Genomic DNA, 72089 nt, shown 5'->3' on the forward strand with positions numbered 1-72089 from the left:
GTTCCCAAATATCCTTTCTCAGGTTCCACAGAAACAGTGATTTCAAACTGCTCAATCCAAAGAAAGATTTAACTCTATGAGATGAACACACATTTCACAAAGCACTTGCTCCGAAAGCTTCTCTCCACTTCTCATTGGAAGATGTTTCCTTCTTCACCACAAGAATCCGGGCGCCAGTTAATATCCCTTCCCAGATTCCCCAAAGACAGAACTTCCAAACTGGGCAACGTAGTGGAAGCTTTAACTCTCTGAAATGAATACACACCCCAGAGAACAGTTCCTTGGAACGTTTCTTTCTGCTTTGTATTTCCGGATATTTCACTCTTTGCCACAGTCTTCAATGCCCTGCAAAATATTACTTTTTCAGTTTCACAGGAACAGTGCTCAAACACTCCTATGAGAAAAAACGTATAACGCCCTGTGGAATGCACCTACCACAAAGCAGTTTCTCAGAAGGCTTCTCTCCAATTTCTATCTGAAGATATCTCCTGTTTAACCTCAAGCGCAAATGTGCTCCCGAATTTCCCTTCGCAAATCCGTCCATGACGCAGTTCAAAATTGCGTAATAGAAAGAAAGTTTTATCTATCTGAGATGCATAGGCATATCTATCACAAAGCAGCTTCACAGAAAGCTTCTTTCCACTTTTTGTCTGAGGATAGTTGCTTTTTCACCATAGCCGTCCATATAGTCCCAAATGTTCCCTGGTAGCTTATTCTCCAAAAGAGATTCCCCGGTACTCTATGAGAGGAAAGGTGTAACTCTGTGGGTGGAATGCACACATAACAAGACAGCTCCACGGAAACCTTCTTTCCACTATCTGTCTGAAGATATTGCCCTTTTCACCGTAAGCCTCAAAGCGCTCCCAAGTATCCCTGAGCTGGCTCACCTAAAACAGTGTTAGAATACTGGTCAATGAAAACAGAAGCTTAAATGTGCGAGTGCAATGCACGTGACCTAGAGCAGTTTAACAGACGGTTTCCTTCTGGTTTTTATTGGAGGTTATTTCTTTCTCAGCATATTCTTAAGAGTGTTCCCAAATGTCCATTCTCAGTTTCCACAGAAACAGTGATTTCAAACCGCTCAATACAAAGAATGATTTAACACGATGAGATGGATACATCACAAACCAGATTTTCTGGAAGCTTCTCTCCAGTTTTCATTCTAAGACATTTCGTTTCTCACCACAAGCATCTAGGTGCCACTTAATATCCCTTCACAGATTAATCAGAGAGAGAGTTTCCAAACTGGGCAACGTAGAGTCAACTTTAACTCTCTGAAATGAATGCACATGCCAGAGAGAAGTTTCTTGCAACGTTGCTTTCTGGGTTTTATTCCCAGATATTTCACTTTTCACCATATTCTTCAAAGCGCTGCAAACTATCCCTTTTTCAGTTTTACAGGAACAGTGTTCAAATACAGTCTTACGAGAAAAGAGGTATAACTCCCTGTGTGGAATGCACACATTACCAAGTGGTTTCTCCGGAAGCTTCTCTGCAGTTTTTATCTGGTGATATTTCCTATTTCCCCAGAAGCCTTAATGTGCAACCAAACGTCCCTTCAGAAATCCGTCAATGAGGCAGTTTCAAAACTACGTAATATAAAGAAACATTTATTTAAGAGAGATGAATAGAGATATCTATGACAAAGTAGTGTGAGAGAACGCTTCTTTCCAGTTTTTGTCTGAGGATAATTACTTCTTCACCATAGCCGTCTGTATACTCCCGAATGTCCCCTGGTAGCATTTTCTCTAAACGGAATTCCCAATCCTCTATGAGAAGAAAGGTTTCACTCTGTGAGTGGAATGTACATGTCAAAAGCACCTCCTCGGAAATCTCTCCAGTATCTCCCTGAAGATATTTCCGTTTTCACCATAAGCCTCAATGCGCTCACGAGTGTCCCTTAGCTGACTCACCTAAAACAGTGTTAGAACAGTGCCCAATGAAAACAGAAGCTTAGCAGTGCAAGTGGATATCACGTGGCCTAGAGTAGTTTCACAGAAAGTTTCCTTCTTGTTTTTATTGGAGGTTATGTCTTTTTTTGCGCATATTCTTAAGAGCATTCCCAAATGTCCATTTTGATGTTCCACAGAAACAGTAATTTCAAACTGCTCAATCCAAAGAATGCTTCAACTCTATGAGATGAATACACACAGCACAAAGCAGTTGCTCCGAAATCTTCTCACCAGTTTACATGCGAGGACATTTCCTTTCTCACTGGAAGCCTCCGGGTGCCACTTAATATCGTTCACAGATTCCTCAAAGACAGAGTTTCCAAACTAAGCAACGTAGTGGAAGCATTCACTCTCTGAAAAGTATGCACTCGTCAGAGAGCAGTTTCTTGGAACGTTTCTTTCTGGGTTTTATTTCCAGATATTTCACTTTACTCCATGGTCGTCAATGCGCTGCAAAATATCACTTTTTCAGTTTTACAGGAACAGTATTCGAGCACTGCCTTAGGAGAAAAGGGGTATAATTCCCTCAGTGGAATGCACACATCACAAAGCAGTCTCTTGAAAGCTTCACTCCAGTATTTATCAGAAGATATTTCCTATTTCCCACAGGCCTGAATGTGTCTCCGAATGTCCGTTCGCGAACCCGTCTATGACGAGTATCAATACGACCATGACCAGTATCAACACTATGACGAGTGGAATGCCCACGTCACAAAGGAGCTCCTCGGAAATCTTCTCTCCAGTATCTACCGGAAGATATTTCCATTTTCACCGTAATCTTCAAGGTGCTCCCGAGTATCCCGTAACTGACTCACCTAAAACAGTGTTAGAATACTGCTCAATGAAAACGGAAGCTTAACTGTGTGAATGCTATTCACGTGACCTAGAACAGTTTCACAGAAATATTCCTTCTGTTTTTTATCAGAGGGTATTACTTTTTCAGCATATTCTTAAGAGCATTCCCAAATATCCTTTGTCAGGTTCCACAGAAACAGTGATTTCAAACTGATCCATCCAAAGAATGATTTAACTCTATGAGATGAACGCACACATCACAAAGCACTTGCTCCACAAGCTTCTCTCCACTTCTCATTGGAAGACGTTTCCTTTCTCACCACAGATATCCGGGGCCACTTAATATCCCTTCCCAGATTCCTCAAAGACAGATTTTCCAAACTGGGCAACGTAGTGGAACCTTTAACTCTCTGAAACGAATGCACATCCCAGAGAGCAGTTTCTTGGAACGTTTCTTTCTGGTTTTTATTTCTGGATATTTTACTCTTGCCATAGTCTGCAATGTGCTGCCAAATATCACTTTTTCAGTATTACAGGAACTGTGCTCTAACACTTTTCTGATAAAAAAGCTATAACGCCCTGTGGAATGCACACATCACAATGCAGTTTCTCAGAAAGCTTCTCTCCAGGATTTATATGGAGATATTTCCTATTTCCCCACAGACCTGAATGTGCTCTCGAATGTCCCTTTGTTAATTTGTCCATGATGCAGTTCCAAAACTGCGTAATGGAAAGTTTTAGCTATGTGAGTTGAATAGACATATCTATCACAAAGCAGTTTCATAGAAAGATTCTTTTTAGTTTTTCTCTGAGAAAACTTCCTTTTTCACCATAGCTGTCCATATACTTCCAAATGACCCTGATAGCGTTTTATCCAAACGGGGTTCCCCAATCCTTTAGGAGAAGAAAGGTACATGTCTGTGAGTGGAATGCACACGTCACTAAGAAGCTCCTCAGAAATCTTCTCTCCAGTATCTATCTGCAGATAATTCCGTTCTCACAGTAAGCCTGAAAGTGCTCCCAAGTATCCATTAGCTGACTAACGTAAAACAGTGTTAGAGTGCTGCTCAATTAAAACAGAATCTTAACTGTGTGAGTGGACTTCACGTGATGTAGTATATTTTAACAGAAATTTTCCTTCTGGTTTTTATCGGAAGGTATTGCTTTTTCAGCATATTCTTAAGAGCGTTCCCAAATATCCTTACTGAGGATCCAGAGAAACAGTGATTTCAAATTGCTCAATCCAAAGAATGATTTAACTCAATGAGATGAATACACACACCACAAAGAACTAGCTCCGAAAGCTTCTCTCCAGTTTTCATCAGAAGACGTTTCCTTTCATACCACAAGCCTTCATGCACCACTTAATATCACTTCAGAGATTCCTCAAAGACAGTTTCCAAACAGAGCAGCTTGGTGTCAGCTTTAACTCTCTGAAATGAACGCACACATCAGAGAGCAGTTTCTTGGAACGCTTCTTTCTGGGTTTTATATCAGCATATTTCACTTTTCACCATACTCTTCCAGGCACTGCAAATTATCACTTTCTCAGTTTTACAGAAACAGTGTTAAAACACTGCCTTATGTGAAAAAGGTATAACTCCCTGAAGGGAACGCACACATCACAACGCTGTTTCTCAGAAAGCTTCTCTCCAGTTTTTATCTGAAGATATCTCCGATTTAACGTCAAGCGCAAATGTGCTCCCGAATGTCCCTTCGCAAATCCGTCCATGAGGCAGTTTCAAAACTGCATAATAGAAAGAAAGTGTTATCTATGTGACATGCTTAGACATATCTATCAAAAAGCAGTTTCACAGATAGCTGCTTTCCAGTTTTTGTCTGAGGATACTTGCTTTTTCACCATAGCTGTCCATATACTCCCAAATGTCACGTGGTCACTTATTCTCCAAATGGGATTCCCCCATCCTCTATGAGAAGAAAGGTATAACTCTGTGAGTGGATTGCACACGTAACAAAGCAGCTCCACGGAAATCTTCTCTCCAGTATCTATCTGAAGATATTGCCCTTTTCACCGTAAGCATCAAAGCGCTCCCGATTATCCCTTAGCTGACTCACCTAAAACAATGTTAGAACAATAGTCAATGAAAACGGGAGCTTAAATGTGTGAGTGGAATGCATGTGACCTACAGCAGTTTCACAGAAGGTTTCCTTCTGGTTTTTATTGGAGGGTATTTCCTTTTCAGCATATTCATAAGAGTGTTCCCAAATGTCCTTTCTCAGTTTCCACAGAAACAGTGATTTCAAACTGCTCACTACAAAGAATGACTTAACTCTATGGGATGGATACACACATCACAAATCAGGTTCTCCACAAGCTCCTCTCCAGTTTTCTTTATATGACGTTTCCTTTCTCACTACAAGCCTCCGGGTGCCACTTAATATCCCTTCACAGATTAATCAGAGACAGAGTTTCCAAACTGGGCAACGTAGTGACAACTTTAACTCTCTGAAATGAATGCACATGCCAGAGAGAAGTTTACTGGAAAGTTGCTTTCTTGGTTTTATTCCCGGATATTTCACTTTTTGCTACATTCTTCAAACCTCTGCAAAACATCCGTTTTTCAGTTTTATAGGAACAGTGTTCAAACCCTGTGTTACCTGAAAAGAGATATAACTCCCTGGGTGGAATGCACACATCACAAAGTGGTTTCTCCGAAAGCTGCCCTCCAGTTTTTATCTGGTGATATTTCCTATTTCCCTGTAAGCCATAATGGGCTCCAGAATTACCCTTCGGGAAACCGTGAACGATGCAGCTTCAAAACTGCTTAATAGAAAGAAAGATTATCTGAGTGAGATGAATAAATATATCTATTACAAAGCTGTGTGAGAGAACACTTCTTTCCAGTTTTTGTCTGAGGATAATTCCTTTTTCACCATAGCCATCTGTATACTCCCGTATTTCCCTGGGAGCGATATCTCCATACGGCATTCCCCAATCCTCTATGAGAAGAAAGGTTTCACTCTGTGAGTGGAATGTACACGTCAAAAAGACCTCCTCAGAAATCTTCTTACTAGTATCTACATAAAGATATTTCCATTTTCACCATAAACCTCAAAGCGCTCCTTAGTGTCCCTTAGCTGACTAACCTAAAACTGTTAGAATACTGCCAAATGAAAACAGAAGCTTAACAGTGTGAATGGACTTCACGTGGCCTAGAGCAGTTTCATGGAAAGTTTTCTTCTAGTTTTTATTGGAGGTTATGTCTTTTTCATCATATTCTTAAGAGTGTTCCCAAATGTCCTTTCTCAGGTTCCACAGAAACAGTTATTTCAAACTGCTCAATACAAAGGATGTTGCAAATCTATGAGATGTATACACACAGCACAAAGCAGTTGCTCCAAAAGCTGCTCACCAGTTTTCATGCGAAGACGTTTCTTTTCTCACTGTAAGACTCTGGGCACCACTTAATATCCCTTCACTGATTCCTCAAAGACAGAATTTCCAAACTAGGCAATGTAGTGGAAGATTTCACTCTCTGAAATGAAGGCACTTGTCAGAGAGCAGATTCTTGGAACGCTTCTTTCTAGGTTTTATTTCCAGATATTTCACTTTTTGCCATAGTCTTCAATGTGCTGCAAAATATCACTTGTTCAGTTTTACAGGAACAGTGTTCAAACACTGTCTAAAGACAAAAGAGATATACCTTCCTGGGTGGAATGCACACATCACAAAGCGGTTTATCCGATTGCTTCTCTCCAGTTTTTATCTGGGGATATTTCCTTGTCCCCATAGCCTTTATGTGCTCCCCAATGTCCCATCGGTAATCTGTCCATAATGCAGTTTCACAACTGCGCAATAGAAAGAAAGATTTATCTAAGTGAGATGAATAGATATATCTATTACAAAGCAGTGTGAGAGAACGCTTCTTTCAAGTTTTTGTCTGAGGATAATTCCTTTTTCAACACAGCCGTCTGTATACTCCCGAATGTCCCCTAGTAGCGTTTTCTCCAAACTGGATTCCCCAATCCTCTATGAGAAGAAAGGTTTCACTCTATGAGTGGAATGTACACGTCAAAAGCACCTCCTCAGAAATCTTCTCTCCAGTATGTATCTGAAGATATTTCCGTTTTTGCCATAGGCCTCAAAGCACTCCTGAGTGCTCCTTAGCTGACTCCCCTAAAACAGTGTTAGAATGCTGCCCATTGAAAACAGAAGCTTAAAAGTGCGAGTGGACTTCACGTGACCTAGAAGAGTTTCACAGAAAGATTCTTTCTGGTTTTTATTGGTGGTTATGTCTTTTTCACCATATTCTTAAGGGCGTTCCCAAATGTCCTTTCTCAGGTCCACAGAACCAGTGATTTCAAACTGCTCAATCCAAAGAATCATTCAACTTTATGAGGTGAATACACACAGCACAAAGCACTTACTCCGAAAGTTTCTCACCAGTTTTCATGCGAAGACGTTTTCTTTCTCACCGGAAGCCTCCAGGCGCAACTTATGTCCCTTCACAGATTCCTCGAAGACAGAGTTTCCAAACTGGGCAACGTAGTGGAAGCTTTCACACTCTGTAATGAAAGCACTTGTCAGAGATCAGTTTCTTGGAACACTTCTTTCTGGGTTTTATTTCCAGATATTTCACTTTTCACCATAGTCTTCAACGTGCTGCAAAATATCACTTTTTCAGTTTTACAGAAACAGTGTTCGAACACTGCCTTATGAGAAAAGTGGAATAATTCCCGTAGTGGAATACACACATCACAAAGCAGTCTCTCAGAAAGCTTCACTCCAGTATTTATCAAAAAAATTTCCTATTTTCCCACAGACCTGAATATGTCTCCGAACATCTATCTGAATGTATTGCCCTTTTCACCGTAAGCCTCAAAGCGCTCCCGAGTATAGCTTAGCTGACTCACCTAAAACAGTGTTAGAATACTAGTCAATGGAGACAGAAGCTTAAATGTGTGAGTCGAATGCACTTGATCTAGAGGGGTTTCACAGAAGGTTTCCTTCTGGTTTTTATTGGAGGGTGTTTCATTTTCAGCATATTCTTAAGAGTGTTCCGAAATGTCCTTTCTCAGTTTCCACAGACACAGTGATTTCAACCTGCTCAATACAAAGAATGATTTAACTCTATGAGATGGATACACATCACAAACCAGGTTCTCCAAAATTTTCTCCCCGGATTTCATTATAAGACGTTTCCTTTCTCACCACAGACATCAAGGAGACCCTTAATATCCCTTCACAGAGATAATCAGAGATAGTTTCCAAAATGGGCAATGTAGTGTCAACTTTAACTCTCTGAAATGAATGCACACGCCAGAGAGAAGTTTCTTGGAACGTTGCTTTCTGGGTTTTATTCCTGGATATTTCACTTTTCGCCTTATTCTTCAAAGTGCTGCAAAATAGTCCATTTTCAGTTTTACAGGAACAGTGTTCAAACACTGTCTTATGAGAAAAGAGGTATAACTCCCTGGGTGGAATGCACACATCACAAAGCGGATTCTCTGAAAAGTTATTTCCAGTTTTTATCTGGTGATATTTCCTATTTCCCCATAAGCCTTAAAGTGTTCCCAATGTCCCTTTGACAATCCGTCTTTGACGCAGTTTCAAAACTGTGTAATAGAAAGAAAGATTTATCTAAGTGAGATGAATGGACACATCTATTAAAAAGCAGTATGAGACAGCGTGACTTTCCAGTTTTTGTCTGAGGATAATTCCTTTTTCACCATAGCCATCTGTATACTATAGAATGTCCCCTGGTAGCCATTTCTCTAAACGGGATTCCTCAATCCTCTATGAGTAGAAAGGTTTCACTCTGGGAGTGGAATGTACACGTCAAAAGCACCTCCTCGGAAATATTCTCCAGTATCTATCTGAAAATATTTCCGTTTTCACCATAAGCCTCAAAGCGCTCCCGAGTGTCCCTTAGTTGACTCACCTAAAACAGTGTTAGAATACTGCCAAATGAAAAGAGAAGCTTAACAGTGTGAGTGGACTTCACGTGACCTAGAGCAGTTTCACAGAACGTCTCCTTCTGGTTTTTATTGGAGGGTATTACTTTTTCACCATATTCTTAAGTGCGTTCCCAATTATGCTTTGTCAGGTTTCACAGAAACAGTAATTTCAAACTGCTCAATCCAAAGAATGAATTAATTCTATGAGATGAATGCGCACATCACAAAGAACTTGCTCCGAAAGCTTCTCTTCACTTCTTATTGGAAGACGTTTCCTTTCTCACCAAAGAATCCGGGCACCACTTGATATCCATTCCCAGATTCCTCAAAGGCAGAGTTTCCAAACAGGGCAACGTAGTGGAAGATTTAACTCTCTGAAATGAATGCACACCCCAGAAAGCAGTTTCCTGGAACGTTTTGTTCTTTTTTATATTTTTGGATATTTCACTTTTTGCCATAGTCTTCAACGCGCTGCCAAATATCACTTTTTCAGTTTTACAGGAACGGTGCTCAAACACTGCTATGAGAAAAATTGTATAACACCCTGTGGAATGCACACATCACAACGCAGTTTCTGAGAAAACTTCTCTCAGGTTTTATCTGAAGATATCTCCTATTTGATGTCAAGCGGGAATGTGCTCCCGTATGTCTTTTCACAAATCCGTCCATAACGCAGCTTCAAAACTGCGTAATAGAAATAAAGTTTTATCTATGTGAGATGCATAGATATATCTCTCACAGAGCAGTTTCACAGAAAGCTTCTTTCCAGATTTTTTCTGAGGGTACTTGCTTTTTCACCATAGCCATCCATATACTCCCAAATGTCCCATGGTAGCTTATTCTCCAAATGGGATTCCCACGCCCTCTATGTGAAGAAAGGTATAACTGTGTGAGTGGAATGCACACGTAACAAAGCAGCTCCAAGAAAAACTTCTCTCCAGTATCTATCTGAAGATATTGCCCATTTCACCGTAAGCCTCAAAGTGCTCCTGAGTATCCCTTTGCTGACCCACCTAAAACAGTGTTATAATACTGTTCAATGAAAACAGAAGCTTAAATTTGCGAGTGGAATGCACGTGACCTAGAGCAGTTTTTACAGAAGGTTTCCATCTGCTTTTTATTGGAGGGTATTTCTTTTTCAGCATATTCTTAAGAATGTTCCCAAATGTCCTTTCTCAGTTTCTACAGAAACAGAGATTTCAAAGTGCTCAATACAATGAATGATTTAACTCTATGAGATGGATAGACACATTACAAACCAGTTTTCATATGAAGACTTTTCCTTTCTCACCAGAAGCCACTGGGCACCACTTAATGTCCCTTCCCAGATTCCTCAAAGACAGGGTTTCCAAACTGGGCAACGTAGTGGAAGCATTAACTCTCTGAAATGAATGCACTCGTCAGAGAGCAGTTTCCTGGAACGCTTCCATCTGAGTTTTATTTCCAGATATTTCACTTTTCGCCATAGTCTTCAATGTGCTGCAAAAATATCACTTTTTCAGTTTTACAGGAACAGTGTTCGAACACTGACCCATGAGAAATATATAATTACCTGAGTAGAATGCACACATCACAAAGCAGTCTCTCGGAAAGCTTAACTCAAGTATTTATCAGAAGATATATCTTGTTTCCCCAAGGACGGAATGTATCTCTGAACGTCCATTCACGAATCTGTCTATGACGAGTATCAATTCGTCTATGACGCAGTATCAACACTATGATGAGTGGAATGCACATATCACAAAGGAGCTCCTCGGAAATCTTCTCTCTAGTATCTATCTGAAGATATTTCTGTTTTCACCGTAAGCCTAAAGGCGCTCCCGAGTATCCCTAAGCTGACTCACCTAAAACAGTGGTAGAATACTGCTCAATGAAAACAGAAGCTTAACTGTGCAAATGCAATTCACGAACCTAGAGCAGTTTCACAGAAAGTTTCCTTTTGGTTTTAATCGGAGAGTGTTACTTTTTCAACATATTCTTAAGAGCATTCCCAAATTTCCTTTCTCAGGTTCCACAGAAACCGTGATTTCAAGCTGCTGAATCCAAAGAATGATTTAACTCTATGAGATGAATACACATAACACAAAGCTCTTGCTCCGAAAGCTTCTCTCCAGTTCTCATCGGTAGACGTTTCCTTTCTCAGCACAAGAATTTGGGCAACACTTAATATCCCTTCCTAGATTCCTCAAAAACAGAGTTTCCAAACTGGGCAACGTAGTGGAAGCTTTAACTCCCTGAAATGAATGTACACACCAGAGAACAGTTTCTTGGAACGTTTCTTTCTGGTTTTGATTTCCGGATATTTCACTTTTTGCCTCAGTCTTCAACGTGCTGCAAAATATTACTTTTTCAGTTTTACAGGAAGAGTGCTCAAACACTGCTATGAGAAAAAAGGTATAACGCCCTGTGGAATGCACACATCACAAAGTGGTTTCTCCGAAAGCTTCTCTCCAGTTTTTATCTGGTGATATTTCCTATTTCCCCTTAAGCCTTAATGTGCTCCCGAATGTCCCTTTGGGAGTCCGTCCATGACGCAGTTTCAAAACAGCATAATAATAGGAAAGATTTATCTCAGTGAGATGAATAGACATATCTATTACAAAGCAGTGTGAGAGCACACTTATTTCCAGTTTTTGTCTGAGGATAATTCTTTTTCACCATAGCCATCTGTATACTCCCGAATGTCTCCTGGTAGCGTTTTCTCCAAACGGGATTCCCCAATCCTCTATATGAAGAAAGGTTTCACTCTGTGAGTGAAATGTACACGTTAAAAGCACCTCCTCAGAAATCTTCTCTCCAGGATCTATCTGAAGACATTTCCGTTTTCACCATAAGCCTCGAAGAGTTCCCGAGTGTCCCTTAGCAGTCGATCCTAAAAGAGTGTTAGAATACTACCCAATGGAAACAGAAGCTTAACAGTGTGAATGAACTTCACGTGGCCTAGAGCAGTTTCACAGAAAGTTTCCTTATGGTTTTTATCGGAGGGCATTACTTTGTCAGCATATTCTTAAGAGCGTTTACAAACGTCCTTTCTCAGGTTCCACAGAAACAGTGATTTCAAACAGCTCAATCCAAAGAATGATTCATATCGATGAGATGAATACATGCAGCACAAAGCAGTTGCACCGAAAGCTTCTCACCAGTATCTATGTGAAGTTGTTTCCGTTCTCACCGGAAGCCTCCGGGTGCCACTTAATATCCCTTCTCAGATTCCTCAAAGACAGAGTTTCCAAACTGGGCAATGTAGTGGAAGATTTCACTCTCTGAAGTAAATGCACTCGTCAGAGACCAGTTTCTTGGAACGTTTCTTTCTGGTTTGTATTTCCGAATATTTCATTTTTTGCCATAGTTTTCAACGTGCTGCAAAATATCACTTTTTCAGTTTTACAGGAACAGTACTCAAACACTGCCTAATGAGAAATGAGGTATACTTCCCTGAGTGGAATGCACACATCACAAAGCAGTCTCTCGAAATGCTTCACTCCAGTATTTATCGGAAGATATTTCCTGTTTCCCCACAGGCCTGAATGTGTCTCCGAATGTCCCTTCTCGAATCCATCTATGACGAGTATCAATCCGCCTATGACTCAGTATCAACTCTATGACGAGTGGAATGCACATGCCACAAAGGAGCTCCTCAGAAATCTTCTCTCCAGTATCTATCGGAAGATATTTCCGTTTTCACCGTAAGCCTGAAAGCGCTGCCGAGGGTACCTTAGCTGACTCACCTAAAACAGTGTTAGAATACTGCCCAATGAAAACAGATGTTTAACTGTGAGAATGCAATTCAAGTGACCTAGAGTATTTTCACAGAAAGTTTCCTTCTGGTTTTTTTCACAGGGTATTAATTTTTCAGCATATTCTTAAGAGCGTTCCCAAATGTCCTTTCTTAGGTTCCACAGAAACAGTGATTTCAGACTGCTCAACCCAAAGAATGATTTAACTCTATGAGATGAATACACACATCAAAAAGCATTTGCTCCGAAATCTTCTTACCAGCTTTCATGCGAAGATGTTTCCTTTCTCACCGAAAGCCACGGGCGCCACTTAATATCCCTTCCCAGATTCGTCAAAGATAGGGTTTCCAAACTGGGCAACGTAGTGGAAGCTTTAAAACTCTGAAATGAATGCCCTCGTCAGAGAGCAGTTTCTTGGAATGCTTCTATGTGAGTTTTATTTCCAGATATTTCAATGTAGCAGAAGCTTTATCTCTCTGAAAAATATTACTTTTACAGGTTTACAAGAACACTGTTCGTCATGTGCCAATGTGCACCCGAATGACCCTTCACAAATCCGTCCATGAGGCAGTTTCAAAACTGCGTAATAGAAAGTTTTATCTATGTGAGATGCATAGACATATCTATCACAAAACAGTTTCACAGAAAGCTTCTTTCCATTTTTTGTCTCAGAATACTTGCTTTTTCACCATAGCCGTCCATATATACCCAATTGTCCCATGGTAGCTTATTCTCCAAATGGGATTCCCACGTCCTCTATGAGAAGAAAGGTATAATTCTGTGAGTGGAATGCACATGAAACAGAGAAGCTCCACGGAAATCTTCTCTCCAGTATCTATCTGAAGATATTGCCCTCTTCACCGTCAGCCTCAAAGCGCTCCAGAGTTTCCCTTAGCTGACTCACCTAAAACAGTGTTAGAATACTGGTGAATGAACACAGAAGCTTAAATGTCTGAGTGGAATGCACGTGACCTAGAGCAGTTTCACAGAAGGTTTCCTTCCAGTTATTATAGGGGGGTATTTCTTTTTCAGCATATTCTTAAGACTGTTCCTAAATGTCCTTTCTCAGTTTCCACATAAACAGTGATTTCAAACAACTCAATACAAAGAATGATTTAACTCTATGAGACGGATACACACATCACAAACCAGGTTCTCCGAAAGCTTCTCTGCAGTTTTCATTCTAAGACGTTTCCTTTCTCACCACAAGCATCTGGGCGCCACATAATATCCCTTCACAGATTAATCAGAAACAGAGTTTCCAAACTGGGCAACGTAGTGTCAACTTTAACTCTCTGAAATGAATACACATGCCAGAGAGAAGTTTCTTGGAACGTTGCTTTCTGGGTTTTATTCCTGGATATTTCACTTTTTGCTATATTCTCAAACGCGCTGCAAAATATCCCTTTTTCAGTTTTAAAGGAACAGTGTCCAAGCACTGTCTTATGAGAGAAGAGGTATAACTCCCTGGGTGGAATGCACACATCACATGGCGGTTTCTCTGAAAGCTTCTTTCCGGTTTTTATCTGGCGATATTTCCTATTTCCCCAAAAGCCTTAAGGTGCTCCCAAATGTCCCTTCCATAATCCGTCCGTGATGCAGTTTCAAAACTGTGTAACAGAAAGAAAGATATATCTAAGTGAGATGAATAGACATATCTATTACAAAGCAGTGTGAAAAAATGCTTCTTCCCATTTTTTGTGTGAGGATAAATCCTTTTTCACCACAGCCATCTCTATACTCCCGCATTCCCTTGGTAGTGTTTTCTCCAAACGGGATTCCCCAATCCTCTATGAGAAGAAAGGTTTCACTCTGTGAGTGGAATGTACACGTCAAAACACCTCCTCAGAAATCTTCTCTCCAGTATCTATCTGAAGATATTTAAGTTTTCACCATAAGCCTCGAAGCGCTCCCGAGTTTCCCTTAGCTGGCTCACCTAAAACAGTATTAGAATACTGCCCAATGAAAACAGAAGATTAACAGTGCGAGTGGACTTCACGTGGCCTGGAGCAGTTTCACAGAAAGGTTCTTTCTGGAATATATTGGATGTCTTTTTCAGCATATTCTTAAGAGCACACCCAATGTCCTTTCTAAGGTTCCACAGAAACAGTGATTTCCAACTGCTCAATCCAAAGAATGATTCAACTCTATGAGGTGAATACACACAGCACAAAGCAGTTGCTCCGAAATTTGCTCACCAATTTTCATGCGAAGACGTTTCCTTTCTCACCGGAAGACTCTGGGCGCCACTTAATATCTTTTCACAGATTCTTCAAAGACAGAGTTTCCAAACCTGGCAACGTAGTGGAAGCTTTAACTCTGAAATGAAGGCACTCGTCAGAGAGCAGTTTCTTGGAATGCTTCTTTCTGGGTTTTATTTCCAGATATTTCACTTTTCGCCACAGTCTTCAATGCGCTGCAAAATACAGGAACAGTGTTGGAACACTGCCTTATGAGATAAGAGGTATAATACCCTGAGTGGAATGCACACATCACAAAGCAGTCTCTCGGAAAGCTTCACTCCAATATTTATCAGAAGATATTTCCTATTTCCCCACACTCCTGAATGTGTCTCCGAATGTCCTTTCACGAATCCGTCTATGACGAGTGTCAATCCGTGTATGATGCACTATGAACACCATGACGAGTGGAATGCACACATCACAAAGTAGCTGCTCGGAAATATTCTCTCCAGTATCTCTCTGCAGATATTTACATTTTCACCGTAAGACTCAAGGTGCTCCCGAGTATCCCTTAGCTGACTCTCCTAAAACAGTGTTAGAATACTGCTCAATGAAAACAGAAGGTTAAATGTGCGAATGCAATTCACGTGACCTAGAGAAGTTTCACAGAATGTTTCCTTCTGGTTTTTCTTTGAGATTATGTATTTTTCACCATATTCTTAAAGGTATTCCCAAATGTCATTTCTCAGGTTCCAAAGAAACAGTGATTTCAAACTGCTCAATCCATAGAATGATTCAATTCCATGAGGTGAATACACAGAGCACAAAGCAGTTGCTCCAAAGGTTTCTCACCGGTTTTCATGCGAACATGTTTCCTTTCTCAACAAAAGCCTCCGGGCGCCACTTAATATCCCTTCACAGATTTCTCAAAGACAGAGTTTCCAAACTGGGCAACGTATTGGAAGCTTTAACTCTCTAAAATGAATGCACACCCCTGAGAGCTCTTTTTTGGAACGTTTCTTTCTTGTTTTTATTGCGGATATTTCTCTTCTTGCCATAGTATTCAACGTGCTGCAAAATATCACCTTTTCAGGTTTACAGGAACAGTGGTCAAACACTGCTATGAGCAAAAAGGTATAATGCCCTGTGGAATGCACACATCACAACGCAGTTTCTCAGAAAGCTTCTCTCCAGTTTTGATCTGAAGATATCTCCTATTTAACGTCAAGCATGAATGTGCTCCCGAATGTCCCTTCGCAAATCCGTCCATGACGCACTTTCAAAACTGCATAATAGAAAGAAAGTTTTATCTGTGTGAGATGCATAGACATATCTATCACAAAGTAGTTTCACAGAAAGCTTCTTTCCAGTTTATGTCTGAGGACACTTGCTTTTTCACCATAGCAGTCCATATACTCCCAAATGTCCAGTGATAGCTTATTCTCCAAATGGGATTCCCTCATCCTCTATGAGAAGAAAGGTGTAACTGTGTAAGTAGAATGCACATGTAAAAAAGCAGCTCCATGGAAATCTTCTCTCCAGTATCTATCTGAAGATATTGCCCTTTTCACCGTAAGAATCAAAGCGCTCCCGATTATCTCTTAGCTGACTCACCTAAAACAGTCTTAGAATACTGGTCAATGAAAACAGAAGCTTAAATGTGCGAGTGGAATGCACGTGACATATAGAAGCTTAACAGAAGGTTTCCTTCTTGTTTTTATTGGAGGGTATTTCTTTTTCAGCATATTCTTAAAAGTGTTCCAAAATGTCCTTTCTCAGTCTCCACAGAAACAGTGATTTCAAACTGCTCACTGCAAAGAATAACTTAACTCTATGAAATCGATACACACATCTCAAACCAGGTTCTCTGAAAGCTTCTCTCCAGTTTTCATTATAAGACGTTTCCTTTCTTACCAGAAGCATCCAGGCGCCACTTAATATCCTTTCACAGATTAATCAGAGACAGAGTTTCCAAACAGGGCAACGTAGTGTCAACTTTCACTCTCTGAAATGAATGCACACGCCAGAGGGAAGTTTACTGGAAAGTTGATTTCTTTGTTTTATTCCCGGATATTTCACTTTTGCCACATTCTTCAAAGCACTGCAAAATATCCCTTTCTCAGTTTTACAGGAACAGTGTTCAAACACTCTTTTTCTAGAAAAGAGGTATAACTAACTCCCTGGGTGGAATGCTCACATCACAAAGTGGTTTCTCCGAAAGCTTCTCTCCAGTTTTTATCTTGTGATATTTCCTATTTTCCCAGAACCCTTATTGTGCTACCGAATATCCTTTCTGAAATCCGTCCGTGATGCAGTTTCAAAACTGCAAAATAGAAAGAAAGATTTATCGAAGTGGGATGAATAGACATATCTATTATAAAGCAGTGTGAGAGATCTCTTCTTTCCCGTTTTTGCCTGAGGATAATTCCTTTTTCACCATAGCCGTCTGTACACTAGCGAATGTCCTCTGGTAGCGTTTTCTCCAAATAGGATTCCCCAATTGTCTATGAGAAGAAAGGTTTCACCCTGTCAGTGGAATGCCACATCAAAAGAACCTCCTCAGAAATCTTCTCTCCAGTATCTATCTGAAGATAATTCCATTTTCACCAAAAGCCTCAACATGCTCCCGAGTGTCCCTTGGCTGATTCACCTAAAACAGTGTTAGAATACTGCCCAATGAAAACAGAAGCTTAACATTGCGAGTGGACTTCACGTGGCTTAAAGCAGTTTCACAGAAAGTTTCCTTCTCATTTTTATTGGAGTTTAAGTCTATTTCAGCATATTCTTAAGAGCGTTTACAAATGTCCTTTCTCAGGCTCCACAGAAACAGTGATTTCAAACTGCTCAATCCAAAGAATGATTCAACTCTATGTGGTGAATACACACATCACAAAGCACTGGCTCTGAAAGATTTCTCCACTTCTCATTGGAAGACGTTCCCTTTCTCTGTGGAAGCCTCCGGGCGCCACTTAATTTCCCTTCACAGATTCCTCAAAGACAGAGTTTCCAAATGGGGCAATGTAGTGGAAGCTTTTAACTATCTGAAATGAATGCACACCCCAGAGAACAGTTTCTTGGAACGTTTCTTTCTGGTTTGTATTTCCGGATATTTCACTTTTTGCCATAGTCTTCAAGGTACTGCAAAATATGACTTTTTCAGTTTTACAGGAACAGTGCTCAAACATTGCTATGAGAAAACAGTTATAACGCCCTGTGAAATACACACATCACAATGTAGTTTCTCAGAAAGCTTCTTTCCAATTTTTATCCGAAGATACCTCCTGTTAAACCTCAAGGGCGTATGTGCTCCCGAATGTCCCCGCGAATCCGTATATGAGGCAGTTTCAATACTGTGTAATAGAAAGAAAGTTTTATCTATGTGAGATGCATAGACATATCTATCACAAAGCTTCACAGAAAGCTTCTTTCCAGTTTTTGTCTCAGAATACTTGCTTTTTCACCATAGCTGTCCATATATACCCAATTGTCCCATGGTAGCTTATTCTCCAAATGGGATTCCCACGTCCTCTATGAGAAGAAAGGTATAATTCTGTGAGTGGAATGCACATGAAACAGAGAAGCTCCATGGAAATCTGTCCAGTATCTGTCTGAAGATATTTCATTTTTCACCATAAGCTTCAAAGCGCTCCCGAGTATCCCTTAGCTGACTCACCTCAGACAGTGTTAGAATACTGGTCAATGAAAACAGAAGCTTAGGTGTGCGAGTGGAATTCACGTGACCTAGAGCAGTTTCACAGACGGTTTCCTTCTGGTGTTTATTGGAGGGTATTTCTTTTTCAGCATATTCTTAAAAGTGTTCCCAGATGTCCTTTCTCAGTTTCCACAGAAACAGTGATTTCTAACCGCTCAATACAAAGAATGATGTAACCCCCTGAGATGGATACACACATCACAAACCAGGTTCTCTGAAAGCTCCTCCCCAGTTTTCATTATAAGGTTTTTCCTTTCTCACTGCAAATATCCGGGTGCCACCTAATATCCCTTTTCAGATTAATCAGAGACACAGTGTCAAACTGGGCCATGTAGTGTCCACTTTAACTCTCTTAAATGAATGCACTCGCCAGAGAGAATTTTCTTGGAACGTTGCTTTCTGTGTTTTATTCCTGGATATTCACTTTTTGCCATGTTCTTCAAAACGCTGTAAAATATCCCTTTTTCAGTTTTACAGGAACAGTGTTCAAACACTGTCTTAAGAGAAAAGAGATATAACTACCTGGGTGGAATGCACACATCACAAAATGATTTCTTCGAAAGCTTCTCTCCAGTTTTTATAAGGTGATATTTCCTATTTCCCCATAAGCCTTAATGTGTTCCCGAATGTCCCTTTTGGAATCTGTCCATGACGCAGTTTCAAAACTGCATAATAGAAAGCAAGATTTATCTTAGCGAGATGAATAGACATTTGTAGAGCAGTTTGTGAGAACGCTTCTTTCCAGTTTTTGTGTGAGGATAATTCCTTTTTCACCATAGCCATCTGTATACTCCCGAACATTCCCTGGTAGCATTTTCTCCTAACAGGATTCCCCAATCCTCTATCAGAAGAAAGGTTTCAGTCTGTGAGTGGAATGTACACGTCAAAAGCACCTCCTCGGAAATCTTCTCTCCAGTATGTATGTGAAGACATTTCCGTTTTCACCATAAACGTCAAAGCGCCCCCGAGTGTCTCTTAGCTGACTCACTTAAAACAGTGTTAGAATACTGCCCAATGAAAACAGAAGCTTAACAGTTCGAGTGGACTTCACCTGACCTAGAGCAGTTTCACAGGAATTTTCCCTCTGGTTTTTATTGCAGGTTATGTCCTCTTCTGCATATTCTTAAGAACATTCCCAAATGTCCTTTCTAAGGCTCCACAGAAACAGTGATTTCAAACTGCTCTATCCAAACAATGATTCAACTCTATGTGATGAATACACACAGCACAAAGCAGTTGCTCCGAAAGCTTCACACCAGTTTTCATGCGAAGACTTTTCCTTTCTCACCGGAAGCCTCCGGGCACCACCTAATATCCCTTCACAGATATCTCAAAGACAGAGTTTCAAAACTGGGCAACATAGTGGAAGCTTCAACAATCTGAAATGAATGCCCTGTCAAAGAGAAGTTTTTGGAACGTTTCTGTCTGGGTTTTATTTCCAGATATTTCACTTTTCACCGTAGTTTTCAATGGGCTGCAAAATATCACTTTTTCAGTTTTACAGGAACAGTGTTTGAACACTGCCTTATGAGAAAAGAGGTATAATTCCCTGAGTTGAAGGCACACATCACAAAGCAGTCTCTCGGAAAGCTTCACTCTAGTATTTATCAGAAGATATTTCCTGTTTCCCCACAGGCCTGAATGTGTCTCCAAATGTCCATTCGCGAATCCGTCTATGATGAGTATCAATCCATCTATGATGCAGTCTCAACACTATGACGAGTGGAATGCACACTTCACAAAGGAGCTCCTCGGAAATCTTCTCTCGAGTATCTATCAGAAGATATTTCCGTTTTCATTGTAGACCTTGAGGTGCTCCTGAGTATCCCTTAGCTGACTCACCTGAAACAGTGTTAGAATACTGCCCAATGAAATCAGAAGCTTAACTATGCAAATGCAATACACGTGACCTAGAGTAGTTTCACAGAACGTTTCCTTCCGGTTTTTATCAGAGGGTATTACTTTTACAACATATTCTTAAGATCGTCCCAAATATACCTTCTCAGGTTCCAAAGAAACTGTGATTTCAAAATACTCAATCCAAAGAATGATTTAACTCTATGAGATGAATACACACATCACAAAGCACTTTCTCCAAAAGCTTCTCTCCTCTTGCCATCGGAAGACATTTCCTTTCTCACCACAAGAATCCGGGAGACACTTAATATCCCTTCCCAGATTCCTCAAAGACAGAGTTTCCAAACTGGGCAACGTAGTGGAAGCTTTAACATTCTGAAATGAATGCATCCCCCAGGGAACGGTTTCTTGGAACGTTTCTTTCTGGTTTCTATTTCCGGATATTTCACTTTTTGCCATAGTCTTCAACGCGCTGAAAAATATCACTTTTTCAGTTTTACAGGCACAGTGCTCAAACACTGCTATGAGAAAAAAGGTATAACGCCTGTGGAAAGCACACATCACAACGCAGTTTCTCAGAAAGCTTCTCTCCAGTTTTTATCTAAAGATACCTCCTATTTAACATCAACTGCGAATGTGCTCCAGAATATCCCTTCACAAATCCGTCCATGACGCAGTTTCAAAACTGCGTAATAGAAAGAAAGTTTCCTCTATGTGAGATGCATAGACATATCTATCACAAAGCAGTTTCACAGAAAGCTTTTTTCCAGTTTTTGTCTGAGGATACCTGCTTTTTCACCATAGCTGTCCAAATACTCCCAAATGTCCCGTGGTAGCTTATCTCCAAATGTGATTCCCCATCCTCTATGCGAAGAAAGGTATAACTCTGTGAGTGGAATGCACAGGTAAGAAACCAGCTCCATGGAAATCTTCTCTCCAGTATCTATCTGAAGATATTGCCCTTTTCACCGTAAGCCTCAAAGCGCTCCCGAGTATCCCTTAGCTGACTCACCTCAGAGTTGGAATACTGGTCAATGAACACAGAAGCTTAAATGTGCGAGTGGAATGCACGTCACCTAGAGCAGTTTCACAGAAGGTTTCCTTCTGGTTTTGATTGGAGGGTATTTCTTTTTCAGCATATTTTAAAGAGTGTTCCCAAATGTCCTTTCTCAGTTTCCACAGAAACAGTGATTTCAAACTGCTCAATACAAAGAATAATTTAACTCTATGAGAGGGATACACACATCACCAACCAGGTTTTCCGAAAGCTTCTCTCCAATTTTCATTATAAGTCGTTTCCTTTCTCACTGCAAGCATCTGGGCGCCACTTAATATCCCTTCAAAAATTAATTAGAGACAGAGTTTCCAAACTGGGCAACATAGTGTCAACTTTAACTCTCGGAAATGAATGCTCACTCCAGAAAGAAGTTTCTTGGAACGTTGCTTTCTGGGTTTTATTCCCAAATATTTCCCTTTTTGCCATATTATTCAAAGCACTGCATAATATCCCTTTTCCAGTTTTACAGGAAAAGTGTTCCAATACTGTCTTACGAGAAAAGAGGTATAACTCTCTGGGTGGAATGCACACATCACAAAGTGGTTTCTCCGAACGTTTCTTTCAAGTTTTTATCTGGTGATATTTCCTATTTACCCATAAGCCTTAACGTGCGCCCGAATGTCCCTTCGGGAATCCATCCATGACGCAGATTCAAAACTGCATAATAGAAAGAAAGGTTTGTCTAAGTGAGATGAATAGACATATCTATTACAAAGCTGTGTGAGAGAATGTTTCTTTCCAGTTTTTCTCTGAGGATAATTCCTTTATCACCATAGAACTCTGTATACTCCCGAATGTCCTCTGGTAGCGTTTTCTCCAAACGGGATTCCCCAAATCTCTATGAAAAGAAAGGTTTCACTCTGTGAGTGGAATATACACGTCAAAAGCACCTCCTTGGAAATCTTCTCTCAAGTATCTACCTGAAGATATTTCCATTACCACCAAAAGTGTCAATGCACTCCCGAGTGTCCCTTAGATCACACATCTAAAACAGTGTTAAATTACTGCCCAATGAAAACAGAAGCTCAACACTGCGAGTGAACTTCACGTGGCCTGGAGCAGTTTCACAGAAAGTTTCCTTCTGGTTGTTACTGGAGTTTATGTCTCTTTCAGCATATTCTTAAGAGCGTTCCCAAATGTCCTTTCTCAAGTTTCACAGAAACAGTGATTTCAAACTGCTCAATCCAAAGAATGATTCAACTCTATGAATTGAACACGCCCATCACAAAGCATTTGCTCCGAAAGCTTCTCTCCACTTCTCATCAGAAGATGTTTCCTTTCACACCACGGATATCAGGGTGCCACTTAATATCCCTTCCCAGATTCCTCAAAGACAGAGTTTCCAAACTGGGCAACGTACTCTAAGCTTTAACTCTCTGAAGTGAATACACACCCCAGGGAGCAGGTTCTTGGAATGTTTCTTTCTGGTTTTTTTTTTTCCGGATATTTCATCTTTTGCCATAGTCTCCAACGTGTGGCCAAATATCACATTTTCAGTTTTACAGGAACAGTGCTGAAACACTGCTATGAGAAAAAAGATATAACGCCCTATGGAATGCACACATCACAACGCAGTGTCTCAGAAAGCTTCTCTCCAGTTTTTATCTGAAGATATCTGCTATTAAACATCAAGAGCGTATGTGCTCCTTAATGTCCCTTTGCAAATCCCTCCATTATGCAATTTCAAAACTGCGTATTAGAAAGAAAGTTTTATCTATGTGAGATGCATAGACATATGTATCACAAAACAGTTTCACAGAAAGCTTCTTTCCAGTTTTTGTCTGAGGATACTTGCTTTTTCACCATAGCCATCTATATACTCCCAAATGTCCTGTGGTACCTTAATTTCCAAATGGGATTATCCCGTCCTCTATGAGAAGAAAGGTGTAACTCTGTGGGTGGAATGCAGACATAACAAAGCAGCTGCATTGAAATCCTCTCTCCCGTATCTATATGAAGATATTTCGTTTTCACCCTAAGCCTCAAAATGCTCCCGAGTTTCCCTTAGCTGACTCACCTAAAACAGTGTTAGAATACGGTCAATGAAAACAGAAACTTACATGTGTGAGTGGAATGCACGTGACCTAGAGCAGTTTCATAGAATGTTTCCTTCTGGTGTTTATAGGAGTGAATTTCTTTTTCAGCATATTCTTAAGTATGTTACCAAATGTCCTTTCTCAGTTTCCACAGAAACAGTGATTTCAAACTGCTCAATACAAAGAATGATTTAACTCTATGAGATGGATACACACATCACAAACCAGGTTCTCCGAAAACTTCTCTCCAGTTTTCATTATAAGGCATTTCCTTTCTCACCACAAGCATCTGGGTGCCACTGAATATCCCTTCACAGATTAATCAGACACAGAGTTTCCAAACTGGGCAACATAGTGTCCAATTTAACTCTCTGAAATGAATGCACATGCCAGAGAGAAGTTTCTTGGAACGTTGCTTTCTGGGTTTTATTCCTGGATATTTCACTTTTCGCCATATCCTTCACAGTGCTGCAAAATATGCCTTTTACAGTTTTACAGGAACAGTGTTCAAACACTGTCTTATGAGAAAAGAGCTATAACTCCCTGCTGGAATGCACACATAACAAACTGGAGTCTCTGAAAGCTTCTCTCCAGTTTTTATCTGGTAATATTTCCTATTTCCCCATCAGCATTTAGTTGATCCCGAATGTCCCTTTGGGATTCCGTCCACGATGCAGTTTCAAAACTGCGTAATAGAAAGAAAGCCTAATCAAAGTGAGATGAATAGATATCTATTACAAAGCAGTGTGAGAGAACGCTTCTTTCCAGTATTTGTCTGAGTATAATTCCTTTCACACCATAGCCATCTGTATACTCACGAATGCCCCTGCGAGCCGTTTCTCAAAACGGGCTCCCCCAATCCTCTATGAGAAGAAAGGTTTCACTCTGTGGGTGGAATGTAAACGTCAAAAGCACCTCCTCGGAAATCTTCTCCTCAGTATCTATCTGAAGATATTTCCGCTTTCACCATAAGCCTGGGAGCGCTCCCAAGTGACCCTCAGCTGACCCACCTAAAACAGTGTTAGAATACTGCCAAATGAAAACAGAAGCTTAACAGTGTGAGTGGACTTCATGTGACCTAGAGTAGTTGCACAGAAAGTTTCCTTCTGGTTTTTATTGGAGGTTAAGTTTTTTTCCCCATATTCTTAAGAACATTCCCAAATGTCCTTTCACAGGTTCCACAGGAGCAGTGATTTCAAACTACTCAATCCAAAGAATGATTCAACTATATGAGATGAATACACACAGCACAAAGCAGTTGCTACAAAAACTTCTCACCAGTTTTCATTCCAAAGACGTTTCCTTTCTCACTGGAAGCCTCCGGGTGAAAATAAATTTCACTTCACAGATTCCCCAAAGACAGAGTTTCCAAACTGGTCAACATTGTGGAAGATTTAACTCTCTGAAACGAATGCACTCCTCAGAGAGCAGTTTCTTGGAAAGCTTATATCTGGGTTTTATTTTCAGATATTACCCTTTTTGCCATAGTATTCAATGGGCTGCAAAATATCACTTTTTCAGTTTTACAGGAACAGTGTTTGAACACTGTCTTATGAGAAAAGAGGTAAAATTCCCTGAGTGGAATGAACACATCGCAAAGCAGTCTCTCGGAAAGCTTCACTCCAGTATTTACCAGAAGATATTTCCTATTTCCCCACAGGCCTGAATGTGTCTCCGAACATCTATCTGAAGATATTGCCCTTTCCACCGCAAGCCTCAAAGTGCTCCCGAGTATCCCTTAGCTGACTCACCTAAAACAGTGTTAGAATACTGGTCAATGGAAACAGAAGCTTAAATGTGCGAGTGGAATGCACGTGATCTAGAGTGGTTTCACAGAAGGTTTCCTTGTGGTTTTTATTGGAGGGTATTTGTTTTTCAGCATATTCTTAAGAGTGTTCCCAAATGTCCTTTCTCAGTTTCCACAGAAACAGTGATTTCAAACTGCTCAATGCAAAGAATGATTTAACTCTATGAGATGGATACATACATCACAAACCAGGTTCGCCAAAATTTTCTCTCCAGTTTTCATTCTAAGACGTTTCCTTTCTCACCACAGGCATCTGGGCGCCACTTAATATCCCTTCACAGATATAATCAGAGACAGTTTCCAAACTGGGCAACGTAGTGTCACCTTTGACTCTCTGAAATGAATGTATACACCAGAGAGAAGTTTTTTAGAACGTTGCTTTCTGGGTTTTATTCCCGGATATTTCACTTTTCACCATATTCTCCAAAGCGCTGCAAAATATCCCTTTTTCAGTTTTACAGGAACTGTGTTCAAACACTGTCTTAAGAGAAAAGAGGTATAACTCCCTGGGTGGATTGCGCACATCATAAAGTGGTTTCTCCGAAAGCTTCTCTCCAGTTTTTATCTGATGATATTTCCTGTTTTCCCTTAAGCCTTAATGTGCTCCCGAATGTCCCTTTGGGAATCCGTCCATGACGCAGTTTCAAAACTGCCTAATAGGAAGAAAGATTTATCTAAGTGAGATGAATAGACTTTTGTTTGAAAAAGCGTGTGAGAGAATGCTTCTTTCCACTATTTGTCGGAGGATAATTCCTTTTTCACCATAGCCCTCTGTATACTCCCGAATGTCCTCTGCTAGCATTTTCTCCCAACAAGATTCGCCAATCCTCTAGGAGAAGAAAGGTTTCACTCTGTGAGTGGTATGTACACATCAAAAGCTCCTTCTCAGAAATCTTCTTTCCAGTATCTACCTGAAGATATTTCCATTTTCACCATAAGCCGCAAAGCGTTCCTGAGTGTGCCTTAGGTGCCTTACCTAAAAGAGTGTTAGAATACTGCCCAATGAAAACAGAAGCTTAACAGTGTGAGTGGACTTCACGTGGCCTAGAGCAGTTTCACAGAAAGTTTCCTTCTGGTTTTTATTGGAGGTTATGTCTTTTTCAGCATATTCTTAAGAGCGTTCCCAAATGTCCTTTCTCAGGTTCCACAGAGACAGTGATTTCAAACTGCTCAATCCAAAGAATGATTCAACTCTATGAGATGAATACAGACAGCACAAAGCAGTTGTTCCAAAAGCTTCTCACCAGTTTTCATACAAATATTTTTCCTTTCTCACAAGAAGTTTCTGGGCGCCACTTAATATCCATTCCCAGATTCCTCAAAGACAGAGTTTCCAAACCGGGCAACGTAGTGGTAGTGTAGCTCTCTGAAATGAATGCTCTCATCAGAGAGCAGTTTCCTAGAACGTTTCTTTCTGGGTTTTATTTCCAGAAATTTCACTTTTCGCCATTATCTTCAATGCACTACAAAATATCACTTTTTCAGGCTTACAGGAACAGTGTTCGGACACTGTCTAATGAGAAAAGAGGTATAATTCCCTGAGTGGAATGTTCACATCACAAAGCAGTCTCTCGAAAAGCTTCACTCCATTATTTATCAGAAGATATTTCTTGTTTCCGCACAGGCCTGAATGTGTCTCCGATTGTCTGTTCGCGAATCCGTCTATGATGGGTATGAATCCGTCTATGACTCAGTATCAACACTATGACGCGTGGATTGGACACGTCACAAAGGAGGTCTTCGGGAATCTTCTCTCCAGTATCTATCGGAAGATATTTCCATTTTCTCTATAAGCCTCAAGGTGCTCCCATGTATCCTTTAGTTGACTCACCTAAAACAGTGTTAGAATACTGCTCAATGAAAACAGAAGCTTAACAGTGCAAATGCTATTCACGTGACCTAGAGCAGTTTCACAGAAAGTTTCCTTCTGGTTTTTTTTCAGAGGGTATTACTTTTTCAGCACATTCTTAAGAGCGTTCCCAAATATCCTTTCTCAGGTTCCAAAGAAACAGTGATTTCAAACTGCTCAATCCAAAGAATGCTTTAACTCTATGTTATGAAAACACACATCACAAAGCACTTGCTCTGAAAGTTTCTCTCCACTTGTCATCGGAAGATGTTTCCTTTCTGACCACAAGAATCTGGGTGCCACTAAATATCCCTTCCCAAATTCCTCAAAGACAGAGCTTCCAAACTGGCTAAGTAGTGGAAGCTTAAACTCTTTGAAATGAATGCACACCCTAGAGAACACTTTCATGGAACGTTTCATTCTGGTTTCTATTTCTGGATATTTCACTATTCCCCATAGTCTTCAATGTACTGTAAAATATCACTTTTTCAGTTTTACAGGAACAGTGCTCAAACACTGCTATGACAAAAAATTTATAATGCCCTGTGAAATGCACACATCACAACGCAGTTTCTCAGAAAGCTTCCTTTCAGTTTTATCTGAAGATATCTCCTGTTTAACCTAAAGGGCAAATGTGCTCTGGAATGTCGCTTCGCAAATCCGTCCGTGACACACTTACAAAACTGCGTAATAGAAAGAAAGTTTTATCTATGTGAGATGCATAGACACATCTATCACAAAGCAGTTTCACAGAAAGCTTCTTTCCCATTTTTGTCTGAGGATACTTGCTTTTTCAGCATAGCCGTCCATCTACTCCCAATTGTCCCATGGTAGCTTAAACTCCAAATGGGATTCCCACGTCCTCTATGAGAACAAAAGTATAACTCTGTGAGTGGAATGCACACGTAACAGCAGCTCCACGGATATCTTTTCTCCAGTATCTATCTGAAGATATTGCCCTTTTTACCGTAAGCCTCAAAGCGCTCCCGAGTATCCCTTAGCTGACTCACCTCAAACAGTGTTAGAATACTGCTCAAGGAAATCAGAAGCTTAACTGTGCAAATGCAATTCACGTGACCTAGAGCAGTTTCACAGAAACTTTCCTTCTTGTTTTAACTGGAGGGTATTACTTTTTCAGCATATTCTCTAGAGCTTTCCCAAATATCTTCTCTGAGGTTCCAAAGAAACAGTGATTTCAAACTGTACAATCCAAAGAATGATTAAACTCTTTGAGAAGAATACGCACATCACAAAGCACTTGCTCCAAAAGGTTCTCTCCACTTCTCATCGAAAGACGTTTACTTTCTAACCGCAAGCATCCGGGTGCCACTTAATATCCCTTCACAGATTAGTCAGTGAGAGAGTTTCCAAACTAGGCAACGTACTGTCATCTTTAACTCTCTGAAATGCATGCACCCGCCAGAAAGAAGCTTCTGGGAACGTTGCTTTCAGGGTTTTATTGCCGGATATTTCACTTTTCGCCATATTCTTCAAAGTGCAGCAGAATATCCCTTTTTCAGTTGTACAGGAACAGTGTTCAAACACTGTCATACAAGAAAAGCGGAATAACTCCCTGCGTGGAATGCACACATCACAAAGCGATTTCTCCAAAAGCTTCTCTCCAGTTTTGATCTGGCGATATTTCCTATTTCCCCATAAGCCTTAATGTGCTCCCCAATGTCCCTTCAGGAATCCGTCCATGACGCAGATTCAAAACTGCGTAACAGAAAGAAAGATTTATCTAAGTGAGATGAATAGACGTATCTATTACAAAGCAATGTGAGAGAACGCTTCTTTACAGTTTTTGTCTGAGGATAATTCCTTTTTCAGCATAGCCATCTGTATACTCCCAAATGTCCCCTGGTAGCATTTTCTCCAAACGGGATTCCCCCATCCGCTATGAGTTGAAAGGTTTCACTCTGTGAGTGGAATATACACTTCAAAAGCACCTCCTCGGAAATCTTCTCTACAGTATCTATCTGAAGATATTTCCGTTTTCACCCTAAGCCTCAAAGTGCTCCCGAGTGTCCCTTAGCTGACTCACCTAAAACAGTGTTAGAATACTGCCAAATGGAAACAGAAGCTTAACAATGTGAGTGGACTCCACGTGACCTAGAGCAGTTTCACAGAAAGATTCCTTCTGGTTTTTATTGGAGGTTACAGCTTTTTCACCATATACTTAAGGGCGTTCCCAAATGTTCTTTCTCAGGTTCCACAGAAACAGTGATTTCAAACTGCTAAATTCAAAGAATGATTCAAGTGTATGAGATGAATACAAACAGAACAAATCAGTTGCTCTGAAAGCTTCTCACCAGCTTTCATGCGAAGTAGTTTCCTTTCTCACCAGAATCCTCCATATGTCACTTAATATCCCTTCCCAGATTCCTCAAAGACAGAGTTTCCAAACAGGGCAATGTAGTGGAAGCTTTAACTCTCTGAAGTGAATGCACTCGTCAGAGAGCAGTTTCTTGGAACGCTTCTTTCTGTTTTTTTATCTCAGAAATTTCACTTTCCTCCATAATCTTCAATACACTGCAAAATATCACTTTTTCAGTTTTACAAGAACAGTGTTCGAACACTGCCTTATGAGAAAAGAGGTTTAATTCCCTCAGTGGAATGCACACATCACAAAGCAGCCTCTCGGAAAGCTTCACTCCAGTATTTATCAGAAGATATTTCCTATTTCTCCACAAGCCTGAATGTGTCTCCGAATGTCCGTTCGCGAATCCATCTATGACAAGTATCAATCCGTCTATGACGCAGTATCAACACTATGACGAGTGGAATGCACACGTCACAAAGAAGCTCCTCAGAAATCTTCTCTCCAGTATCCATCTGAAGATATTTAAATTTACACCATAAGCCTCAAGGTGGTCCCATGTATCACTTAGTTGACTCACCTAAAACAGTGTTAGAATACTGCTCAATGAAAACAGAAGCTTAACTGTGTGAATGCAATTCACGTCACCTAGAACAGTTTAACAGAAAGTTTCCTTCTGGTTTTTATCGGAGGGTATTTGTTTTTCAGCATATTCTTAAGAGCGTTCCCAAATATCCTTTCTCAGGTTCCACAGAAACACTGATCAAACTGCTCAATCCAAAGAATGATTTAACGCTATGAGATGAATACACACATCACAAAGCACTTGCTCAAAAGTTTCTCTCCATTTCTCATTGGAAGACGTTTCCTTTCTCAGCAGAAGAATCTGGGCGTCACTTAATAACCCTTCCTATATTCCTCAAAAACAGAGTTTCCAAATTGGACAACGTAGTGGAAGCTTTAAATGATTGAAATGAATGTACACCCCAGAGAGCAGTTTCTTCGAACGTTTCTTTCTGGTTTTTATTTCCAGATACTTCACTTTTTGCCATAGTATTGAACGCTTTGAAAAATATCACTTTTTCAGGTTGACAGGAACAGTGCTCAAACACTGCTATGAGAAAAAAGGAACAATGCCTTGTGGAATGCACACATCATAACGCGGTTTCCCAGAAAGCTTCTCTCCAGTTTTTATCTGAAGATATCTCCTATTTAACGTCAAGCACGAATGTTCTCCCGAATGTCCCTTGGCAAATCCGTCCATGATGCAGTTTCAAAACTGCATAATAGAAAGAAAGTTTTATCTATGTGAGATGCATAGACATAACTATCACAGAGCAGTTTCACCGAAAGCTTCATTCCAGTTTTTGATGGAGAATACTTGCTTTTTCACCGTAGCTGTCCATATACTCCCAAATGTCCCATGGTAGCTTATTCTTCAAAAGGGAATCCCCCGTGTTCTATGAGAAGAAAGGTATAACTCTGTGAGTAGAATGCACACGTAACTTGGCAGCTCCACAGAAATCTTCTCTCCAGTATCTATCTGAAGATATTGTCCTCTTCACCGTAAGCCTCAAAGCACTCCCAAGTATTCCTTCTCATGTTTATTGGAGGGTATTTCTTTTTCAGCATATTCTTTTTTTTTTTTTTTTTTGAGATGGAGTTTCGCTCTGTCACCCAGGCTGGAGTGCAGTGGCTGGATCTCAGCTCACTGCAAGCTCTGCCTCCCGGGTTTACGCCATTCTCCTGCCTCAGCATCTCGAGTAGCTGGGACTACAGGCACCCGCCACCTCACCCGGCTAGTTTTTTTGTATTTTTAGTGGAGATTTTTCAGCATATCTTTAAGAGTGTTCCCAGATGTCCTCTCTCAGTTTCCACAGAAACAGTGATTTGAAACTGCTCAATACAAAGAATGATTCACCTCTATGATATGGATTAACATCATAAACCAGTTTCTCCGTAAGCTTCTCTCCAGGTTTCATTATAAGAGGTTTCCTTTCTCACTGTAAGCATCCGGTCACCATTTACTATCCCTTCACAGATTAATTAGAGACAGAGTTTCCAAACTGGGCAACGTAGTGTGAACTTTAACTCTCTGAATTGAATGCACACGCCCAAGAGTAGTTTCTTGGAACGTTGCTTTCTGGGTTTCATTCCCAGATATTTTACTTTTCTCCATATTCTTCAAAGCGCTTAAAAATATTGCTTTTTCAGTTTTACAGAAAGAGTGTTCAAACGCTGTCTTACGAGAAAAGAGGAATAACTCCCTGGGTGGAATGCAAACATCACAAAGCGATTTCTCCAGAAACTTCTCTCCAGTTTTTATCTGGTGATATTTCTTATTTTCCCATAAGCCTTAATGTGCTCCTGAATGTCCCTTCGGGAATCCGTCCATGACGCAGTTTCAAAACTGTGTAACAGAAAGAAAGATTTATCTAAGTGAGATGAACAGACATATCTATTACAAAGCAGTGTGAGAGAAAGCTTCATTCCAGCTTTTGTCTGAGGATACCTCCTTTTTCACCATAGCCGTGTGTATACCCCCGAATGTCCCCTGGTAGCGTTTTCTCCAAGCAGGATTCCCCAATTGTCTATGAGAAGAAAGGTTTCACTCTGTGGGTGGAATGTACACGTCAAAAGCACCTCCTCGGAAATCTTCTCTCCAGTATCTATCTGAAGATATTTCCGTTTTCACCATAAGCCTAGAAGCGCTCCCGAGTGTCCCTCAGCTGCCTCACCTAAAATAGTGTTAGAAAACTGCAAAATGAAAACAGAAGCTTAAGAGTGTGAGTGTACTTCATGTGGCCTAGAGCAGTTTCACAGAAAGATTACTTCTGGTTTTTATTGGAGGTTACATCTTTTTCAGCATATTCTTAAGAGCATTCCCAAATGTCCTTTCTCAGGTTCTACAGAAACAGTGAATTCAAACTGCTGAATACAAAGAATGATTCAACTCTATGAGATGAATACACACAGCACAAAGCAGTTGCTCCAAAAGCTTCTCACCTGTTTTCATGCGAAGACATTTCCTTTCTCACAAGAAGCCTCCGGGCGCCACTTAATATCCCTTCCCAGATTCCTCAAAGACAGAGTTTCCAAACTGGGCAACGTAGTGGAAGCTTTAAATCTCTGAAATGAAAGCACACCCCAGAAAGCAGTTTCATGGAATGTTTCTTTCTGGTTTGTGTTTCCGAATATTTCATTTTTGCCATAGTCTTCAACATGATGCAAAACAGTGTTAGAATACAGGTCAATGAAAACAGAATGTTAAATGTGTGAGTGGAATGCACGTGACCTAGAGCAGTTTCACAGATGGTTTCCTTCTGGTTTTTATTGGACTGTGTTTCTTTTTCAGCATATTCTTAAGAGTGTTCCCAAATATCCTTTCTCGGTTTCCACAGAAACAGTGATTTCAAACTGCTCAATGCAAAGAATGATTTAACTCTATGAGATGGATACACACATCACAAACCAGGTTCTCCAAAAGCTTCCCTTCTGTTTTCATTATAAGACGTTTCCTTTCTCACCACAAGCATCCAGACACCACTTAATATGACTTCACAGATTAATCAGAGACAGAATTTCTAAAGTGGGCAACGTATTGCCCACTTTAACTCCCTGAAATGAATGCACACGCCAGAGAGCAGTCTCTCGGAACGTTGCTTTCTGGGTTTTATACCCAGATATTTCACTTTTAGCCATATTCTTCAAAGCGCTGCAAACTATCCCTTTTTCGTTACAGGAGCAGTGTTCAAACACTGTCTTACAAGAAAAGAGGTATAATTCGCTGGGTGGAATGCACACATCACAAATCGGTTACTCATAAAGCTTCTCTCCAGTTTTTATCTGGTGATATTTCCTATTTCCCCATAAGCCTTAATGTGTTCCCGAATGTCCCTTTGGGGATCCATCCATGACGCGGTTTCAAAACTGTATAATAGAAAGAAAGATTTAACTAAGTGAGGTGATTAGACATATCTATTACAAAGCAGTGTGAGAGAACGCTTCTTTCCAGTTTTGTCTGAGGATAAATAGTTGTCTGTATACACCCGAATATCCCCTGGTAGCGTTTTCTCCAAACGGGATTCCCCAATCCTCTATGAGAAGAGAGGTTTCACTCTGTGAATGGAATGTACACGTCAAAAGCCCCTTCTTAAAAATCTTCTCTCCAGTATCTACCTGAAGATATTTCCGTTTTCAGCATAAGCCTAAAAATGCTCCAGAGTATCCCTCAGCTGATTAACCAAAACCAGTGTTAGAATACTGCCCAATGAAAACAGAAGCTTAACTGTGCAAGTGGACTTCACGTGGCCTAGAGCAGTTTCACAGAAAGTTTCATTCTGGTTTTTATTGGAGGTTATGACTTTTTCAGCATATTCTTAAGAGCGTTCCCAAACGTCCTTTCTCAGGTTCCACAGAAACAGTGATTTCACACTGCTCAATCCAAAGAATGATTCAACTCTATGAGATGAATACACACAGCACATAGCAGTTGCTCCGAAAGCTTCTCACCAGTTTTCATGTGAAGATGTTTCCTTTCTCACTGGAAACCTCTGGGCACCACTTAATATGCCTTCACAGATTCCTCATAGACAGAGTTTCCAAACTGGGCAAAGTAGTGGAAGCTTTCACTCTCTGAAATGAATGGACTCGTCAGAGAGCAGTTTCTTGGAATGCTTCTTTCTGGGTTTTATTTCCAGATATTTCTCTTTTCGCCATAGTCTTCAATGTGCTGCAAAATATCACGTTTTCAGTTTTGCAGGAACAGCGTTCGAACACTGCCTTATGAGAAAAGAGGTATAATTGCCTGAATGGAATACACACACCACAAAGCAGTCTCTCGGAAAGCTTCACACTAGAATTTTTCAGAAGATATTTCCTATTTCCCCACAGGCCTGAATGTCTCGCCGAATGTCCCTTCGTGAATCCATCTATGACGAGTATCAATTCATCTATGATGCATTATCAACACTATGACGAGTGGAATGTCCAGGTCACAAAGGAGCTCCTCGGAAATCTTCTCTCCAATATCTACCTCAAGATATTTCCGTTTCCACCGTCAGCTTCAAGGCGCTCCCAAGTATCCTGTAGTGGACCCACCTAAAACAGTATTAGAATACTGCTCAATGAAAACAGAAGCTTAACTGTGCAAATGCAATTCAGGTGACATAGAGCAGTTTCACAGAAAGTTTCCTTCTGGTTTTTATTGGAGAGTATTACTTTTTCACCATATTCTTAAGAGTGTTCCCAAATATCCTTTCTCATGTTCCACAGAAACAGTGATTTCAAACTGCTCAATCCAAAGAATGATATAACTCTATTAGATAACACACAAATCACAAAGCACTTGCTCCGAAAGCTTCTCTCCACTTCTCTTCAGAAGACGTTTCCTTTCTCACCACTAGAATCCGGGCGCCACTTAATATCCCTTCCAAGATTCCTCAAGGACAGAGCTTCCAAACTGGGCAATGTCTTGGAAGCTTTAACTCTCTGAAATGAATGCACACCACACAGAACAGTTTCTTGGAACGCTTCTTTCTGGTTTTTATTTCTGGATATTTCACTTTTTGCCATAGTCTTCAACGCGCTGCAAAATATCACATTTTCAGTTTGACAGGAACAGTGCTCAAACACTGCTGTGAGGAAAAAGGTATAAGGCCATGTGGAATGCACACATCACAACGCACTTTCTCAGAAAGCTTCTCTCCAGTTTTTATATGAAGTTATCTTCTATTTAGTGTCAAGCATGAATATGCTCCCAAATATCCCTTCACAAATCCGTCCATGAAGCAGTTTCAAAACTGTGTAATAGAAAGAAAGTTTTATCTATGTGAGATGCATAGACATATCTATCACAAAGCAGATTGACAGAAAGCATTTTACAGTTTTTGTCTGAAGATACTTGTTTTTTCAACATAGCCATCCATATACTCCCAAACATTCCGTGGTAGCTCATTCACCAAAAGGGATTCCCCTGTCCTCTATGAGAAGAAAGGTATAACTCTGTGGGTGGAATGCACAAGTAACAAGGCAGCTCCACAGAAATCTCTCCAGTATCTATCTGAAGATATTTCCCTTATCACCGTAATCCTCAAAGCGCTCCCGAGTATCCCTTAGCTGACCCACCTAAAACAGTGTTACAATACTGGTCAATGAAAACAGAAGCTTCAATGTACCAGTGTAATGCATGTGACCTAGAGTAGTTTCACAGAGGGTTTCCTTCTGGTTTTTAATGGAGGGTATTTCTTTTTCAGCATATTCTTAAGAGTGTTCAAAAATGTTCTTTCTCAGTTTCCACAGAAACAGTGATTTCAAACTGCTCAATACAAAGAATGATTTAACCCTATGAGATGGATACACACCTCACAAACGAGGTTCTGGAAAAACTTCTCTCCACTTTTCATTATAAGACGTTTCCTTTCCACTGCAAGCATCTGTGAGCCACTTAATATCCCTTCACAGATTAATCAGAGATAGAGTTTCCAAACTGGGCAATGTAGTGTCAACTTTAACTTTCTGAAATGAATGCACACGCCAGAGAGAAGTTTCTTGAAACGTTGCTTTCTGGGTTTTATTCTGGATATTTCACTTTTTGCCATATTCTTCCAAGCACTACAAAATATCCCTTTTTCAGTTTTACAAGAACAGTGTTCAAACACTGTCTTACGAGAAAAGAGGTATAACTCCCTGGGTGACATGCAGACATCACAAAGAGATTTCTCAGAAACCTTCTCTCCAGTTTTTATATGGTGATATATCCTATTTCCCCTTAAGCTTTAATGTGCTCCCGAATGTCCCTTCGAGAATCCTTCCATGATGCAGTTTCAAAACTGCATAATAGAAAGAAAGATTTACCTAAGTGAGATGAAGAGACATATCTATTACAAAGCAGTGTGAGAGAGTGCTTCTTTCCAGTTTTAATCTGATGATAATTCCTTTTTTACCATAGCTGGCTGTATACTCCCGAATGTCTCCTAATAGCCTTTTCTCCTAATGGGATTCGCCAATCCTCTATGAGAAGAAATGTTTCACTCTGTGAGTGGAATGTACACGTCAAAAGCACCTCCTTGGAAATCTTCTCTCCACTATCTATCTGAAGACATTTCCGTTTTCACCATAAGCCTCAAAGCACTCCCTAGTGCCAATTAGCTGACTCCTAAAACAGTGTTAGAACACTGCCCAATGAAACCAGAAGCTTAAGAGTGTGAGTGGACTTCACGTGACCTAGAGCAGTTTCACAGAAAGTTTCCTTCTGGTTTTTATTGGTGGTTATGTATTTTTCACCATATTCTTAAGGGCGTTCCCAAATGTCCTTTCTCAGGTTCCACAGAAATAGTGATTTCAAACTGCTCAATACAAAGAATGATTCAACTCTATGAGGTGAATACACACAGCACAAAGCAGTTGCTCCAAAAGTTTCTCACCAGTTTTCATGTGCAGACGTTTGCTTTCTCACCAGAAGCCTCCGGGCGCCACTTAATATCCTTTCCCAGATTCCTCAAAGACTGAGTTTCGAAACTGGGCAATGTAGTGGAAGCATTAACTCTCTGAAATGAATGGGCACGTCAGAGAGCAGTTTCTTGGTACGCTTCTTTCTGGCTTTTATTTGCAGATATTTCACTTTTCACCATAGTCTTCCACGCACTGCAAAATATCACTTTTCAGTTTTACAAGAACAGTGTTTCAACACTGCCTTATGAGAAAAAAGGTATAATTCCCTGAGTGGAACGCACACATCACAAGGCAGTCTCTCGGACAGCTTCACTCCAGTATTTATCAGAAGATATTTCCTATTTGCCAACAGGCCTGAATGTGTCTCCGAATGTCCCTTCGCGAATCCATCTGTGATGAGTATCAATCCATCTATGACCCACATCAACACTATAACGAGTGTAATGCACACATCACAAACGAGCTCCTCGGAAATCTTCTCTCTAGTATCTATTGGAAGATATTTCCGTTTTCACCATAAGTCTCAAGGTGAGTGTCCCTTAGGTGATTCACCTAAAACAGTGTTACAATACTGCTCAATGAAAACAGAAGCTTAGCTGTGTGAATGCAATTCACGTCACCTAGAGCAGTTTCACAGAAAGTTTCCTTTTGGTTTTTATCAGAGGGTATTACTTTTCAGAATATTCTTAAGAGCATTCCTAAATATCCTTTCTGTGGTTCCACAGAAACAGTGATTTCAAACTGCACAATCCAAAGAATGATTTAACTCTATGAGATGAACACACACATCACAAAGCAATCGCTCCGAAAGCTTCTCTCCACTTCTCATCAGAAGACATTTCCTTTCTCACCACAAGAATCAGGGCACTACCTGATATCCCTTCCCAGATTCCTCAAAGACAGAGTTTCCAAACTGGGCAATGTAGTGGAAGCTCTAACTCCCTGAAATGAATGCACACCCAAGAGAGCAGTTTCTTGGAACGTTTCTTTCTGGTTTTTATTTACGGATATTTCACATTTCGCCATAGTCTTCCACGCACTGCAAAATATCACTTTTCCAGTTTTACAGGGAGAGTGCTCAAACACTGCGATGAGAAAAAAGGTATAACGCTCTGTGGAATGCACACATCACCACGCAATTTCTCAGAAAGCTTCTCACCAGTATTTATCTGAAGATATCTCCTATTTAACGTCAAGTGCGAATGTGCTCCCATATGTCCCTTGGCAAATCCGTCCGAGATGCAGTTTCAAAACTGCGTAATAGAAAGAAAGTTATATCTATGTGAGATGCATAGACATATCTATCACAAAGCAGTTTCACAGAAAGCTTCTTTCCAGTTATGTCTGAGGTTACTTGCTTTTTCACCATAGCCGTCCACATACTCCTAAAAGTCCCGTGGTACTTTATTCTCCAAATGGGATTTCCTCGTCCTCTATGAGAAGAAGCGTATAACTCTGTGAGTAGAATGCACACGTAAAAAGGAGCTCCACGGAAATCTTCTCTCCAGTATCTATCTGAAGATATTGCCCTTTTCACCGTACTTCTCAAAGTGCTCCCGAGTATCCTTTAGCTGACTCACCTCAAACAGTGTTAGAATACTGGTCAATGTAAACAGAAGCTTAAATGTGCAAGTGGAATGCACGTGACCGAGAGCACTTTCAGAGAAGGTTTCTTTCTGGTTTTTATTGGAGGGTATTTCTTTTTCATCATGTTCTTAAGAGTGTTCCCAAATATCCTTTCACAGTTTCCACAGAAACAGTGATTTCAAACTGCTCAGTACAAAGAATGATTGAACTCTATGAGATGGATACACACATCACAAAGCAGGTTCTCTGAAAGCTTCTCTCCTGTTTTCATTCTAAGACGTTTCCTTTCTCACCGCAAACTGGGCAACGTGGTGTCAACCTTAACTCTCTGAAATGAATGCACACGCCAGAGAGAAGTTTCTTGGAACTTTGCTTTCTGGATTTTATTCGCAGATATTTCACTTTTCCCCATATTCTTCAAAGTGCTGCAAAATATCCCTTTTTCAGTTTTACAGGAACAGGGTTCAAACACTGTCTTATGAGAAAAAAGGTGTAACTCCCTGGGTGGAATCACACATCGCAAACCAGTTTCTCAGAAAGCTTCGCTCCAGTTTTTATCTGGTGATATTTCCTATTTCCCCAGAAACCTTAATATGCTCCCAAATGTCCTTTCAGGAATCCGTCCATGATGCAGTTTCACACCTGTGTAACAGAAAGAAAGATTTATCTAAGTGAGATGAATACACATATCTATTACAAAGCAGTGTGAGAGAATGCTTCTTTCCAGTTTTTGTCTGAGGATAATTCCTTTTTCACCATAGCCATCTGTATATTCTCGAATGTCCCGTGGTAGCATTTTCTCCAAATGGGATTACCCAATCCTCTATGAGAAGAAAGGTTTCACTCTTGTGAGTGGAATATACACATCAAAAGCACTACCTCGGAAATCTTCTCTCCAGTATCTATGTGAAGATATATCCGTTTTCACCGTAAGCATCAAAAGTCTCCCCAGTGTCCCTGAGCTGACGAACCTAAAACAGCGTTAGAATACTGCCCAATGAAACCAGAAGCTTAACAGTGCGAGTGGACTTTATGCGAGCTAGAGCAGTTTCACAGAAGTCTCCTTCTGGTTTTTATTTGAGGGGTTGTCTTCTTCAGCATATTCTTAAGAGCGTTCCCAAATGTCCTTTCTCAGGTTCCACAGAAACAGTGATTTCAAACTGCTCAATCCAAAGATTGATTCAACTCTATGAGTTGAATACACACAGCACAAAGCAGTTGCTCTGAAAGCTTCTCACCAGTTTTCATGCAAAGGAGTTTCTTTTCTCACCAGAAGCCTCCGGGAGCAACTTAATATCCCTTCACAGATTCCTGATAGACAGAGTTTCCAAACTGTGCCACGTAGTGTAAGCTTTAACTCTCTGAAATGAATGCACTCGTCAGAGAGCAGTTTCTTGGAATGCTTCTTTCTGGGTTTTATTTCCAGGTATTTCACTTTTCGCCATAGTCTTTAATGCGCTGCAAAATATCACTTTTTCAGTTTTACAGGAACCGTGTTCCAACACTGCCTGAGAAAAAAGAGGTATAATTCCCTGAGTGGAATGCATCCATCACAAGGCAGTCTCTTGGAAAGTTTCACTCCAGTATTTATCAGAAGATATTTCCTATTTCCCCACAGGCCTGAATGTGTCTCCGAATGTCCCTTCGCGAAACCGTCTATGACGAGTATCAATCCGTCTATGATGCAGTATCAACACTATGATGAGTGGAATGTACACGTCACAAAGGAGCTCATCGGATATCTTCTCTCCAGTGTCTGTCAGAAGATATTTCCGTTTTCACCATAAGCCTCAAGGCGCTCCTGTGTATCCCTTAGCTGACTCACCTAAAAGAGTGTTAGAATGCTGCTCAATGAAAACAGAAGCTTAACTGTGTGAATGCAATACATGTGACCTAGAGGAGTTTCACAGAACGTTTCCTTCTGGTTTTTATCGGAGGGTATTACTTTTTCAGGATATTCTTAAGAGCGTTCCCAAATATCCTTTCTCAGGTTCCACAGAAACAGTGATTTCAAGCTGCTGAATGCAAAGAATGATTTAACTCTATGAGATGAATACACACAACACAAAGCACTTGTTCCGAAAGCTTCTCTCCACTTCTCATCGGAAGACGTTTCCTTTCTCACTGCAAGAATCCGGGCGCCACTAAATATCCCTTCCCAGATTCCTCAAAGACAGAGTTTCCAAACTGGGCAACATTGCAGAAGCTTTAAGTATCTGTAATGGATACACACGCCAGAGAGAAGTTTCTGGGAACGTTGCCTCATGGATTTTATTCCCGGATATTTCACTTTTCCGCATATTCTTCAAAGCGCTGCAAAATATCCCTTTTCAGTTTTACAGGAACTGTGTTCAAACACTGTCTTATGAGAAAAGAGGTATAACTCCGTGGGTGGAATGCACACATCACCAAGTGGTTTCTCCGAAACCTTTTCTCTAGTTTTTATCTGGTGATATTTCCTATTTCCCCATAAGCCTTAAGGTGCTCTGGAACGTCCCTTCTGGAATCTGTCCATGATGCAGATTCAAAACTGTGTAATATAAAGAAAGATTTATCTAACTGAGACGAATAGACATATCTATTACAAAGGAGTGTGAGAGAACGTTTCTTTCCAGTTTTTGTCTGAGGATAATTCCTTTTGCACCATAGCTGTCTGTATATTGCCGAATGTCCCCTGGTAGCATTTTCTCCAAACGGGATTCCCCAATCCTCTGTGAGAAGAAAGGTTTCACTCTGGTGAGTGGGATGTACACGTCAAAAGCACCTCCTCGGAAATCTTCTCTCCAGGATCTATGTGAAGATATTTCCTTTTTCACCATAAGCATCAAATCACCTCCGAGTGTCCCTTAGCTGACTAACCTAAATAGCGTTAGAATACTGCCCAATGAAACCAGAAGCTTAACAGTGTGAGTGGGCTTCATGCGAGCTAGACTAGATTCACAGAAGGTTTCCTTCTGGTTTTTTTTTTTTTTTTTTTTTTTTTTTTTTTTTTTTTTTTGAGGCTTTGTCTTTTTCAGCATATTCTTAACAGCATTCCCAAATGTCCTTTCTCAGGTTCCACAGAAACAGTGATTTCAAAATGCTCAATCCAAAGATTGATTCAACTCTATGAGATAAATACACACAGCACAAAGCAGTTGCTCCCAAAGCTTCTCACCAGTTTTCATGTGAAGACATTTCTTTTCTCACCGGAAGCCTCCGGGAGCCACTTAATATCCCTTCGCAGATTCCTCATAGACAGAGTTTCCAAACTGGGCAACATAGTGGAAGCTTTAACTATCAGAAATGAATGCGCTCCTCAGAGAGCAGTTTCTTGGAATGTTTCTTTCTGGATTTTATTTCCAGATATTTCACTTTTCGCCATAGTCTTCAATGCGCTGCAAAATATCACTTTTTCAGTTTTACAGGAACAGTGTTGGAACACTTCCTTATGAGAAAAGAGGTATAATTCCCTGAGTGGAACGCACACATCACAAAGCAGTCTCTCGGAAATCTTCACTCCAGTATTTATCAGAAGATACTTCCTGTTTCCCCAGAGGCTTGAATGTGTCTCCGAATATCCCTTTGCGAATCCGTCTATAACGAGTATCAATCCATCTATGATGCAGTATCAACATTATGACGAGTGGAATGCACACGTCCCAAAGCAACTCCTCGGAAATCTTCTCTCCAGTATCTATCGGAAGATATTTCCATTTTCACTGTAAGCCTCAAGGTGCTCCCGTGTATCACTTAGCTGACTCACCTAAAACAGTTAGAATACTGCTCAATGAAAACGGAAGCTTAACTGTGCGAATGCAATTCACGTGACATAGAGCAGTTTCACAGAAAGTTTCCTTCTGGTTTTTATTGGAGGGTATTTCTTTTTCAGCATTTTCTTATGAGTGTTCCCTAATGTGCTTTCTCAGGTTCCACAGAAACAGTGATTTCAACCTGCTCAATCCAAAGAATGTTTTAACTCTATGAGATGAATACACACATCACAAAGCACTTGCTCCAAAACCTTCTCTCCACTTCTTATCGGAAGACGTTTCCTTTCTCAGCACAAGAATCCGGGCGACACTTATTATCCCTTCCCAGATTCCTCAAAGACAGAGTTTCCAAACCGGTCAACCTAATGGAAGCTTTAACTCTCTGAAATGAATGCACACTCCAGAGAGCAGGTTCTTGGAATGTTTCTTTCTTGTTTTTATTTCCAGATATTTCACTTTTTGCCATAGTCCTCAACGCGCTGCCAAATATCACTTTTTCAGGTTTATAGGAGCAGTGCTCAAACACTGCTATGAGAAAAAAGGTGTAAGGTCCAGTGGAATGCACACATCACAACGCAGTTTCTCAGAAAGCTTCTCTCCAGTTTTTGTCTGAAGATACCTCCTATTTAACGTCAAGCGTGAATGTGCTCCCGAATATCCCTTCGCAAATCCGTCCATGACGCAGTTTCATAACTGCATAATAGAAGGAAAGTTTTATCTATGTGAGATGCATAGACATATCTGTCACAAAGCAGTTTCACAGATAGCTTCTTTCCAGTTTTTGTCTGAGGATACATGATTTTTCACCATAGCCGTCCATATACTCCCAAAAGTCCGCTGGTAGCTTATTCTCCAAATGAGATTCCCCCGTCATCTATGAGAAGAAAGGTATAACTCTGTGAGTGGAATGCACATGTAACAAAGCAGCTCCACGGAAATCTTCTCTCCAGCATCTATCTGAAGATATTGCCCTTTTCACCGGAAGCCTCAAAACTCTCCCGAGTATCCCTTAGCTGACTCACCTAAAACAGTGTTAGAATACTGGTCAATGAAAACAGAAGCTTAACTGTTTGAATGCAATTCACGTGACTTAGAGCCGTCTCACACAAAGTTTCCTTCTGGTTTTTATTGGAGGGTATTTCTTTTTCAGCATATTCTTAACTGATTCCAAATGTCCTTTCTCAATTTCCACAGAAATAGTGATTTCAAACTGCTCAATACAAAGAATGATTTAACTCTGAGATGGATACACACATCAGAAACCGGGTTCTCCAAAAGCTTCTCTCCAGTTTTCATTATAAGACGTTTCCTTTCTCACTGTAAGCATTCGGGTGACACTTAATATCCCTTCACAGATTAATCAGAGACAGAGTGTTGGAACTGGGCAACGTAGTGTCAACATTAGCTCTCTGAAATGAATGCAGACACCAGAGAGAAGTTTCTGGGAACGTTGCTTTCTGGGTTTTATTCCCTGATATTTCACTTTTTGCCGTATTCTTCAAAGCGGTGCAAAATATCCCTTTTTCAGTGTGATGGGAACAGTGTTCAAACACTGTCTTACTAGAAAAGAGGTATAACTCCCTGGGTGGAATGCCCACATCACAAAGCGATTTCTACAAAAGATCCTCTCCAGTTTTTATCTGGCGATATTTCTTATTTCACCATAAGCCTCAATGTGCTCCCGAATGTCCCTTAGGGAATCTGTCCATGACGCAGGATCAAAATTGCATAACAGAAAGAAAGATTTATCTAAGTGAGATGAATATACATATCCATTACAAAGCAGTGTGAGAGAACGTTTGTTTCCCATTTTTGTCTGAGGATAATTCCTTTATCACCATAGCCATCTGTGTAATCCCGAATGTACCCTGGTAGCTTTTTCTCCAAACAGGATTCCCCAATCCTCTATGAGAAGAAAGGTTTCACTCTGTGAGAGGAATGTACACGTAAAAAGCATCTCCTCAGAAATCTTCTCTCCAGTATCTATCTGAAGATATTTCCGTTTTCACCATAAGCCTCAACGTGCTCCCGAGTGTCCCTTAGCTGGCTCACCTAAAACAGTGTTAGAATACTGCCCAATGAAAACAGAAGCTTAACAGTGCAAGTGGACTTCACATGGCCTAGAGCAGTTTCAGAGAAAGTTTCCTTCTGACTTTTATTGGAGGTTATGTCTTTTTCAGCATATTCTTAAGAGTATTCCTAAATGTCCTTTCTCAGGTTCCACAGAAACAGTAATTTCAAACTGCTCAATCCAAAGAATGACTTAAATCTATGAGATGAATACACACATCACAAAGCACTTGCTACGAAAGCTTCTCTCCACTTCTCATCGGAACACGTTTCCTTTCTCACCACCAGAATCCGGTCTCCTCTTGATATCCCTTCCCAGATTCCTCCAAGACAGAGTTTCCAAATTGCCCAATGTAGGGGAAGCTTTAACTCTCTGAGAAGAATGCGCACCCCAGAGAGCAGTTTCTTGGAACGTTCCCTACTGGTTTTTATTTCCAGATATTTCACTTTTTGCCATAGTCTTCAACGTGCTGAAAAATATCACTTTTTCAGGTTGACAGGAACAGTGCTCAAACACGGCTATGATAAAAAAGTTATAATGCCCTGTGAAATGCATACATCACAACGCAGTTTCTCAGAAAGCTTCTCTCCAGTTTTTGTCTGAAGATACCTCCTATTTAATGTCAAGCATGAATGTGCTCCCAAATATCCCTTCGCAAATCCGTCCATGACGCAGTTTCAAAACTGCATAATAGAAGGAAAGTTTTGTCTATGTGAGATGCATAGACATATCTATCACAAAGCAGTTTCACAGAAAGCTTCTTTCCAGTTTTTGCCTGAGGTTACTTGCTTTTTCAGCATAGCCATCCATATACTCCCAAAAGTCCAGTGGTAGGGTATTCTCCAAATGGGAATCCCCCATCCTCTATGAGAAGAAAGATATAACTCTGTGAGTGGAATGCACATGTAACAAAGCAGCCCCACGGAAATTTTCTCTCCAGTATCTATCTGAAGATATTGTCCTTTTCACCATAAGCCTCAAAGCGCTCCCGAGTATCCCTTAGCTGACTCACCTAAAACAGTGTTAGAATACTGGTCAATGAAAACAGAAGCTTAAATATGCGAGTGGAATGCACGTGACCTAGAGCAGTTTCACAGAAGTTTTCCTTCCAGTTTATATTGGAGGGTATTTCTCTTTCAGCATATTCTTAAGTATTCCCAAATGTCCTTTCTCAGTTTCCACAGAAGCAGTGATTTCAAAGTGCTCAATCCAAAGAATGATTTAACCCTATGAGATGGATACACACATTACAACCGAGGTTCTCCAAATGTTTCTCTCAGTTTTCATTCTAAGACGTTTCCCTTCTCACCACAGGCATCCGGGCGCCGCTTAATATCCCTACACAGATATAATCTGAGACAGTTTCCAAACTGGGCAACGTAATGTCAACTTTAACTCTCTGAAATGAATGCACACTCCAGAGAGAAGTTTCTTGGAACGGTGCTTTCTGGGTTTTATTCCCGGTAATTTCACTTTTCACCATATTCTTCAAAGCACTGCAAAATATCCCTTTTTCAGATTTACAGGAACAGTGTTCAAACATTGTCTTAAGTGAAAAGAGGTATAACTCCCTGGGTGGAATGCACACATCACAAAGCGGTTTCTCCGAAAGCTTCTCTCCGGTTTTTATAGGGTGATATTTCCTATTTCCCCAGAAGCCTTAGAGTGCTCCCGAATGGCCCTTTGGGAAACCATCCACAACGCAGTTTCAAAACTGCCTAATAGAAATAAACATTTATCTCTGTGAGATGAATAGACATATCTATTACAAAGCAGTGTGAGAGAACGCTTCTTTCCAGTTTTTGTCTGAGGATAATTCCTTTTCACCATAGCCGTCCGTATACTCCTGAATGTCCCCTGGGAGCAGTTTCTCCAAACGGGATTCCCCAATCCTCTATGAGAAGACAGGTTTCACTCTGTGAGTGGAATGTACACGTCAAAAGCACCTCTTTGGAAATCTCTCCAGTATCTATCTGAGGATATTGACGTTTTCACCATAAACCTCAAAAGGCTCCCAAACGTCCCTTAGCTGAGTAACCTAAAACTTTGTTAGAATACTGTCCAATGAAAACAGAAGCTTACCAGTGTGAGTGGACTTCACGTGACCTAGAGCAGTTTCACAGAAAGTCTTCTTCTGGTTTTTATCGGAGGTTATGTCTTTGTCAGCATATTCTTAAGAGCGTTCCCAAATGTCCTTTCTCAGTTTCCACAGAAACAGTGATTTCAAACTGCTCAATCCAAAGAATGATTAAACTCTATGAGATGAATACACACAGCACAAAGCAGTGGCTCCGAGAGCTTCTCACCAGTTTTCACGCGAAGACGTTTCCTTTCTCACCGGAAGACTCCGGGCGCCACTTAATATCCTTTCACAGATGCCTCAAAGACAGAGTTTCCAAACTGGGCAACGTAGTGGAAGCTATAACTCTCTGAAATGAATGCACTTTTCAGACAGCAGTTTCTTGTAATGCTTCTTTCTGGGTTATTTCCAGATATTTCACTTTTCGCCATAGTTTTCAATGCACTGCAAAATATCACTTTTACAGTTTTACAGGAACAGTGTTCAAACACTGCCGTATGAGAAAAGAGGTATAATTCCCTGAGTGGAATGCACACATCACAAAGCAGTCTCTCGGAAATCTTCACTCCAGTATTTATCAGAAGATATTTCCTATTTCGGCACAGGCCTCAATGCTTCTCCGAATGTCCCGTTGCGAATCCATCTATGACGAGTATCAATCCGTCTATGACGCAGTATCAACACTATGACTAGTGGAATGCACACGTCACAAAGGAGCTCTTCGGAAATCTTCTCTCCAGTATCTCTCTGAAGATATATCCCTTTTCACCATAAGCCTCAAGGCGCTCCCGTGTATCCCTTAGCTGACTCACCTAAAAGAGTGTTAGAATGATGCTCAATGAAAACAGAAGCTTAACTGTGTGAATGCAATACACGTGACCTAGAGCCATTTCACAGAAAGTTTCCTTCTGGTTTTTATCGGAGGGTATTATTTTTTCAGCATATTCTTAAGAACGTTCCCAAACGTCCTTTCACAGGTTCCACAGAAACAGTGATTTCAAATGCTCAATCCAAAGAATGATTCAAATCTATGAGATGAATACACACAGCACAAAGCAGTTGCTCTGAAAGCTTCTCGCCAGTTTTCACGCACAGACGTTTCCTTTCTCTCTGGAAGCCTCCGGGCGAAATTTAATATCCTTCACAGATTCCTCAAAGACAGAGTTTCCAAACTGCTCAACGTTTTGGAAGCTTTAACTCTATGAAATGAATGCACTCCTCAGAGAGCAGTTTCTTGGAACGCTTCTACCTGGGTTTTATTTCCAGATATTTCACTTTTCACCATAGTCTTCAATGTGCTGCAAAATATCACTTTTTCAGTTTACAGGAACAGTGTTCGAACACTGTCTTATGAGAAAACAGTATAATTCCCTGAGTGGAATGCACACATCACAAGCAGTCTCTTGGAAAGCTTCACTCCAGTATTTATCAGAAGATATTTCCTATTTCCCCACTGGCCTGAATGTGTCTCAGAATATCACTTCGCGAATCCGTGTATGACGAGTATCAATCCGTCTATGACGCAGTATCAACACTATGACTAGTGGAATGCACACGTCAAAAAGGAGCTCCTCGGAAATCTTCTCTCCAGTATCTATAGTAAGATACTTCCATTTTCACTGTAAGCCTCAACGTGCTCCCGAGTAATCCTTAGCTGACTCACCTAAAACAGTGTTAGAATACTGCCCAATGAAAACAGAAGGTTAACTGTGTGAATGCAATTTGCGTGACTAGAGCAGTTTCAGAGAAAGTTTCCTTCTGGTTTTCTTCAGAGGGTATTACTTTTTCTGCATATTCTTAAGAGCGTACCCAAATATCTTTTCTCAGGTTCCAAAGAAACAGTGACTTCCAACTACTCAATCCAAAGAATGATTTAACTCTAAGAGATGAACACACACATCACAAAGCACTTGCTCCAAAAGCTTCTCTGCACTTCTCATCGGAAGATGTTTCCTTTTTCACCACAAGAATCTGGATGCCACTTAATAACCTTTCCCAGATTCATCAAAGACAGAGCTTCCAATATGGGCAACGTAGTGGAAGCTTTAACTCTCTGAAATGAATGCACACCCCAGAGAGCAGTTTCTTGGAACGTTTCTTTCTGGTTTTTATTTCCGGATATTTCACTTTTTACCATAGTCTTCAAGGTGCTGCCAAATATCACTTTTTCAGTTTTACAGGAACAGTGCTCAAACACTACTATGAGAAAAAAGGTATAAAGCCCTGTGGAAAGCACACATTACAACGCAGTTTCTCAGAAAGCTTCTCTCCAGTTTTTACCTAAAGATATCTCCTATTTAACGTCAAGCGCGAAAGTGCTCCCAAATGTCCCTTCTCAAATCCGTCCATGACGCAGTTTCAAAACTGCGTAATAGAAAGAAACCTTTATCTATGTGAGATGCATAGACATATCTATCACAAAGCAGTTTCACAGAAAGCTTCTTTCCAGTTTTTGTCTGATGATACTTGCTTTTTCACCACAGCTGTCCATATACTCCCAAATGTCACGTGGCAGCTTGTTCTCCAAATGGGTTTCCACCGTCCTTTATGAGAAGAAAGGTATAACTGTGTGACTGGAATGCACACATAACAAAGCAGCCCCACGGAAATCTTCTCTCCAGTATCTATCTGAAGATATTGCCATTTCAACGTAAGCCTCAAAGCGCTCTCGAGTATCCCTTAGCTGACTCACCTAAAACAGTGTTAGAATACTGGTCAATGAAAACAGAAGCTTAAATGTGCGAGTGGAATGCAGTTGTCCTAGAGCAGTCTCACAGAAGGTTTCCTTCTCGTTTTTATTGGAGGGTATTACTTTTTCAGCGTATTCTTAAGAGTGTTCCCAAATGTCCTTTCTCAGTTTCCACAGAAACAATGATTTCAAACTGCTCAATACAAAGAATGATTTAACTCTGTGAGATGGATACACACATCGCAAACCAGGTTCTCCGTAAGCTTCTCTCCAGTTCTCATTCTAAGACGTTTCCCTTCTCACCCCAAGCATCCAGGCGCCACTTAATATCCCTTCATAGATTAATCAGAGACAGAGTTTCCAAGCTGGGCAATGTAGTGTCAACTTTAACTTTCTGAAATGAATGCAAACGCCAGAGAGAAGTTTCTTGGAACGTTGCTTTGTGGGTGTTATTCCCGGATATTTCACTTTTTGCCATATTCTTCAAAGCGCTGAAAAATATCCCTTTTTCAATTTACAGGAACAGTGTTCAAACACAGTCTTACGAGAAAAGAAGTATAACTCCCTGGGTGGAATGCACACATCACAAAGCGGTTTCTCCGAAAGCTTCTCTCCAGTTTTTATCTTGTGATATCTCCTATTTTCCAGAAGCCTTAATGTGCTCCCAAATATCTCTTCGGAAATCGGTCCATGACGCAGTTTCAAAACTGCATAATAGAAAGAAAGATTTATCTAAGTGAGATGAATACACATATCTATTACAAAGCTCTGTGAGAGAACGCTTCTTTTACGTTTTTGTCTGAGGATACTTCCTTTTTCACCATAGCCATCTGTATACTCCGGAATGTCCCCTGGTAGTGTTTTCTCCAAACAGGATTCGCCAATCCACTATGAGAAGAAAGGTTTCACCCTGTGAGTGGAATGTACACGTCAAAAGCACCTCCTCAGACATCTTCTCTACAGTATGTATCTGAAGATATTTCCTTTTTCACCATAAGCCTCAAAGCATTACCTAGTGTCCCTTAGGAGACTCACCTAAAAGAGTCTTACAATACTGCCCAATGAAAACAGAAGATTAACAGTGTGAGTGGACATCACGTGACCTAGAGTGGTTTCACAGAAAGTTTCCTTCTGGTTTTTATTGGAGGTTATGTCTTTTTCCACATATTCTTAAGAGCGTTCCCAAAAGTTGTTTCTCAGGTTCCTCAGAAACAGTGATTTCAAACTGTTCAATCCAAAGAATGATTTAAATCTATCATATGAACACACACAACACAAAGCACTTGCTCCGAAACCTCCTCTCCACTTCTCATCAGAAAACGTTTCCTTTCTCACCACAAGAATCTGGGCGCCACTTAATATCCCTTCCCAGATTCCTCAGAGAGAGAGTATCCAAACGGAGCAATGTAGTGGAAACTTTAACTCTCTGTAGTGAATCCACACCCCAGAGAACAGTTTCTTGGAATGTTTCCTTCTCATTTGTATTTCCGAATATTTAACTTTTTGCCATAGTCTTCAACATGCTGCAAAATATCACTTTTCCGGTTTTACAGGAACAGTGTTCGAACACTGCCTTATGAGAAAAGGAGTATAATTCCCTGAGTGGAATGCACACATCACAAAGCAGCCTCTCAGAAAGCTTCACTCCAGTATTTATCAGAAGATATTTCCTGTTTCCCCACAGGCCTGAATGTGTCTCCGAATGTCCCTTCGTGAATCCGTCTATGATGAGTATCAATCCGTCTACGATCCAATATCACCATTATGATGAGTGGAATGCACACGTCACAAAGGATCTCCTCGGAAATCTCTCCAGTATCTATCTGAAGATATTTCCGTTTTCACCATAAGCCTCAAGGGGCACCCGAGAATCCCTTAGCTGACTCACCTAAAACAGTGTTAGAATACTGCTCAATGAAAACAGAAGCTTAACTGTGCGAATGCAGTTCACGTGACCTAGAGCAGTTTCACAGAAAGTTTTCCTCTGGTTTTTATCGGAGGGTATTACTTTTTCAGCATATTCTTAAGAGCATTCCCAAATTTCCTTTCTGAGGTTCCACAGAAACAGTGATTTCAAATTGCACAGTCCAAAGAATGATTTAACTCTAGGAGATGAATATACATCTCACAAAGCACTTGCTCTGAAAGCTTCTCTCCACTTCTCATTGGAAGACGTTTTCTTCCCCAGCACAAGAATCTGGGCGCCACTTAATATCCCATCCCAGATTCCTCAAAAAAAGAGTTTCCAAACTGCTCAATGTAGTGGAAGCTTTAACTCACTGAAATGAATGTACACCCCAGAGAGCAGTTTCTTGGAACGTTTCTTTCTGGTTTTAATTTCCGGATATTTCACTTTCTGCCATAGTCTTCAACGCGCTGCCAAATATCACTTTTTCAGTTTTACAGGAACAGTGCTCAAACACTGCTATGAGAAAAAATGTATAACGCCCTGTGGAATGCACACATTACAGCGCAGTTTCTCAGAAAGCTTCTCTCCAGTTTTTATCTGAAGATAGGTCCTATTTAATGTCAAGCATGAATGTGCTCCCGAATGTCCCTTGGCAAATCCGTCTGTGACGCAGTTTCAAAATTGTGTAATAGATAGAAAGTTTTATCTATGTAAGATGCATAGACATATCTATCACAAAGCAGTTTCACAGAAAGCTTCTTTCCAGTTTTTGTCTCAGGATACTTGCTTTTTCACCATAGCTGTCCATATACTCACAAATTTCCCATGGTAGCTTATTCTCCAAATTGGATTCCCCCATCCTCTATGAGAAGAAATGTATAACTCTGTGAGAGGAATGCACATGTAACAAAACAGCTCCACGGAAATCCTCTCTCCAGTATCTATCTGAAGATATTTCCATTTTCACCATAAGCCTCACAGTGCTCCCGAGTATCCCTTAGCTGACTCACCTAAAACAGTGTTAGAATACTGGTCAATGAAAATAGAAGCTTAAGTGTTAGAGTGGAATGCACGTGACCTAGAGCAGTTTCACAGAAAGCATCCTTCTGGTTTGTATTGGAGGGTATTTCTTTTTCAGCATATTCTTAAGAGTGTCCCAAATGTCCTTTCTCAGTTTCCACAGAAACAGTGATTTCAAACTGCTCAATCCAAAGAATGATTTAACTGTATGATATTTATACACACATCACAAACCAGGCTCTCAGATAGCTTCTCTCCAGTTTTCATTTAAAGACATTTCCTTTCTCACTGCAAGCATCTGAGCGCCACTTAATATCCCTTCACAGATTAATCAGAGACAGAGTATCGAAACTGGGCAACGTAGGGTCATCTTTAACTCTCTGAAGTGAAGGCACACGAAAGAGAGAAGTTTCTGGGAATGTTGCTTTCTGGGTTTTATTCCCGGATATTTCACTTTTCACCATATTCTTCAAAGTGGTGTAAAATATCCCTTTTTCATTCTTACAGGAACAGTGTTCAAACACTGTCTTATGAGAAAAGAGGTATAACTCCCTAGGTGGAATGCGCACATCACAAAGCGGTTTCTCCGGTATCATCGTGCCAGTTTTTATCTGGTGATATTTCCTATTTCCCCAGAAGCCTTAATGTGCTCCCGAATGTCCCACCAGGAATCCATCCACGACGCAGTTTCAAAACTGTGTAATAGAAAGAAAGATGTATCTATGTGAGTTGAATAGACATATCTATTACAAAGCAGTGTGAGAGAATGCTTCTTTCCAGTTTTTGTCTGAGGATAATTCCTTTTTCACCATAGACCTCTGTATACTCCCGAATGTCCCCTGGTAGCGTTTTCTTCAAACGGGATTCCACAATCCTCTATGGGAAGAAAGGTTTCACTCTGTGAGTGGAATGTACACGTCAAAAGCACCTCCTCAGAAATATTCTCTCCAGTATCTATCTGAAGGTATTTCCGTTTTCACCGTAAGCCTCAAAGCGCTCCCAAGTGGTCCTTAGCAGATGAACCTAAAACAGTGTTACAATACTGCCCAATGAAAACAGAAGCTTAACAGTGTGAGTGGACTTCACGTGACCTAGACCAGTTTCACAGAAAGTTTCCTTCTGGTTTTTATCGGAGGTTATGTCTTTTTCCACATATTATTAAAAGCGTTTCCAAATGTCCTTTCTCAGGTTCCTCAGAAACAGTGATTTCAAACTGCTCAATCTAAAGAATGATTCAACTCTATGAGATGAATACACACATTGCAAAGCAGTTGCTCCAAAAGCTTCTCACTAGTTTTCATGCGAAGACTTTTCCTTTCTCACCAGAAGCCTCCGGGTGCCACTTAATATCCCTTCACAGATTCCTCAAAGATTTAGTTTCCAAATTGGGCAAGGTGGTGGAAGCTTTAACTCTCTGAAATGAATGCACTCGTCAGAGAGCATTTTCTTGGAACGCTTCTCTCTGGGTTTTATTTCCAGATATTTCACTTTTCACCATAGTCTTAAAGCGCTGCAAAATATCACTTTTTCAGTTTTACAGGACCAGTGTACACACACTGCCTGATGAGAAAAGAGGTATAATTCCCTGAGTGGAATGCACACATCACAAAGCAGTCTCTCGGAGCTTCACTCTAGTATTGATCAGAAGATATTTTCTATTTCTCCAAAAGCCTGAATGTGTGTCCGAATGTCGCTTCGCGAATCCATCTGTGACGAGTATCAATTCATTTAAGACGCAGTATCAACACTATGACGAGTGGAATGCACACGTCACAAAGGAGCTCCTCGGAAATCTTCTCTCCATATCTATCTGAAGATATTTCCGTTTTCACCGTAAGCCTCATGGCGCTCCCGAGTATCCCTTAGCTGGCTCACCTAAAACAATGTTAGAATACTGCTCAGTGAAAACAGAAGCTTAACTCTGTGAATGCAATTCAAGTGACCTAGAGCAGTTTAACAGAAAGTTTCCTAATTGTTTTTTTTTTTTTTGGAGGATATTACTTTTTCAGCATATTCTTAAGAGCGTTCCAAAATATCCTTTATCAGGTTCCACAGAAACAGTGATTTCAAACTGCTCAATGCAAAGAATGATTTAACTCTATGAGATGAACACACACATCACAAAGCACTTGTTCCAAAAGCTTCTCTCCACTTCACATTGGAAGACATTTCCTTTTTCACCACAGGAATCCGGGTGCCACTTAAAATCTTTCCCAGATTGCTTAAAGACAGAGTTTCCAAACTGGGCAATGTAGTGGAAGGTTTAGCACTCTGAAATGAAAGCACACCCCAGAGAACTGTTTCTTGGAACGTTTCTTTCTGGTTTTTATTTCCGGATATTTCACTTTTTGCCACAGTCTCCAACGCGCTACAAAATATCACTTTTTCAGTTTTTCTGGAAGAGTGTTCAAACACTGTTATGAGAAAAAAAGGAATAACGCCCTGTGGAATGCACACATCACAACGCAGTTTCTCAGAAAACTTCTCTCCAGTTTTTATCTCAATAAATCTCCTATTTAACGCTAAGCACGAATGTGCTCCTGAATGTCCCTTCGCAAATCCGTCCATGATGCAGTTTCAAAACTGCATAATAGAAAGAAAGTTTTATCTATGTGAGATGTATAGACATATGTATCACAAAGCAGTTTCACAGAAAGCTTCTTTCCAGTTTTTGTCTGAAGATACTTGTTTTTTCACCTTAGCCATCTGTATACTCCCAAATGTCCCGTGGTAGCTCATTCACCAAAAGGGATTCCCTCTTCCTCTATGAAAAGAAAGGTATAACTCTGTGGGTGGAATGCACACGTAACAAGGTAGCTCCATGGAAATCTTCTCTCCAGTATCTATCTGAAGATATTTCCCTTATCACCGTAATCCTCAAAGCGCTCCCGAGTATCCCTTAGCTGACCCACCTAAAACAGTGTTAGAATAATAGTCAATTAAAACAGAAGCTTAAATGTGCCAGTGGAATGCACGTGACCTAGAGCAGTTTCACAGAAAGTTTCCTTCTGGTTTTTATTGGAGGGTATTTCTTTTTCAGCATATTCTTAAGAGTGTTCCCAAATGTCCTTTCTCAGTTTCCACAGAAACAGTGATTTCAAACTGCTCAATACAAAGAATGATTTAACTCTATGAGATAGATACACACATCACAAACGAGGTTCTCCAAAAACTTCTCTCCACTTTTCATTTTAAGACGTTTACTTTCCACTGCAAGCATCCGTGAGCCACTTAATATCCCTTCACAGATTAATCAGAGATAGAGTTTCCAAACTGGGCAACGTAGTGTCAACTTTAATTTTCTGAAATGAATGCACACGCCAGAGAGAAGTTTCTTGAAACGTTGCTTTCTGGGTTTTATTCCCGGATATTTACTTTTCACCATATTCTTCCAAGCACTACAAAATATCCCTTTTTCAGTTTTACAAGAACAGTGTTCAAACACTGTCTTACGAGAAAAGAGATATAACTCCCTGGGTGGAATGCACACATCACAAAGTTATTTCTCCAAAACCTTCTCTCCAGTTTTTATCTGGTGATATTTCCTATTTCCTCATAAGCCATAATATGCTCCCGAATGTCCCTTCGGGAATCCGTCCATGACGCAGTTTCCAAACTGCGTAATAGAAAGGAAGATTTATCTAAGTGAGGTGATTAGACATATCTATTACAAAGCTGTGTGAGGGAACGCTTCTTTCCAGTTTTTGTCTGAGGATAATTCCTTTTTCACCATAGCCGTCTGTATACTCCCAAATGTCCCCTGGTAGCGTTCTCTCCAAACGGGATTCCCCAATCCTCTATGAGAAGAAAGGTTTCACTCTGTGAGTGAAATGTACACGTCAAAAGCAACTCCTCGGAAATCTTCTCTCCTGTATCTATCTGAAGATATTTCCGTTTGCACCATAAGCCTCGAAGCGTTCCCAAGTGTCCCTTAGGTGTCTCACCTAAAACAGTGTTAGAATACTGCCAAATGAAAACAGAAGCTTAGGAGTGTGAGTGGACTTCTCGTGGCCTAGAGCAGTTTCACAGTTTCCTTTTGGTTTTAATTGGAGGTTATGTCTTTTTCAGCATATTCTTAAGAGCGTTCCCAAATGTCCTTTCTCAGGTTCCACAGAAACAGTGATTTCAAACTCCTCAATCCAAAGTATGATTCAACTCTATGAGATGAATACAAATAGTACAAAGCAGTTGCTCCAAAAGCTTCTCTCCACTTCTCATCGGAAGACGTTTCCTTTCTCACAAGAAGCCTCCGGGTGCCACTTATTATACCTTCTCAGATTCCTCAAAGACAGAGTTTCCAAACTGGGCAATGTAGTGTAAGGTTTAACTCTCTGAAATGAATGCACTCGTCAGATATCTGAAAATATCTCCTATTTAATGTCGAGCGTGAATGTACTCTCGAATGTCCCTTCACAAATCCGTCCATGAAGCAGTTTCAACACTGCGTAATAGAAAGAAAGTTTTATCCATGTGAGATGCATAGACATATCTATCACAAAGCAGTTTTACAGAAATCTTGTTTCCTGTTTTTGTCTGAGGATACATTCTTTGTCACCATAGCCGTTCATATACTCCCAAATGTCCCGTGGTAGCTCATTCTCCAAAAGGGAGAATAAGTCTTCATGAAGGAGTTTGCTAACACTTTTTGTGGAATCTGCAAAGTGATATTTGGGAGCACCTTGAGGCCTATGGTGAAAAAGGAAATATCCTCAGATAATAGCTAGAAAGAAGCTTTCTCAGAAATTGCTTTCTGATGTGTGACTTCGACACATAGAGTTTCACTTTTCCCTTCTCGTAGCAGTTTGCTAACACTGTGTTCTCGTGGAATTTGCTAAGTGATACTTGGGAGCTCATTGAGGGCTCTGGTGAAAAAGGAAATATCCTCAGATAAAAACTGGAAAGAAGAGTTCTGAGAAACTGCACTGCAATGTGTGAATGCAACTCCCAGAGTTACACTTTTCTCTTCAGGCATCAGTTTGCTAACACACTTTTCTTGAAATCTGCAATGGGATACTTCTTAGTGCAATGAAGTTTACGGTGACAAAGGAGATATCCTCAGATAAAAACGTGAGAGAGGCTTTCTTAGAAACTTCTTTGTGATGTGTGAATTCATCTCACAGAGTTTCACTTACGTTTCATGGAGCAGACAATTAACACTGCCTTTGAGGATCCTGACAAGGGCTACTCTGGATCTCATTGAGGCCTAGGCTGAGAAAGGAAATATCCTCCATTAAAAACGTGAAGAAAGCTTTGTGAGAAACTTCTTTGTGATATGTGAATTCATCACACAGATTTTCACCTTTCCCTTCTTGTAGCAGTTTGCTAACACTGTGTTCGTGGATTCTGCAAAGTGATATTTGGGAGCTCATTGAGGGCTATGGTGACGAAGGAAATATCCTCAGATAAAAACTGGAAAGAAGCGTTCTGAGAAAATGCACTGTGATGTGAGAATGGAACTTACAGTGTTACACAATTCTCTTCAGAGATGAGTTTGCTAACACATTTTTCTTGAAATCTGCAATGGTTTACTTCTTAGCACAATGAAGCTTATGGTGACAAAGGAGATATCCTCAGATAAAAACGTGAAAGAAGCTTTCTTAGAAACTTCCTTGTGATGTGTGAATTCATCTCATAGAGTTACACATACGTTTCGTGGAGCAGTCGATTAACACTGTCTTTGAGGAACCTGAGAAGGGCTACTTTGGACCGCATTGAGGCCTGTGCTGATAAAGGAAATACCCTATATTAAAAACGTGAAATAAGTTTTGTGAGAAAATTCTTTATGATATGTGAATTCATCTCACAGAGTTACAACTTAGTCTTCATGAAGGAGTTTGCTAACACTGTTTTTGTGGAATCTGCAAAGCGATATTTGGGAGCACTGTGAGGCCTATGGTGAAAAAGGAAATATCCTCAGATAATAACTGGAAAGAAGCTTTCTCAGAAATTGCTTTCTGATGTGTGACTTCGTCACATAGAGTTTCACCTTTCCCTTCTTGTAGCAGTTTGCTAACACTGTTCTCGTGGAATTTGCAAAGTGATATTTGTGAGCTCATTGAGGGTTCTGGTGAAAAAGGAACTATCCTCAGATAAAAACTGGAAAGAAGCTTTCTGAGAAACTGCACTGCGATGTGTGAATGCAAAATGTGTATTCACAAAATGTGAATACACTTTTCTCTTCAGGCATCAGTTTGCTAACACACTTTTCTTGAAATCTGCATCGGAATATTTCTGAGCGCTATGCAGCTTACAGTGACCAAGGAGATATCCTCAGATAAAAACGTGAAAGAAGCTTTCTGAGAAATTGCTTTCTGATATGTGACTTCATCTCCCAGAGTTACACCACTATTTCATGCATCTGTTTACTAGCCCTGTTTTTGTGGATTCTGAGAACTGATATTTCGGATGGGTTTGAAGAGTAGAAGGACAAAGGAAATATCCTCCAAGAAAAACCGGAATGAAGCTTTCTGAGAAACCGCTTTGTGATGTGTGAATTCATTTCACAGTGTTACACCACTCTTTCATGGAGGAGTTTGCAAGCACTGATTTTGTGGAATCTCAGAAGTGATATATTGGATATCGTTGAATCCCACGGTGAATCATGAAAGAACCTCAGACAAATCTGCAGAGAAGCCTTCTCAGAAACTTCTTTGGTGTGGTGAATTCAGCTCACAGGGTTACATCCTTGTTTTCATTGAGAAGCTTGCTAAGAGTGTTTTCACAGAATCTGCAATAAGACACACGGTGGCACTCCGAGACCACAAATAACCTCAGCCCAAAACAGAAAGACGCTTTCTGAGAAACTGCTTTGTGATGTGTGAATTCAATTCACTGAGTTACAGCTGTATTTCATGGAGCCGTTGGCTAGCCCGGTTTTTGTGGAATCTGAGAACTGATATTTCGGATCCCTTTGAAGACTATAGGGCCGAAGGAAATATCCTCTGATAAAAATGAGACAGAAGCTTTCTGAGAAACTTCTTTGTGATCTGTGAATTCATCTCACAGAGTTACAGCTCTCTCCTCATGAAGCCGTTTGCTAAGACTGTTCTCGAGGCATTGGCGAATTGATATTTGGGAGCCCATGGAGGGCTATGGTGAAAAGGGAAATATCCTCAGATAAAAACTGGAAAGAAGCATTCTGAGAAACTGCATTGTGACATGTGAATGCAACTCACACAATTACACTTTCCTTTTCATCGATCCGTTTGCTAACACTGTTTACTTGAAATATGCATCGGGATATTTCTTAGCGCAATGAAGCTTACGATGACAAAGGAAATATCCTCCCATAAAAACTAGAAAGTAGCTTTCTGAGAAACTTCTTTGTGATATGTGAATTCATCTCACCGAGTTACAACTTTGTCTTCACAAAGCAGTTTGCTAACACTGTGTTCGTGGATTCTGCAAAGTGATATTTGGGAGCTCATTGAGGGCTATGGTGAAAAAGGAAATTTCCTCAGATAAAAACTGGAAAGAAGTGTTCTGAGAAACTGCACTGCGATGTGTGAATGCAACTCACAGAGTTACACGTTTCTCTTCAGGCATCAGTTTGCTAACACACTTTTCTTGAAATCTGCAATGGGATACTTCTTAGTGCAATGAAGTTTACGGTGACAAAGGAGATATCCTCAGATAAAAATGTGAAAGAAGCTTTCTTAGAAACTTCTTTGTGATGTGTGAATTCATCTCACAGAGTTACACATACGTTTTGTGGAGCAGTCGATTAACACTGCCTTTGAGGAACCTGAGAAGGGCTACTTCGGACCACATTGAGGCCTGCGCTGACAAAGGAAATATCCTCCATTAAAAACATGAAAGAAGCTTTGTGAGAAACTTCTTTGTGATATGTGAATTCATCTCTCAGAGTTACAACTTAGTCTTTATGAAACAGTTTGCTAACACTGTTTTCGTGGAATCTGCAAAGTGATATTTGGGAGTGCCTTGAGGCCTATGGTGAAAAAGGAAATATCCTCAGATAATAACTGGAAAGAAGCTTTCTCAGAAATTGCTTTCTGATGTGTGACTTCGTCACACAGAGTATCACCTTCCCCTTCTTGTAGCAGTTTGCTAACACTGTTCTCGTGGAATTTGCTAAGTGATACTTGGGAGCTCATTGAGGGCTCTGGTGGAAAAGGAAATATCCTCAGATAAAAACTGGAAAGAAGAGTTCTGAGAAACTGCACTGCGATGTGTGAATGCAACTCACAGAGTTACACATTTCTCTTCAGGCATCAGTTTGCTAACACACTGTTCTTGAAATCTACAATGGGATACTTCTTAGCGCAATGAAGCTGACAAAGGAGATATCCTCAGATAAAAACGTGAAAGAGGCTTTCTTAGAAACTTCTTTGTGATGTGTGAATTCATCTCACAGAGTTTCACTTACGTTTTGTGAAGCAGTCGATTAACACTGCCTTTGAGAATCCTGACAAGGGCTACTTTGGATCTCATTGAGGCCTAGGCTGAGAAAGGAAATATCCTCCATTAAAAATGTGAAAAAAGCTTTGTGAGAAACTTCTTTGTGATATGTGAATTCATCACACAGATTTTCACCTTTCCCTTCTTGTAGCAGTTTGCTAACACTGTGTTCGTGGATTCTGCAAAGTGATATTTGGGAGCTCATTGAGGGCTATGATGATGAGGGAAATATCCACAGATAAAAACTGGAAAGAAGCGTTCTGAGAAACTGCATTGTGATGTGAGAATGCAACTTACAGAGATAAATTTTCCTCTTCATTGATCAATTTGCTCACACAGTTTTCTTGAAATCTGCCATCGGATACTTCTCAGCACAATGAAGCTTAGGGTGACAAAGAAAATATCCTGAGATAAAAAGTAGAAAGAAGATTTCTGAGAAACTGTTTTGTGATGTGTGAATTCAACTGATTGACTTACACCTGTATTTGGTGGAGCCGTTTGCTAGCTTTGTATTTGTGGTATCTGAGAACTGATAGTTTGGATCGCTTTGAAGAGTAGAAGGACAAAGGAAATATCCTCAGATAAAAACGTGAAAGAAGCTTTCTGAGAAACTTCTTTCTGATATGTGAATTCATCTCACAGAGTTACAACTTAGTCTTCATGGAATCTTCAAAGTGATATTTCAGAGCACATTGTGGCCTATAGTGAAAAAGGAAGTATCATCAGATAATAACTAGAAAGAAGCTTTCTGAGAACTTTCTTTCTGATGTATGAATTCATCACACAGAGATGCTCCTTTCCCTTCGCTCAGCAGTTTGCCAACACTCTTTTCGTGGAATCTGTAAAGTGATATTTGGGAGCTCATGGAGGCCTCTGGTGAAAAAGGAAATATCCACAGATAAAAAATGAAAAGATTCGTTGTGGGAAACTGAATTGTGAAGTGTGAATGCAACTAACAGAGATGCACTTTCCTCTTCATTGATCAGATTGCCAACACAGTTTTCTTGAAATCTGTAATCAGACGCTTCTTAGTGCAATGAAGCTCAGGGTGACAAAGGAAATATCCTGAGATAAAAACTAGAAAGAAGCTTCCTTAGAAACTGCTTTGTGATGTGTGATTTCAATTCACTGAGTTACACCTGTATTTCATGGAGCCGTTTGCTAGCCCTTTTTTTGTGAAATCTGAGAACTGATTTTTCCATTGCTTTGAAGAATACAAGGACAAAGGAAATATCCTCAGATAAAAAAGTGAAAGAAGCTTTCTGAGAGACTTCTTTGTGATATGTGAATTCATCTCACAAAGTTACAACTTATTCTTCATTTACCAGTTTGCTCACACTGTTCTCATGGAATCTGCAAAGGAATATTTGGGAGCTCATTGAGGCCTCTGGTGAAAAAGGATGTATCCTCAGATAATAACTACAAAGAAGCTTTCTGAGAACTTACTTTTGGATGTGTGAATTCATCACACAAAGATTCACCTTTCCCTTCTCTTAGTGGTTTGCCAACACTCTTTTCGTGGAATCTGTAAAGTGAAGTATGGGAGTGCTTTGAGGCCTATGGTGAAAAAGGAAATATCCACAGATAAAAACGGGAAAGAAGCGTTCTAAGAAACTACATTGTGATGTGTGAATGCAACTCACAGAACTACACTTTCCTCTTCATTGAACAGTTTGCTAACAGAGTTTTCTTGAAATCTGCAATCGGATACTTCTTAGCGCAATGAAGCCTACGGAGACAAAGGAAAATCCTCAGATAAAAACTAGAAAGCTCTCTGAGAAACTGCTTTGTGAACTGTAAATTCAACTCACTAAATTACAACTGTATTTCATAGAGCCGTTTGCTAGCAAAGTTTTTGTGGAATCTGAGAACTGATATTTCAGATCGCTTTGAAGAGTATACGGCGATAGGAATAGCCACAGATAAAAACGAGAAAGAAGCTTTCTAAAAAACTTCTTTGTGTTGCGTGAGTTCATCTCACACAAGTACGCCTTTCTCTTCACAAAGACTTTTGCTAACACTGTTCTCGTGGAATCTGTAAAGTGATATTTGGGAGCGCATTGAGGCCTATGGTCACAAAGGAAATATCCACAGATAAAAACTGGAAAGATGCATTCTGGGAAACTGCATTGTGATGTGTGAATGCAACTCACAGAGATATACTTTCCTCTTCAATGATCAGTTTGCTAATACAGTTTTCTTGAAATCTGTAATCGGAAGCTTCTTAGTGCAATGAAGCTTAGAGTGAGAAAGGAAATATCCTCAGATAAAAAGTAGAAAGAAGCTTTCTGAGAAACTGCTTTGTGATGTGTGATTTCAATTCACTGACTTACACCTGTATTTCATGGAGACGTTTGCTAGCCTTGTATTTGTGGGATCTGAGAACTGATAGTTTGGATCGCTTTGAAGAGTATAAGGACAAAGGAAGCATCCTCAGATAAAAACGTGAAAGAAGCTTTCTGAGAAACTTCTTTCTGATATGTGAATTCATCTCACAGAGTTGCAACTTAGTCTTCATGAAGTTGTGTGCCAAGACTGTTTTCGTGGAATCTGCAAAGTGATATTTGGAAGCGCTGTGAGGCCTATGGTGAAAAAGGAAGTATCCTCAGATAATAACTAGAAAGAAGCTTTCTGAGAACATTTGTTCTCATGTGTGAATTCATCACACGGAGATTCTCCTTTCCTTTCTCTTATCTGTTTGCGAACACTATTTTCGTGGAATCTTTAGAGTGATATTTGGGAGCTCATTGAGGCCTCTGGTGAAAAAGGAAATATCCACAGATAAAAACTGGAAAGATGCGTCCTGGGAAACTGCATTGTGATGTGTGAATGCAACTAACAGAGATACACTTTCCTCTTCATTGATCGTTTGCAAACACAGTTTTCTTGAAACCTGTAATCGGACGCTTCCTAGTGTAATAAGGCTTAGGGTGAGAAAGGAAATATCCTCAGATAAAAACTAGAAAGAAGCTTTCTGAGAAACTACTTTGTGATGTGTGATTTCAATTCACTGAGTTACACCTGTATTTCATGGAGCTGTTTGCTAGCCCTCTTTATGTGGAATCTGAGAACTGATTTTTCAGATCGGTTTGAAGAATATAAGGACAAAGGAAATATCCTCAGATAAAAAAGTGAAAGACGCTTTCTGAGAAACTTCTTTGTCATATATGAATTCATCTCACAGAGTTACAACATAATCTTCATTAAGCAGTTTGCTCACACTGTTCTCATGGAATCTGCAAAGTGATATTTGGGAGCGCGTTGAGGGCTATCGTGAAAAAGGAAGTATCCTCAGATAGTAACTACAAAGAAGCTTTCTGAAAACTTACTTTCTGGTGTGTGAATTCATCACACAGAGATTCACCTTTCCCTTCTCGTAGCAGTGTGCTAACACTGTTTTCGTGGAATCTGTAGAGTGATATCTGGGAGCGCATTTGCGGCCTATGGTGGAAAAAGGAAATATCCACAGATAAAAACTGGAAAGAAGTGTTCTGAGAAACTACATCGTGATGTGTGAATGCAGCTCACAGAGATACACTTTCCTCTTCATTGATCAGTTTGCTATCAGCGTTTTCTTGAAATCTGCAATCGGATACTTCTTAGGGCAATGAAGCCTACGGTGACAAAGGAAGTATCCTAAGATAAAAACTAGAATGAAGCTTTCTGAGAACTTTCTTTCTGATGTGTGAATTCATCACACAGAGATTCTCCTTTCCCTCTTCTTAGCAGTTTGAAAACACTCTTTTCGTGGAATCTGTAAAGTGATATTTGGGAGCTCATTGAGGCCTCTGGTGAAAGTAAATATACACAGATAAAAACTGGAAAGATGTATTCTGGGAAACTGCATTGTGATGTGTGAATGCAACTCACAGAGATACACTTTCCTTTTCATTGATCACTTTGCTAACACAGTTTTCTTGAAATCTTCAATCAGTTACTTCTTAGCGCAATGCAGCCTAGGTGACAAAGGAAATACCCTCAGATAAAAACTAGAAAGAAGCTCTCTGAGAAACTGCTTTGGGAAGTGTGAATTCAACTCACTGAATTACATCTGTATTTCATACAGCCATTTGCTAGTACTGTTTTTGTGGAATCTGAGAACAGATATTTCGGATCACTTTGAAGAATATACAGCCGTAGGAAATATCCTCAGATAACAATGAGAAAGGAGCTTTGGAAGAAACTACTTGGTGATGTGTGAATTCAACTCACACAGTTACACCTTTCTCTTCATGGAGCCTTTTGCTAACACTGTTCTCATGGAATCTGCAAAGTGATATTTGGGAGCATATTGAGGACTCTGGTGAAAAAGGAAGTATCCTCAGATAATCATTACAAAGAAGTTTTCTGAGAACTTGCTTTCTGATGTGTGAGTTCATCACAGAGAGATTCACCTTTCCCTTCTTGTGGCAGTGTGCTAACACTGTTTTCATGGAATCTGTAAAGTGATATATGGGAGCGCATTGAGGCCTATGGTGAAAAGGAAATATCTACAGATAAAAACTAGAAAGATGGGTTCTGAGAAACTACATTGTGACGTGTGAATGCAACTGACAGAGATACACTTTCCTCTTCATTGATCAGTTTGCTAACAGAGTTTTCTTGAAATCTGCAATCAGATACTTCTTAGCGCAATGCAGCCTAGTGATGACAAAGGAAATATCCTCAGATAAAAAAGTGAAAGAAGCTTTCTGAGAAACTGCTTTGTGATGTGTGAATTCAACTCACTGAATTACACCTGTATATCATAGAGTCGTTTGCTAGCAATGTGTTTGTGGAATCTGAGAACTGATATTTCGGTGCGCTTGAAGAGTATTAGGCCATAGGGAAATATTCTCAGATAGAAACGAAAAATAACCTTTCTCAGAAACTTCTTTGTGATGTGTGAATTCATCTCACACAGTAATGCCTTTCTCTTCATGAAGCCTTCTGCTGACACTGTTCTCGTGGTATCTGTAAAGTGAGATTTAGAAGTGCATTGAGGCTTATGGTGAAAAAGAAAATATCCACAGATAAAAACTGGAAAGAAGCATTCTGAGAAACTGCTTGTGATGTGTGAATTCAACTCACTGACTTACACCTGTATTTCATGGAGCCGTTTGCTAGCCTTGTATTTGTGGTATCTGAGAACTGATAGTTCGGATCGCTTTGAAGAGTATAAGGACAAAGGAAATATCCTCAGATAAAAACGTGAAAAAAAATTTCTGAGAAACTTCTATGTGTTATGTGAATTCATCTCACAGAGTTAGAACTTAGTCTTCATGGAGCAGTTGGCTAACACTGTTTTCATGGAATCTGCAAAGTGATATTTGGGAGCGCATTGAGGCCTATGGTGAAAAGGAAGTTTCCTCAGATAATAACTACAAAGAAACTTTCTGAGAACATGCTTTCAGATGTGTGAATTCATCACACAGAGTTGCTCCTTTCCCTTCTCTTAGCAGTTTGCCATCACTCTTTTCATGGAATCTGTAAAGCGACATTTGGGAGTTCATTGAGGCCTCTGTTGGAAAAGGAAATATCCACAGATAAAAACTGGAAAGATGCGTTCTGGGAAGCTGCATTGTGATCTGTGAATGCAACTAACGGAGATACACTTTCTTCTTCATTGATCAGATTGCTAACACAGTTTTCTTGAAATCTGTAATCGGACGCTTGTTAGTGCAATGAAGCTTAGGGTGAGAAAGGAAATATCCTCAGATAAAAACTAGAAAGAAGCTTTCTGAGAAACTGCTTTGTGATGTGTGATTTCAATTCACTGAGTTACACCTGTATTTCATGGAGCCGTTTGCTAGCCCATTATTGTGGAATCTGAGAACTCATTTTTCGGATCGCTTTGAAGAATAGAAGGACAAAGGTAATATATTCAGATTAAAAAGTGAGAGAAGCTTTCTGAGAAACTTCTTTGTGGTATATGAATTCATCTCACAGAGTTACAACTTATTCTTCATTAAGTAGTTTGCTCATACTGTTCTCATGGAATCTGCAAAGTGATATTTGGGAGCGTTGAGGCCTATGGTGAAAAAGGAAGTATCCTCAGATAATAACTACAAAGAAGCTTTCTGAGAACTTGCTTTCTGATGTGTGAATTCATCACACAGCAATTGACCTTCCCTTCTTGTAGCAGTGTGCTAACACTGTTTTAGTGGAATCTGTAAAGTGATATATGGGAGCGCATTGAGGCCTATGGTGAAAAAGGAAATATCCACAGATGAAAACTGGAAAGAAACGTTCTGGGAAACTGCATTGTGATGTGTGAATGCAACTGACAGAGATACACTTTCCTCTTCATTGATCAGTTTGCTAACAGAGTTTTCTTGAAATCTGCAATCGGATACTTCTTAGCGCAACGAAGCCTACAGTGACAAAGGAAATATCCTCAGATAAAAACTAGAAAGAAGCTTTCTGAGAAACTGCTTTGTGATGTGTGAATTCAACTCACGGAATTACACCTGTACTTCGTAGTGCCGTTTGCTAGCCCTGTTTTTATGGAATCTGAGAACTGATATTTCGTTTCGCTTTGAAGACTACATGGCTAAAGGAAATATCCTCAGATAAAAATGAGAAAGAAGCATTCTGAGAAACTTTTCTGTGATGTGTCAATTCCTTTCACAGTGTTACACCACTCTTTCATGGAGGCATTTACTAGCACTGATTTTGTGGAATCTCAGTAGTGATGTCTTGGATATCGTTGAATCTCATGGTGAATAATGAAATGCCCTCAGACAAAAAGTGAAGAGAAGCCTTCTCTGAAACTGCTTTGTTGTGGGTTAATTCATCACACAGAGTGACATCATTGTTTTCATTGAAAAGCTTGCTTACAGTGTTTTCACAGAATCTGCAATGAGACACATGGGGCGCTTAGTGACCACGAATATCCCCAGCTCAAACAAGAAAGAAGCTTTCTGAGAAACTGCTTTGTGATGTGTGAATTCAACTCACTGAGTTACACATGTATTTCGATGAGCCATTGATTAACCCTGTTTTTGTGTAATCTGAGAACTGTTATTTCGGATTGCTTTGAAGACAGTAGGGCCAAAGGAAATATCCAGATAAAAACGAGAAAGAAGCTTTCTGAGAAACTCCTTTGTGATGTGTGAATTCATCTTACACAGTTACACCTTCCTCTTCATGAAGCCTTTTACTAACACTGTTCTCATGGAATCTGTAAAGTGATATTTGGGAGCATATTGAGGCTTTTGGTGAAAAAGGAGATATCCACAGATAAAAACTGGGAAGAAGCATTCTGAAAAACTGCATTGTGATGTGTGAATGCAACTCGCAGAGATACACTTTCCTCTTCATTGATCAGTTTGCTCACACAGTTTTCTGGAAATCTGCCATTGGATACTTCTTAGCGCAATGAAGCTTAGGATGACAAAGGAAATATCCTCAGATTAAAAACTAGAAAGAAGCTTTCGAGAAACTTCTTTGTGATATATGAATTCATCTCACAGATTACAACTTAATCTTCATGAAGCAATTTGGTAACACATTTCTCATGGAATCTGTAAAGTGATATTTGGGAGCTCATTGAGGCCTATGATGATAAAGGAAGTTTCCTCAGAAAATAACTACAAAGAAGCTTTCTGAGAACTTGCTTTCTGATGAGTGAATTCATCACACAGAGACTCACTTTTCCCTTCTTTTAGCAGGGTGCTACCACTGTTTTCGAGGAATCTGTAAAGTGATATATGGGAGCGCATTGAGGCCTATGGTGAAAAAGGAAATATCCACAGATAAAAACTGGAAAGAAGCGTTCTGAGAAACTACATTGTGATGTGTGAATGCAGCTTACAGAGATACACGTTCCCCTTCAATGAACAGTTTGCTAACACAGTTTTCTTGAGATGTGTGAATGCAACTCACAGCGATACACTTTCCTGATAATTGATCAGTTTGCTAACACAGTTTTCTTGAAATCTGCAGTCGGATACTTCTTAGTGCAATGAAACTTAGGGCGACAAAGGATATATCCTCAGATAAAAAAGTGAAAGAAGCTTTCTGAGGAACTGCTTTGTGATGTATGAATTCATCTCACAGAGTTGAAACTTAGTGTTCATGAAGCAGTTTGCTAACAGTGTTTTCGTGGAATCTGTAAAGTGATATCTGGGAGCACATTAAGGCCTATGGTGAAAAAGGAAGTATCCTCAGATAATAACTACAAAGAAGCTTTCTGAGAACTTGCTTTCAGATGTGTGAATTCATCACACAGAGATTCTCCTTTCCCTTTGCTTAGCAGTTTGCGAACACTGTTTTCATGGAATCTGTAAAGTGATATTTGGGAGCTCATTGAGGCCTATGGTGAAAAAGGAAATATCCACAGATAAAAACTGGAAGGAAGCTTTTTGAGAAACTGCATTGTGATGTGTGAATGCAACTCACAGAGATACACTTTCCTCTTCATTGATCACTTTGCTAACACAGTTTTCTTGAAATCTGGAATCTTATACTTCTTAGTGCAATGAAGCTTAGGGTGAGAAAGGAAATATCCTCAGATAAAAACTAGAAAGAAGCTTTCTGAGAAACTGCTTTGTGATGTGTGAATTCAACTCGAGTTACACCTCTATTTCGTGGAGCCGTTTTCTAGCCCTTTTTTTGTGGAATCTGAGAACTGATATTTCGGATCGCTTTGAAGAATATAAGGACAAAGGAAATATCCTCAGATAATAAAGTGAAAGAAGCTTTCTGAGAAACTTCTTAGTGATATATGAATTCATGTCACAGACTTACAACTTATTCTTCATTTACCAGTTTGCTCACACTGTTCTCATGGAATCTGCAAAGTGATATTTGGGAGTGCGTTTAGGCCTATGGTGAAAAAGGAAGTGTCCTCAGAATATAACTACAAAGAACCTTTCTGAGAACTTGCTTTCTGATGAGTGAATTCATCACACAGAGACTCACCTTTCCCTTCTTGTAGCAGTGTGCCAACACTGTTTTCGTGGAATCTGTAAAGTGATATATGGGAGCGCATTGAGGCCTATGGTGAAAAAGGAAATATCCACAGATGAAAACTGGAAAGAAGGTTTCTGGGAAACTGCATTGTGATGTGTGAATGCAACTGACAGAGATACACTTTCCTCTTCATTGATCAGTTTGCTAACAGAGTTTTCTTGAAATCTGCAATCGGATACTTCTTAGCGCAACGAAGCCTACAGTGACAAAGGAAATATCCTCAGATAAAAACTAGAAAGAAGCTTTCTGAGAAACTGCTTTGTGATGTGTGAATTCAATGCACTGAATTACACCAGCATTTCATAGACCCGTTTGCTAGTCCTGTTTTTGTGGAATCTGAGAACTGTATTTCGGATGGCCTTGAAGACAATACGGCCAAAGGAAATATCCTCAGACAAAAACGAGAAAGAAGCTTTCTGACAAACTTCTTTGTAATGTGTGAATTCATCTCACAAAGTTGCACTTTTGTCTTCATGAAGCCGTTTGCTATCACTGTTCTCGTGGATACTGCAAAGAGATATTTGGGAGCACATTGAGGGCTATGGTGAAAAAGGAAATATCCTCAGAAAAAACCTGGAAAGAAGTGTTCCAAGACACTGCATTTTGACGTGTGAATGTAACTCACAGTGTTACACTTTACTTTTCATTGATCAGTTTGCTAACACTGTTTTCTTGAAATCTACCAAGGGATATTCCTTTGTGCAATGAAGCTTATGGTGACAAAGGAAATATCCTCAGATAAAAACTAGAAAGAAGCTTTCTGAGAAACTGCCTTGTAATGTGTGAATTCATCTCACTGAGTTACACTTTCGTTTCATGGAGCAGTCTTTTACCACTGTCTTTGGGGAATCTGAGGAGGTATACTTTGGATTCGCATTGAGGCCTACGCTGATAAAGGAAATATCCTCAATTCAAAACGTGAAGGAAGATTTCTGAGAAACTTCTTTGTGATATGTGAATTCATCTCACAGAGTTACAATTTAGTCTTCATGAAGCAGTTTGCTAACACTGTTTTCATGGAATCTGCAAAGTGATATTTGGGAGCGCATTGAGGCCTATGGTAAAAAAGGAAGTGTTTTCAGATAATAACTAGAAAGAAACTTTCTGACAAATTGCTTTCTGATGTGTGAATTCATCCACACAGTTACAGTTTCTTTTCCTGGGGCAGTCTATTATCACTGTCTTTGGGGAATCTGAGAAGGGATACGTTGGATGGCATTGAAGCCTACGCTGACAAAGGAAATATCCTCAAATAAAAATGAGAAAGAAGCTCTCTGAGAAACTGCTTTGTGGGAGCAAGATGACCAAATAGGAAAAGCTCCAGTCTCCAACTCCCAGCACGAGTCACACAGAAGACAGGTGATTTCTGCATTTTCAACTGAGGTACTGGGTTCATCTCACTAGGGAGTGCCGGACAATCGGTGCTGGTCAGATGCTGCAGCCCGACCAGGGAGAGCTGAAGCAGGGCGAGGCATCGCCTCACCTGGGAAGCACAAGGGGAAAGGGAATCCCTTTTCCTAGCCATGGGAACTGAGACACACAACACCTGGAAAATCAGGTAACTCCCACCACAATACTGCGCTTTAAGCAAACAGGCACACCAGGAGATTATATCCCACACCTGGCTAGGAGGGTCCCACGCCCATGGAGCCTCCCTCATTGCTAGCACAGCATCTGCGATCTAACCGCAAGACAGCAGTGAGGCTGGGGGAGGGGCAACCACCATTGCTGAGGCTTAAGTAGGTAAACAAAGCCCCTGGGAAGCTCAAACTGGGTGGAGCTCACAGCAGCTCAAGGAAACCTGTCTGTCTCTGTAGACTCCACCTCTGGGGACAAGGCACAGATAAACAACAGCAAAAGCAGCAGAAACCTCTGCAGACGCAAACGACTCTGTCTGACAGCTTTGAAGAGAGCAGTGGATCTCCCAACATGGAGGTTGAGATCTGAGAAGGGACAAACTGCCTACTCAAGTGGGTCCCTGACCCCTGAGTAGCCTAACTGGGAGACTTCCCCCACTAGGGGCAGTCTGACACCCCACAACTCACAGGGTGGAGTACACCCCTGAGAGGAAGCTTCCAAAGCAAGAATCAGACAGGTACACTCGCTGTTCAGAAATATTCTATCTTCTGCAGCCTCTGCTGCTGATACCCAGGCAAACAGGGTCTGGAGTGGACCTCAAGCAATCTCCAACAGACCTACAGCTGAGGGTCCTGACTGCTAGAAGGAAAGCTATCAAACAGGAAGGATATCTACATCAAAACCCCACCAGTACGTCACCATCATCATCAAAGACCAGAGGCAGATCAAACCACAAAGATGGGGAAAAAGCAGGGCAGAAAAGCTGGAAATTCAAAAAATAAGAGTGCATCTCCCCCTCCAAAGGAATGCAGCTCATCACCAGCAATGGATCAAAGCTGGATGGAGAATGACTTTGACGAGATGAGAGAAGAGGGCTTCAGTCCATCAAAATTCTCAGAGCTAAAGGAGAAATTATGTACCCAGCACAAAGAAACTAAACATCTTGAAAAAAAAGTGGAAGAATTGATGGCTAGAGTAATTAATGCAGAGAAGGTCATAAACGAAATGAAAGAGATGAAAACCATGACACGAGAAATATGGGACAAATGCACAAGTTTCAGTAACCGATTCGATCAACTGAAAGAAAGAGTATCAGTGATTGAGGATAAAATGAAAGAAATGAAGCAAGAAGAGAAACTAAAAGAAAAAGAAGAAAAAGAAATGAACAAAGCCTGCAAGAAGTATAGGATTATGTAAAAAGACCAAATCTACGTCTGATTGGGGTGCCTGAAAGTGAGGGGGAAAATGGAACCAAGTTGGAAAACACTCTTCAGGATATCATCCAGGAGAACTTCCTCAACCTAGTAGGGCAGACCAACATTCAAATCCAGGAAATACAGAGAACACCACAAAG

This window comes from Macaca nemestrina, chromosome 10 (assembly GCF_043159975.1).
Source record: "Macaca nemestrina isolate mMacNem1 chromosome 10, mMacNem.hap1, whole genome shotgun sequence".
NCBI lineage: Eukaryota > Metazoa > Chordata > Mammalia > Primates > Cercopithecidae > Macaca > Macaca nemestrina.